Source organism: Pristiophorus japonicus, chromosome 14 (assembly GCF_044704955.1).
Source record: "Pristiophorus japonicus isolate sPriJap1 chromosome 14, sPriJap1.hap1, whole genome shotgun sequence".
NCBI lineage: Eukaryota > Metazoa > Chordata > Chondrichthyes > Pristiophoridae > Pristiophorus > Pristiophorus japonicus.
The window spans coordinates 149,688,217-149,760,305 of NC_091990.1; the positions used below are offsets into that span (position 1 = coordinate 149,688,217).

The 72,089-nt window shown below is 43.9% G+C and overlaps 1 protein-coding gene across 2 annotated transcripts; it reads right to left on the minus strand.

Annotated features, from left to right (window-relative positions):
• Positions 1-16,211: 16,211 nt before the first annotated feature.
• LOC139279513 (coiled-coil domain-containing protein 34-like) lies at positions 16,212-51,130 on the minus strand. Of its 2 annotated transcripts, none has more exons than XM_070898633.1 (8): positions 51,055-51,130; positions 44,986-45,316; positions 41,870-42,121; positions 39,944-40,085; positions 38,388-38,495; positions 19,061-19,219; positions 18,496-18,637; positions 16,212-16,662 (listed from the first exon to the last, which is right to left on the minus strand). In XM_070898633.1, exons 2-8 carry the CDS (start codon positions 45,297-45,299, stop codon positions 16,445-16,447), a joined length of 1,335 nt encoding a protein of 444 aa, XP_070754734.1. In that variant the 5' UTR covers positions 45,300-45,316; positions 51,055-51,130; the 3' UTR covers positions 16,212-16,444. The 2 variants fall into 2 exon arrangements, with proteins under 2 accessions (XP_070754734.1, XP_070754735.1); XM_070898634.1 differs by having other exon boundaries at positions 44,986-45,313; positions 51,055-51,128.
• Positions 51,131-72,089: the final 20,959 nt, after the last annotated feature.

Genomic DNA, 72,089 nt, shown 5'->3' on the forward strand with positions numbered 1-72,089 from the left:
CGGAGTGATGCGTATCACTACTTTAGTGCCCTTGAACGTTCCGACACCAGGTTGAAACAATGACCCAAATTTTTGCAGGACCTGTGAGCATGAACTTCGCTCCATGGATGAAATGGCGTGCACATCCCCCCATTTCCAATTCATCTCAGCTAGCCAACTCCTCCCCAAAAGCGCGGGGCCATTTCCCGGAACAATCCAGAGTGGCAGCCGGTTCTGTGATCCATTATGTGTTACCTCCAAGTTTGCACTGCTCAGCACTGGGATGATCTCTTTGGTGTACGTCCGTAGCTGCATCTCAATGTGTTCCAGTTTGGGCCTGCTAGCTCTGTGTGGCCATAGTCTCTCAAATTGTTGGGCGCTCATGAGGGACTGGCTAGCTCCCGTATCCAGCTCCATGTGCACTGGGATGCCATTCAGTAAGACTTTCATCATCATGGATGGTGTTTTAGTGTATGAGCTGTGGACGTCAGCCACATGAACCCGCTGAACTTCAGCATCTATGGCTTTACCTCAGGTCTCATCCTGCATTGCAGACCTCTTGTCTGGTTCCTCTGTCTTGCAGATTAGCCTTGCTACTGCCTTTTTGCTCATCCTGGCCAAGTGTTCACTGACATTACAAATCCGACAGGTATATTGCTGGAACCTGCAGCTTCTCGCAGTGTGTCTACCCCCGCACCTCCAGCATGAGCTGAGATTAAGATTGTTGTTAACAAAAGGACTATTACCAGGCATTCCTCTCTGATTGCCCATTTGGCTGTTTCTAAGGACTCTGATGGTGGGTGTTAATGGTCCCATCGCGGGACGCATTGTTCCTCGAGATGGCGTGAATTGCCGATCCCCTTTCCATTGTTCTTGTTGCAGGCCCACCCTAGAGCCTGTTGCTGCCTGGGTGGTTTCGAAATGCCCTTGCCTGCCTGCGGGGTCCCGAGCCGCGTTCACCATGTTAACTCCCTGGTCCGTCGCCACGTTTGGACCAGGGCTGCGCACGTAAATTAGCTTGGTCTCCTCTTCACCTGCCATAAAGGTCAGAGCTATCAACACCACCCCTTCTAAAGTTAAGTCCTTAGTCTTTATGAGCTTCCTGAAAATGCCGGCATGATTAATGCCCTCGATGAAAAAGTCCCTTAACATCTCTCCCCTGCAGGCATCGGAGAACTTACAGAGACTGGCCAAGCGCCGCAATTCCGGCACAAAGTCCGAGACGTTTTGTCCCTCCAGGCGTGGGAGAGAGTAGAACCGGTGCCAGGCCATGTGTACGCTACTCGCCAGCTTGAGATGCTCACTGATCAGCTGGCTGAGCTCGTCAAAGGGCTTGTCCACCGGCTTTTGGAGTGTGAGCAGGTCTTTCATCAGCGCATACGCCTGTGGTCCGCAGCTGGTCGGTAGATGCGCCCTCCGCTTGTCAGCCGCGGTCTCTTCCAGCCAGTCCTTTGTGACAAAGCTCTGTTGGAGTCTTTCCACAAAGTAGTCCCAAGTCCTCACCCACACAGTAACGTTCCTCTGTGCCACCGGTGGCCATCCTCGTGGTTTGGTGATTCATGTTTCTCGTCGCCAAATGTAGTGTCCCTGCATCTTACTACAAACTCACACAAGGCATGGATATATCAGACATGGTCACTCTGTGACCTTCACCTTTATTGCCAGGACCAAGGAGTGCTGACCCTGGGTGGGACCTCCCCTTTTATACCTGGAAACCCAGGTGAGGAGTGTCTCCCGCAAGTTCACCTCCTGTGGTCAGGGTGTGCATTTCTATGGTACAGGTACAGTGTACATGAGTTACAGTTACATGACTATGTCATTGCAAGATGGTTAAATACATGACACTCACCATTCAATTGTACTTACCCCACTACAGTACCACGAATGCAATACTGTAAATGCTAATTTTTTTTGTACTTGAATGTATATGAATGTAATGAGCCAACGGCACAATCTGTATGTTGGGGGGCAGCAGGGTGTGAGGGGGGGTGGGGGAAGAGAGAGAATGGAGTGGTCATGGACACACAAACAGAAACCACCAGCAACTCTACAGCCAATGAAACACCACCTACTCACCCAAAATGGAAATGAACCTCCAAGGGTCAACCAGATAGAGCTAAGCCCAGAGCACAGTCAGTGCAAAGGCGATTTGCACTAAGGACTTGGGGGAGAGTGATGTCAAGTATCCTACATGGTTACTACTTGTACTATTACAAGGTGTGCCACCAGAGGGCACTGCAGTGGGAGACTCGTAGGTTACCTGTACAGGTGTGCCAGTCCTAGTATAAAAGGCAGGCCACCATGTGTGATCCTCACTCTGGAGTTGCATTAAATGGACTAAGGTCACTACAGTTCAAGCACAACACATTGTCTCGTGGAGTCATTATTAGAGCATCTGAAGACATAACAGGAAACTTTCTTTTCCAATATGAAATGCCCTATAAAAATGCAAGCATTATTTATTACGACACACAAATAAGAAAGGGATAAAAATCCCAGCTTCATGCAGAAAGCTATGGGCAGAAGTGGAAAAGTTAAACTTCAGAATGTACAGTTTGTAACACTGCAGACAATAATAATATGTGCTGACTATCCTCAGTAGAAATATAAGGCCCAATTTTCCCCAACCCCCTTTTTCAGCGCACTTATTCTAAATGCGCCAACATTGCATGCTGGAAACGGTGCCCAAAAAAAGTGGCCCCATCCTGCCCGCTCTGCCGAGTCTCTGGTGTCCCAGCATGGCGTACATTGTGCAGTGGGGGGACAGAGCAACAGCCCAGCACAGAAAACACTGCCGGCAGCTGCGCGCATGCGCAGTGAAGTCTGCGCGTATGCTCCTCGCCCTCCCAGTGTGTCCTGTGGGCTGTGAGCAGGACCCGATGCTCGCAGCCCCTATCCCCGGCCGAGTGGCCTCCCGCACAGGCCGGCCGGTCGGCCCACTGACTTCCCGGGCCGAGGTAGGACTTGAGTTTTATTTTTTACTTATTGATGGTTGTGCTTTGTTTAGTGAGGAGAGTTTTGATTGCGGGGAGGGGAGGAGGAGAGTTTTGATGGGGGGGGGGGGGGGACGGGACTTTTAAAAACAAACTCGTTTCTGGCTTTCTATTTTTTATTTGTTATTGATTGATTGCTTATTACATTTTATGGTTTGTTTAGTGCTTTGTAAGTCTTGGTGAAGGTCCTCTCAGCTTCCTTGTATTTTTTATTTGTTATTGAATGCTTATTTTTGTGCTTTGTTTAGTGCTTTGTAAGTCTTGGTGCTTTAAATGTCCTAACCTGCATTGAATTCTTAACTGCCCGCAATGTTTTTCAGAGCTGGCCACATACACTGACCTAAGACGATTTGGAGTAAGTTTTAGCTGGCCAAAGTGGCATAAATGGCCAAAATTGGCATAAGTGGCTGGGAACACCCGCTTTTGAAAAAAAAAACTCAACGAAAAAAAATTGTACCTAACTGAGTTACTCTGGAGCAAGTTTATTGGGGAAAATGGCGTTTTTTAACATACGCCAGAAAAATCAACTTACTCCAAACAAATTGGAGCAAGTCATGGCCAAGATTGGGGCCCATAGTACAGCCACATGGACTGACTCCCTACCAAGAAGTTGTGAGCATGAACGGCTGGAAATGGGGATTCCAATAAAACTTCTCTTCACATTACAGAATCCCAGGGCAAAGACTTCAATGGTACAACAATTAAACTGAAAAGAAAGGCGATGCATCTATGCTTTTCTGGTGCCTACATACACTACACTTTCTTGCTCATCCAACTAGTCCTCAGAAAAGCAAACGACAGAATGGATGTTATTCTGTTTTCTCTATGGTAAAGACTATTTGCTCTTTTCAAACCTGCTGGAGATTGTTCAAATAACTATTAACAGGGAAGATTTTTTATACCTGAATATTTAACTCCCTATTCAGTGATCTATAATGTACCCCCAATATGGTAACATATCCCCTATTATTTCTTAACTTCACCTGGAACACCATCAATAAAAAAACATGGATGAAATCATGTCTTTAATTCTCTCGTCTGACAAAATGTTTTACAGCGATGAATATTGCATGGGCACGGAAATCTTGAGCTGAGCGAAAGAACTGTAGTATGTCAAGGAAACCACTCTGAACTAATATCCAGCAGATAATTTCATTTAAGTGTCTTGCTTATTTTTCAGAGAACTTTCATAACTCATTTCAACCTGACGAATCACACTCAAGTCACAATTTCTGTATCTTGTCTACTAGTTATGACACTGAATGATCTAAATAGTTATGCATTTAAGCTCAAGAGAATAAACTGACAGTAAGTTAATCAAATACAATGACAAATTCTGTTAAAACATTCCATTATAACTATATGTTCCAAGTAAATTTGGAAATAATCCAAAATGAATATTGGGGGTTGGGTGGGGGCGGGGGGGGGAGGGTGATCCATTCATTATACTGCAATAGATGCAGGACTCATCTACAAGTATACACTGGCTAGAAGCTAGAATCGTTTTCGAAGCAAGCTTCAAAATATAACTATGAAGAAACAAAATTACAGCTGTCCTAAATATGCTTAATTTAGGACATCTCCAGGATTTGTTTATATACTCTGTTTGAAAAATTGCAACCATTTTAGCTACGTAAACAACTCATCGCTCTATTTACCTTCTGGAGCCCAAGGCTCTAGAGTTCTAATGTATATGTTCAGCTGTAGCAACTGCACGCTTCTTATTTATACCACATACTTTCAACAGACAGTAAGCATGTGTATACACTGCACCTAAGAATTTAAGGAAGTTATTTAGAAATCCAATTCCTGACATAGTTGTTCTAGGACAAACCTAGGGCTAGGACAAAGGTTATTTTTCAAAAACTTGTAAACACTTTGCAAAGCCTTTTTACGAAACATATAAAACATACATTGAGCACAAAAACAACTAGAGAATTTCACCAAGTATTTGCAAAAATTATCAGGCTAATGAAGTTCCAAGTGGATAGGCTGAAGAAAATCATCCCCATCTCCCTCAAAGGTTTAGAATAAACTAAATTACATGCTGTTTTTTTTTACATAATCCCCAAAGTAGGATTCATGTACAAGTTGTATGTTGGTAACAATGGTATCAGTACTTTTTCCTTCCTTCCTTTATCGATGCTTTTAATGTTTATCTAAATTAATGCTTACTCCATTTTAACATTAATTTATATTCATGTATCATAGGAAATGTTGCACTGCCCTCAGAATGAAAATGAATTTTAAAAAACTGCAGAAACCTTTTACTCAACAGGTTTTGTGATATCCACAGCATTGCTTTTTAAATATAATTATTGATTCAGACATATATCAGCTGTTTGAGTGCAAGTTAGTGTTTGTACCCGACATTACTCTCTCACCCCTGGGTATAAACCTTGTGCTGCAAGGGAATTCTTTGTCTTGAGATAAATCAGAAATTTCCACGGAGCACACTGAGGGGAAGGTCGAGTGTGTCTTTGAATGGGGGGCGGGGGGAATGCCTCTGAACTGCGGAGCATTAGAATAAGGAAAATCGCTGAACTGGGGTAACACTTTGGATCGTTTCTGAACCGTGGGGAGGGGAAATTAGAGGGGGAGAGTGCTTCTGTCAACTGAGATAGAAAATTAAAAAGAGTATTCTTCTGAACTGGGAAGAATGGGAAGGTGGGAAATACCTGTGAACTGGGAGGGGAGCTTGTGAGGAAAAAAACATCTTTGTGAACTGCGAGAGGTAGAGATGTTTCTGGAGAGAAGTAAAGAATTAGAATGCCTTTTTTTTTAAAAAAAAGGTTCATTCCTGGGATGTGAACGTCGCTGGCAAGGCTGGGATTTATTGTCCATCCTTAGAAAGTGGTGATGGCCCTTCTTGAAATAACAGGGTAGTTTGCTCGGTCACTTCAGAGGGCAGTTAAGAGACAACCACGTCGACAATGTATGACTAGAGCCACTTACAGGCCAGACCAGGTAAGGATAGCTGGTTTCCTTCCGAAAAAGACATTAGTGAACCAGTTTGGGTTTTTAATGACAAACCGAAAGTTTAATAGTCATTCTTACTGAAACCAGTGTTTTTATTTGCAGCTTTTTTGAGAACTGAATTTAAATTCTCGAACTACCATGATGGGATGTGAACTTACATTCTCTGGATTATTAGTCCAGTAGCATAACCATTATGCTACCGTACCTTTGAACTGGGGGGAAAGAGGGTTAACGAGCAAGAATGCCTCTATGAAAGGCGAGAGCACCTCTGTGAAGTGGGGGAGGAGGGTGGAGAAAGATGATGAATACCGAGAGAGAAGTAATAGTTTAGTTGTTCTGTTGACTATTGATACATCCAAATGCAAGAAAAAATAACTTGCATTTCTATTGCCTCTTCGGGATGTTCCTAAATATTTTACAGGCTTACGTTTTGAAGTGAAGTTATTGGTAATGTGAGTAAAAATGGCAGCCAATTAGCACACAGCAAGGTTCCACAGACACTAATGAAATAAATGCATAGTTAAATCTGTTTTGGTGACATTAGTAAATGTTGGTCAGGACACTTATTCTTCATACAAGATTAAAACGTAAAGTGAGAAATAAAAGGTGTTTAAATTTAAGCAGAATACTTAAATTTTAGTGTAAAAAAACTATCTTTCAACGTTTGGTACAATTCTAAATTTGCTACCTATAGCCTACTCCCTGCCTCGGCTTTAAAACAAAGTCAGTTAAAACAATGTAATATTTTGCTTTTTGTTGGGATGATGAACTGTCAGAAATTTGCAGTTATTTTCAGTTAAGTATTTGCTTGCAATCTAATCAGATGGCTTTGAGTTGCCAGTTTTGGTTCAAAAGTTGATGTAGAATGAGTCTGAACAAAAGCTGTTTAGAAGATATAAATGTAGGTTTTTGTCTGTGAGTAAATTAAATAAGGAAATGGATAATTGCTGCTTGAGGGCACACAGGAGATGATGTGGCAGCACTAGTTAAAACAGAATTGTTGAGAAGCAATTGGGCTCTAGGCCCAGTTCCGTATATAGAACAGGACAATTTGAATTTATCAGCAATGCAATTTTAAAAGTAACTTGTAAAGTCTCAGTAAATAAATGCACCGCATGATGCGATGAACTGTACAGACCAGGAATGTCCCATTTTCGGTCCCTAGTGTGTCTGCCGAGTCAGCTGACTTCCCAACTTTGTTAGCATTCAATTTGCTGAAACTCCCATTTTCGAGAAATTCCGGATATGCAAGAAACTGAGGTCGCCCTTACAGCCACAATGTCATTAGGTTTGAACATACTTTGAAATATTTAAATAGTTATCAGAGGTAATATTATCGTCCGAATATTTCACATAATTACTGTTTTATTGAGATCTGATTTCCCTAGACTTCATACCTTTTATGATCTGGGTGATTCTCAATAATAGCAAATTTGTACTCCATCAAATTGCTCCCAAGTTTGCTTCAGGTTTGGAGTCTCTATTCAAACAAGTACCTCTGAAAGCCAATACGAGCTTGAGGGGATTCATTTGGTGATGTCAAAATGTAAGATGCACAAAACAGTTAGGTCATTTTTTAATCTTTACAATTATTTCTAACTATATTCCCAGAAGGAACAACCAAGTGGGAATGATGCCAGAGATGTTTCTATTCTTGTCCTTGCTAAGCATTGCTCTTTTGGACCCAAATTGCAAAAAGCCACAGTTTGAGCTCTGCAGTTTGGGTTGGAGACCACCAGTCAAGTAGAGATAGCACTTTGAACTGCCCTCAACCCTGTTTACAAACATAAGGACATAAGAAATAGGAGTAGGAACAGGCCCTCGAGCCTGCTCTGCCATTCAATCAGATCATGGATGATCTTCTATGTCAACTCCACTTTCCCACCCTATCCCTTGATTCCCCTCCTGTCCAAAAATCTATCGATCTCAGCCTTGAATGACTGAGCATCCACAGCACTTTGGTGGGTAGAGAATTACAAAGATTCACTACTCTGAGTGAAGAAATGTCTCATCTCAGTCCTAAATGCCTGAGACTGCGACCCCTAGTAATAGACTCTTCAGCCAGAGGAAACAGCATCTCAGCCTTCGAAGAATATTTTGCGTTTCAATGAGATCACCTCTCATTCTTCTAAACTCCAGAGAATATAGGCACATTCTTCTCAATCATCTCATCCCAGGAATCAATCTAGTGAACCTTTCTTGCACCCCCTCTAAGGCAAATATATCCTTCCTTAGGTAAGGAGACCGAAACTTGGCACAGTCATCCAGGTGTGGTCTCACCAAAGACCTATATAATTACAGCAAGATTTCCTTACTCTTAAACTTTAAGCCCTTCGCAATAAAGGATAACGTGCCATTTGCCTTCCTAATTGCTTGCTGTACCTGCATGTTAACTTTCTTTAATGCGTGTACAAGGACCCCCAAATCTCTCTGCACATCAACATTTAAAAGTTTCCACTCTTTAAAAAATATTCTGCGTTTCTATTCCTACCTATTGTGTTCCTAACACAGATGAGGCTGCACACAGGGAGGTTAAAGTAACAGTGACCTCAGTCTTTAATAAGACATTCCAAAGTGAGGAACAGGCCTTAGGGGCCGGCTTATATACAGTGCTCCCAAGGGATGCTGGGATCCCTTGGGACTTTAGGGGATGAGCTCCCTGGTGGCGGAACATGGGAGTGCATGCTTTACAGATACACAACATCACTCTCCCGCAAAGTCAAAGTGAAAACTATTTACAAGGTGAGGCGGTCGGGAGCCTTTCTTTCCCTGGTGGACCGCCTCAGTACAAATGTCTGTTCTGGTGTGTTGGCTGTGCCCTCGCTGGGCTGGCGTGTTGTTGGCCCTGCAGGGCTGCTAGGTGAGCTTGGTCTTGCTGGACTGTTGGGCGTGATGGGTTCGATTTCCTGGTCCGGTGTGGTGTTGTTGATCCTTTGAGTGTGTGTTGTGGGCTCGAAAAAGGTGGTGTCTGCTGTGGGTTGTTCAGGGCAGTCTGTGAACCGCAGACTCGTTTGATCCAGGTGCTTTCTGCAAATTTGTCCATTGTCTAGTTTGACTACAAACACCCTACTCCCTTCTTTAGCTATCACCGTGCCCGCGATCCACTTGGGACCATGTCCATAGTTTAGCACATACACAGGGTCATTCAGATCGATTTCCCGTGACACAATGGCGCGACCATCGTTTACATTTTGTTGCTGCCGCCTGTTCTCTACCTGATCTTCTAGGTTGGGGTGAACCAGCGAGAGTCTGGTTTGAAGTGTCCTTTTCATGAGTAGCTCAGCCGCGGGCACCCCTGTGAGCGAGTGGGGTCTCGTGCGGTAGCTGAACAGTACTCGGGACAGGTGGGTTTGGAGTGAGTCTTCTGTGACTCGTTTAAGGCTCTGTTTGATGGCTTGCACTGCCCGCTCTGCCTGCCCATTGGAGGCTGGTTTAAACGGGGCCAAGGTGACATGTTTGATCCCATTGCGAGTCATGAATTCTTTAAATTTGGCACTGGTGAAACATGGCCCATTATCACTGACCGTGGGTGCTAAACATGGCCCTCAGACTTTCAAAGGTGGCAGTGGCGATGCTTCCCGACATTATTTCACATTCAATCCATTTTGAAAAAGCATCCACCATCACCAGGAATATTTTACCGAGAAACGGGCCCACATAGTCGACATGGATCCTCGACCATGGTCTGGAGGGCCAGGACCACAAACTTAGTGATGCCTCTCTGGGCACGTTGCTCAACTGAGCACATACGCTGCATTGCCATATACAGGACTCGAAGTCAGAGTCGATAACGGGCCACCACACGTGGGATCTGGCTATCGCTTTCATCATTATTATACCCGTGTATGTGCTGTGGAGATCCAAGATGAACGTTTCCCTGCCTTTTTTGGTAGCACTACGCGGTTACCCCACAACAGGCAGTCTGCCTGAATGGACAGCTCATCCTTTCGACGCTGGAATGGCTTGATTGGCTCTTGCATTTCAACGGGGATGCTGCCCCAGCTCCCATGCAGTACACAGTTTTTTACTAGGCACAACAGAGGGTCGTGGCTGGTCCAGGTCCTAATCTGGCGGGCCGTGACAGGTGATTTATCATTTTCAAATGCTTCCATGACCGTCAACAAGTCTGCGGGCTGTGCCACAATCAACTAGTTTGCAGGCTGCGCCATTTCCACCCTCATGGTGGGCAATGGTAGCCGACTGAGAGCATCCGCATAGTTCTCGGTGCCTGGCCTGTGGCGGATGGTATAGTTATACACTGATAGCGCGAGTGCCCACCTTTGTATGCGGGCTGAGGCATTAGTATTTATCCTCTTGTTTTCAGCGAACAGGGATGTGAGGGGCTTGTGATTGGTTTCCAGCTCAAATTTGGTACTGATGCATTTTCTTTACCCCGAACACACACGCTAATGCCTCTTTCTCAATCATGCTGTAGGCCGTCTCGGCCTTAGACAAGCTCCTGGAAGCATAGGCGACAGGTTGCAACTTCCCCGCAATGTTAGCTTGTTGTAATACACACCCGACTCCGTACGACGACGTGATACATGCTAGGACAAGTCTTTTACACGGGTTATACAATACAAGCAGCTTGTTGGAGCATAAAATGTTTCTGGCTTTCTCAAAAGCAATTACTTGTTTTTTTTCCCCCATACCCAGTTCTCACCTTTGCACAATAACCCATGTAGGGACTCTTAAAGGGTGCTTAAACCTGGTAGGAAATTACCAAAATCGTTGCTGAGTCCCAGGAACGACCGCAGCTCCTTGACGTTCTGTGGCCTGGGCGCGTTCCTGATAGCCTCTGTCTTGGCGTCTGTGGGCCGAATGCCGTCCGCCGCGATCTTTCTCCCCAAAAACTCCACTTCTGTTGCCATGAAGAAGCATTTTGACCTCTTCAGCCACAGCCCTACGCGATCCAGTCGCTGGAGGACCTTTTCCAGGTTTTGTAGGTGCTCGGCAGTGTCCCGACCCGTGACCAATATGTCATCCTGAAAGACCACCATGTGTGGTACCGACTTGAGTAGGCTCTCCATGTTTCTCTGGAAGATCGTTGCAGCCGACCGAATTCCAAACGGGCATCTGTTGTAGATGAACAGTCCCTTGTGCGTGTTGATGCAGGTGAGGCCCTTCGAAGACTCCTCCAGCTCCTGTGTCATGTAGGCTGAAGTCAGGTCGAGCTTGGTGAACGTCTTGCTTCTTACCAGCGTCGCAAATAGGTCGTCATTCTTAGGTAGCGGGTATTGTAGCGAGAAACGATTTATAGTTACTTTATAATCGACGCAAATCCTGACCGTGCCATCACTTTTGAGTACTGGAACAATTGGGCTGGCCCACTCGCTGAATTCCACTGGGGAGATGATGCCTTCACATTGCAGCCTGTCCAGCTCGATGTCCACTCTCTCCCTCATCATGTGAGGTACCGCTCGCGCCTTGTGGTGAATGGGTCATGCCTTTGGGACCAAGTGGATCCGCACCTTCGCCCCGGAAAAGTTTCCAATGCCTGGCTCAAAAAGGGAAGGAAATTTGTTGAGAACCTGGGTACATGAGTCCTCATCGACATGTGATAGCGCTCGAATGTCATCCCAGTTCCAGCGGATTTTGCCCAGCCAGCTCCTTCCAAGCAGTGTGGGGCCATTGCCTGGGACAATCCAGATTGGCAGTTCGTGCACCATGCCCTCGTAGGTGACCTTGACCATGACGCTGCCCAGGACAGTGATAAGCTCTTTGGTGTACGTTCTCAGTTTCGTGTGGATGGGGCTCAGGGCTGGTCTAAATGCCTTGTTGCACTATAGTCTCTCAAACATCTTTTTACTCATGATGGATTGGCTAGCGCCAGTGTCCAGTCCCATGGCTTCGGGTAAGCCAATCAATTTTACGTTTAGTATTATAGGTAAACATTTCATTGAAAATGTGTGTACCCCATGTACTTCAGCATCTGCTTCCTCTCTCGGAGGCTCGAAATTGCTTTGATCCTCCATGGACCGATCTTCCTCTGCCACGTGGTGGTTAGCAGGTTTTGCAGAGCTTGCAGCTCGTTTGCAAGCTCGTTGGAGGTGCCCCATTGTTCCACAGCTCTTGCAAACATACCCTTTGAAGCAGCATGAATAGGCTGAATGGAAGCCACCACAACGCCAACAAGGTGTGAATTGCCTTGCATTCATCCTTTGTTGGGGACTCTAATGAGTCAGTTGGGTCACCTGAAGCCTGCCAACAGTTGCAGACTCGTGGGTTCTGCCCTATACATTTCAGCTCGCAAACACAGTTCCAGTTAATTTATGAACATTGCTTGCACTTGTGTGCTGAGAAATTTGTTTGGTGTCATCACTGGTGGACATAAACGCCTGTGCTATCGCGATGGCCTTACTGAGGGTCGGTGTCTCTACAGTCAAAAGTTTTCGTAGGATGGTCTTGTGGCCAATGCCCAGTACAAAAAAGTCTCTGAGCATTTGCTCCAGGTAGCCATCAAACTCACATCGCTGGCACGTGTAGAACCGATACCTCGCCATCAGCACGCTCTCCCTCGGGTTAAGATGCTCCCGAACCAGTGTACACAGCTCCTCATAGGACTTATCTGTGGGTTTCACCGGAGCCAGAAGATTCTTCATGAGGCTGTAGGTTGGTGTCCCGCAGACGGTGAGGAGGACCGCTCTCCTTTTTGCAGCGCTTCCTTCTCCGTCCAGCTCGTTGGCTACAAAGTACTGGTCTAGCCGTTTGACATCGGCTTCCCAGTCCTCACTCTCCGAGAACTTCTCCAGGATGCCCACAGTTTGCTGCATCTTTGCGTTGAATTCGTATTCTCGTCGTCAGTTATTGTGTTCCTAACACAGATGAGGCTGCACACGGGGAGGTTAAAGTAATAGTGACTTGAGTCTTTAATAAGACACTCCAGAGTGAGGAACAGGCCTTAGGGGCCAGCTTCTATTCAGTGCTCCCAAGGGATGCTGGGATCCCTTGGGACTTCAGGGGATGAGCTCCCTGGTGGCGGAACATGGGAGTGCATGCTTTACAGATACACACTACCAAAGTGGGTAATTTCACATTTCCCCACATTATATTCCATCTGCCACCTTCTTGTCCACTCACTTAACCACTCTACATCTCTTTTCAGCCTCTTTGTGTTCTCATCACATGTACTTTCTCACTTAGATTTGTATTGTCAACAAAGTTGGATACATTACACTTGGTCCCCTCTTTTAAGTCATTGATGTAGATTGTAAATAGCCAAGGCACAAACACTGATCCTTGCAGCCCCCCCACTAGTTACGACCTAACCCAAAAATTACCCATTTATTTGTACTGTTTTCTGTTCGTTAATCAATCCTCAATCCAAACCAATATATTACTCACAATCGCATATACCCTAATCTTGTGCGGCACCCATATCAAACGTCTTTTGAAATTCCAAATATACTATTGGTTTTTGCTTATCTACTCTGCTAGCTACACCCTCAAAAAACTAATAGTTTTGTCAAAAATGATTTCCCTTTCATAAAACCGTGTTGACTCTGCCTAATCATAATGATTTTCTCAGTGTCCTATTACTACATCCCTAAAAATAGATTCTAGCATTTTCCCTACTACTGTCAGGCTAACTGCTTCCCTTTTTTTTCCCTCCTTTCTTGAATAGCGGTGTTACATTTGCTATCTTCCAATCCACAGGGATCGTTCTAGAATCTAAGGAATCCTGGAAGATCAATACCAATGCATCCACCATCTTTGCAGCCACTTCTTTTAAAACCCTAGGATGTAGGCCATCGGGTCCAGAGAATGCACCTGCTTTTAGTCCCATTAACTTCTCCAGTACTTTTTCTTTACTAATAATTACTTTAATTCCTCACTCTCAAGACCCTTGATTCCCCAATATTTCCAGTATGTTTTTTGTGCCTTCAACTGTACAGATGCAAAATATTTGTTTAATGTCTTTGCCATTTCTTTATTCGCTATTATAATTTCTTCTGTCTCTTCCTCGAAGAGACCCACGTTTACTTTCGCTACTCTCTTCCTTTTTACCAATTTGTAGAAGCTCTGAAAATATGTTTTAATACTCTTTGCTAGTTTACTCTCGTTTTCTATTTTCTCCCTCTTTATCAATTTCTTGGTCATCCTTTGCTGATTTCTAAAACATTCCCAATCCTCTGCCTTACTACTCTTTTTGACAATATTGTAAGTTTCTTCTTTTAATCTAACACTATCCTTAACTTCTCTAGTTAGCCACGGGGAGTTTTTATTCATAGAAACATAGAAAATAATGGCAGTAGTAGGCCATTCAGCTCTTCGAGTTTGCAATGCCATTCAATATGATCATGGCTGATCCTCTAACTCAACACCATATTCCTGCTTTTTCCCCATACCCCTCGATGCCTTTTGTTTCTAAAAATCTATCTATCTCCCTCTTAAATATATTCGGTGACTTGGCCTCCACAGCCTTCTGTGATAGAGAATTCCATCGGTTCACCACCCTCGGAGTGAAAACATTTCTCCTCATCTCTGTCCTAAATTTCCTACCCCGTATCCTGAAACCCCTTGTTCTCGACTTCCCAGCCAGGGGAAACAACCTCCTCGCATTCATTCTATCCAACCCAGTCACAATTTTATATGTTTCAATGAGATCCCCTCTCATTCTTCTAAACTCTAGTGAATACATTCCTAGTCGATCCAATCTCTCTTCATATGGCAGTCCTGCCATCCCAGGAATCAGTTTGGTGAACCTTCGTTGCACTCCCTCTATGGCAGGCATATGCTTTCTTAGGTAAAGAGACCAAAACTACACACAATACTCCATGTGCGGTCTCACCAAGGCCCTGCATAACTGTAGTAAGACATCATTGCTCCTGTACTCAAATCCTCTGGCAATGAAGGCCAACATACCATTTGCCTTCCTAACTGCTTGCTGCACCTGCATGTTTGCTTTCAATGACTGGTGTACAAGGACACCCAGATCCCTCTGTACATCGACATTTCCCAAGCCATCACCATTTAAATAATACTTTTTCCTTGTTTTTCCTACCAAAGTGGATAACTTCACATTTATCCACGTTATACTGCATCTGCGATGTGTTTGCCCACTCACTCAACCTATCTAAATCGCCTTGCAGAGTCTTTGCATCCTCCTCACAACTCACAATTCCACCTAGTTTTGTGTCGTCAAGGGAATGTATTTTCATTGAGAATTATGAATTATTTCTTAAACGTTTGTCACTGCTCATCTACTGTCCTATCTTTTAATCTAATTTCCCAGCCAACTCACCTTCATTAGCTTCAGTTCCTCGTTAGTATAGTGGTGAATATCCCCACCTGTCACGTGGGGACCAGGAAATGCAGCAGCCAATTTGCGCACAGCAAGCTCCCACAAACAGCAGTATAATGACCAGATAAACTGTTTTTGTTATGTTGATTGAGAGATAAATATTGGTTTAATTCCCTGACAGGGAGGAAGAATTTTAGCAGTGTCAGCTGTGGCTCAGTAGGTAGCACACTTGCCTCTGAGTCAGAAGGTTGTGGATTCAAATTCCACTCCAGGACTTGAGCATATAAATCTAGGTTGACACTCCAGTGCAGTGCTGAGGGAGTGTTGCACTGTAGGAAGTGCTGTTTTTTGGATGAGACGTTAAACCGCCCTCTCAGGCGGACGTAAAAGAACCCATGGCACTATTCTAAGAAGAATAGTCCGAGCCAATATTTATCCCTCAAAGTAACAAAAATAGTTTATCTGGTCATTATCACATTGCTGTTTGTGGGAGCTTGCTGTGTGCAAATTGGCTGCCGCGTTTCCCACATTATAACAGTGACTACACTCCAAAAGTACTTCATTGGCTGTAAAGTGCTTTGAAACATTGAAACATCTGGAGGTCGTAAAAGGCGCTATATAAAATGTAAGTCTTTCTTTTTTCTTTCTCATACCTACCTAATTGGTTTTGTTTAAATTTAAGACCCTAGTTTCGGACTTAACCACATCACTCTTGAACTCAATATGAAATTCTATCAGATCATGATCACTCTTCCCCAGAGGATCTTTTACAAGATTACTAATTATCCCTGTCTCATTGCACAATACTAGATCTAAAATAGCCTGTTCCCCAGTTGGTTCCTCAACAGATTGTTCTAGAAAAATGTCACAAAGCATTCCATGAATACATCTTCCAAACTACTTAATAATTGCTGTAAAGTGAGCCATTTTTCTAACGAAAGGTGGTGCGTGAATGCATCATAAGCCAATTATTTTGTTTATCTTATATACTTTATATTAATGATTGATCTGCAGAAAGAAACACTCGCAAAACTACACTCCATATTCTATTGTATTGTTTCATGGAAATTAGATACTCCAGAGAGCAAAAGCAGCTCTGATGAGACTTGGTGGGGAACACAAAATAATTTTTTAATTAAAATATAAATATGGGATAAAAAGTATGACCTTGATATTACTATCAAAATTTTTAAAAATGAGTGAAAAATTAAATAATGGAATGCACTAATGTAGTCAGTAAAAAAAAAAATCATCTTGCTTTCCTCCAAGCTGTTCGAACAACAAGATTGTCCTTTGGTCTGAAAACCATATTTGAATGTGGTCTATATAGATAAGTGGATTTTGGCTTCTCTTTTTGCTTGCAGGATATTTTTTTAGTGTTATCTTCTGAACGTGGCACAGGGATGGGCTTCCATGGAATTGGATTGCAGTAGCTTGGAGCCGGATACGAACTTCCATCATAGTATCCTGTAAAATATTAATTACAAAATCAACATAGCAGATATACATTGCTTAAAAAGATACCAGTCAAAATAATTGATCCACAAAGGAATTTTGCCTCAAGACAACCCAGTCTACTCAATTCAAGAAAAATACACATGTGAAGCAGTGGGTTATTTAGTCTTTCTAGGACTGAAGCAGCAGCACTGCAATCAAAAGAGCAGTAAAATTTAAGTATAGAATTTCCATGACTTTCTTCAAAAATATATATTTTTTTTAAGTCATGCTTCTTTTCAGAAATGAAAAAAACCAGAAGTTTGTGAGTTAATGCTTTGCTGTACTCCATTATGCAGTGTTAGATTTGTACTCTTCAGTTCTCCAGAAGTTTTCAATTTCGGCAAGCTGTCAAGGAGAGGTGTCGAGTGGAGGCTAAGATGCTTCACTGCGCAAAAGAAAAAAGCCTATTTTGAATAGAAAGGATCTATTGTATATAAACAGAAGAAGCACACAAGCCAAAATTTGAAAGAAAAATCCCCCACCATATACGGGCAAAAACTAGAATGTCCTCCAGTTGTGACACTGGAGGGAAATGTAAAATGAAGGCCACTGACAAGGGAAACTTAAACCTTCTGCATATCTTCACAAACATTGATGGAAGCTGGAACACATTTGTCAAATTGGAGTGCAGTAAACAGGAGACTGTTCTGGTTGTTATCAACCAAACAAGGGATGACAGCACTCAGCAGCACCAAAGCACTGCCATAGGGCAGGCTTAGTTCCAACACAGCACAACAGCAAACAGCCGTGTGCAAGCAAAACCAGCTGTGAAGAGCTGATTGAAACAAAGGTTGCTGATACCACATTATCAGGAGATAATACCAAAACACAGAAAGAACAAACTCTTAAGTCCCTGTAATGTTTTTATGGAAGTTATTTGCAAGCATCTTGGTGTCCTACAGGCAGCTGTCTGAAATTTGATATTCACGAGAAGCACAAAGTTAAGGAAGGTCAAATGAATGGAGGTGGGATCTTTTATGCTGTTTGAATAGGAGTAGAACTTAACAGCTAACTCCCCAAAGAAAAATAGCGAAGTATTTTTCCTCACTAGATTAAATTGGTGGTTAGTATTCAGATCACACAAAATTGAATATAGAGCTCTTTTTCAAATAAATATCAAGAAACAATATCTGACCACTCTTCCAATAGTCCCAGATGGTGAAATTAATCTCATGCTCATTTTTATTGAACATTCTGCTTCACATCACATTACCTGCAAAGCTCAAAGATAAATAATGGACACATAAATAATAAACAATATGTATAAAAACTATGGAATTTTTTTGCAGCCACAAATCAAAAAACTTCCAATTTTACTTCTGGCATATTTATACACAGGCAGGCTGTTGCTGCCAGTCATAGGACTCCCATGAGCAAAGCACGCAAAAAGGAAATGCGTGACGATATTTCCACTTATTATGCAGATAACACACATGGGAATGTGTTGCAAGGCAGTAACGTAGCTCAAGGTTAAAACACTCAAGCTTCATTAAATTCACTCTCATGTCTAATGAGTCTTCTCAACCTTTCAACATGAAACAATCTTGTAACATATTCCAGACTCTGAACTGTCCTATTTAATTCGTAATGTTATCAAAAAGATTAACAACGTACAAAATAGAGATAGCCTTTTGGAATAACAAACTCTGAATATAACAATTTACATTTTATATCTGTTTTTTGAGTGATAGAAATTTTAATACATAGTTTAATTTGAATTCCATAAGTGCACGTTTGCTTCAGTGGAGGAAAAGTTCACGTGGTAACAATTAATTGAATTATGTATAGAAAAGTGGCACAAACCTGTGAGTTTACCATTAGCATAACCAAAGCTGCTTGGAACAGTCCGAGGTCTGGTTTTGACTTTTTCTAACCACTCTTGAAAAACCTTGTCTGCCTTTTCCTTCCTTTCTTGTGTTTCAGCTGTTTTTTTTTCTTCTTCATCCTGAACATACAAGACAAAATAAATATTTGTAATATTGCACAACTATTGCTTACAGATCCAAACCAGAACCAAGACAAGCAAATATTCTCCTACTTGAAATGTGCTGATAATACAAGTGCTACTATTTCATTCAAGGCACAGAAGCAGAACAGTTCAACACTGTAGTTTAGTGGTATATAATCCAGAAACTACATATGCAACTGTCTCGTTTAAAACTGACTATAGTCCAGAAAGTGTATACAAAGTCCTGTTATTGGGATCTAGCACCAGCTGCATTTAAAATTCAACTGCAGTATTTAAAAAAAAATGAAATATCATAGGTTATAGTCAGATGCAGTTTTGCTGCGTGACACTATTTAACCAGATTCTTGTCAACACCATCAGAGTAAAACTATTGAAAAATAACAGGAAAGGTAATCCTACCTTTTCTATCTTTTTTGTCTCCATTTTCTGCATCTTCTTTATCTTAAGCCATTCTTTAAATTTTTCATTTGCTCTTTCTGTTGCCTGTCTTCTTTCTTGTTCCCTGGCTCTTTGTTCCTCCTGCTCCTTGTGCAGCTTAATTTCTTTCTCCAATTTTCCCTGTATTCAATAAATTGGCCACACAATAAAGCACATGCACAAATTCATACAAATTTTCTTTACCTGCATCAGGCAGCTCCTTAGACAAAGATATATCAATTATGATATAACAGGACAGAATATTCACTATCCAAAGCTTATTTATACTACAGTACTGTGAAAGCCAATAATGCTGAAGTTGGCATTTCCAAGGAGTTAGGTAACAAGGTGGGGCAGACATGGTAGAATTATGTCTCCCCCAATTTTTCCACACTAATTCTGACTGTAGTTACATGCAACTCTCCTATTGACGAATATCAAAACCTCAGGTAACATTTTCATTTCAGTTATAACTGAGAACAAAGCTCCTATTGCAGACACACTTCTGCGGTGGATACAAAGAAGGACTGCAATCGACTCAAATTCAGCACCAATAAATTAAGATTTATACAGTATTCTAACAATTAAAAATCATCTGACACCCATCCATAGCTCAATGTGGGACACCTTAACAGGTACAGTTAGCTACTGATTAGTGTACTGGATGCAGAGTTCAACCTTGCAACAAGTTCAAATATCGTCAACAAAGGCAAGTTGTGGAACTTAATTCAATAAATCTGGCAATTTGTGGGCTGGCACTAAGAAAGCGGCTGTAAAAACACAACTGGTTTACTAACAGCATTCAGGGAAAGAACCTGCCTGGTCTGGCCGAGATGCGACTCCAGTCCCACGTTTCCTGGTTAGCTCAATGCTTTTGGGGACAGACATATAATCAGGCACACAGACAGAGAGCGAGTGGTAGGCACCAGACACAAACGCTGATAAGTGATCTTTCAGGTCGGTGGTACTGTAATTGGTTTTAGATGATTGGTGGGTCAGACTGCTCAAACTCATTTCAAATAGAAAAGCTAACATAAAGAGGAAACTTTCATCTGTTAATTTTAGGCCAAATTCAAACTAAAGCCTCAAGTGAAAGTGTAATATACTAAAATTAGTGTTTCATCCAGTTCTTTCGTAAATTCTGAAGATTGGTATTCCTCCCCTTTATAGAACGATAATTTCCACATTTACATTCTGATAATTCAGACAGCACCGAAGTTTTCGGTTCACTTTACATTATTTTCAGGAAGTTCTGAATGCAAATGTTCGAACTAGCCCAAAACTCTCCGCCCACATCCTATCCTGTACTAAGTACTACTCACCAAGCAACCCTGGCCTCGCTGACCTTCAGTGGTTACCCAAGCCCTATCGATTTCAGAATCCTCAACCTTAGTTATCAAATTTCTTATGGCCTCATTTACCCTACCTCTGTAATCCAGCTTGCAATATCTACTCATCCGAGTGTTGCCTACTATGCACTCTTCCTCTGCATACAGAGCCTTCACTTATTAGGGCCCTGCATTCTGGACTTATTTTCATAAACCTCGCCACCTTGCGGCATTTCACTAAAATTTTAAACTGACTTCAAATTAACTGGTAGCGTCCCATTTCCTGAAATGTAAATAATGAAAAGTTGGCCATTGCTAGAAGGCACCATATATTGATAGCACTCTCACTCGAGTCAGAAGGATGTGGGTTCAAGTCCAATCCTAAAGACTTGTGCACATAATCCAGGTTGGCACTTCAATGCAGTACTGGGGGAGTACTGTGCTTCCAGAAGTGCCATCTTTCAAATGAACCGAAGTTGTATCTGCCCTCTCATGTGGGCATAAAAGATCCCATTGCACTATTCGAAGAGGAGCAGGGGAGTTCTTCCGATATCCTGGCCAATATTCATCCCTCAACCAACATCATAAATACAGATTATCTGCTCATTATCTTATTGCATTTGTAGAAACATAGAAACATAGAAAATAGGTACAGGAGTAGGCCATTTGGCCCTTCTAGCCTGCACAGCGATTCAATGAGTTCATGGCTGAACATGCAACTTCAGTACCCCATTCCTGCTTTCTCGCCATACCCCTTGATCCCCCTAGTAGTAAGGACTTCATCTAACTCCTGTTTGAATATATTTAGTGAATTCTGTGGTAGAGAATTCCACAGGTTCACCACTCTCTGGGTGAAGAAGTTTCTCCTCATCTCGGTCCTAAATGGCTTACCCCTTATCCTTAGACTGTGACCCCTGGTTCTGGACTTCCCCAACATTGGGAACATTCTTCCTGCATCTAACCTGTCTGAACCCATCAGAATTTTAAACGTTTCTATGAGGTCCCCTCTCATTCTTCTGAACTCCAGTGAATACAAGCCCAGTTGATCCAGTCTTTCTTCATAGGTCAGTGCCACCACCCCGGGAATCAGTCTGGTGAACCTTCGCTGCACTCCCTCAATAGCAAGAATGTCCTTCCTCAAGTTAGGAGACCAAAACTGTACACAATACTCCAGGTGTGGCCTCACCAAGGTCCTGTACAACTGTAGCAACACCTCCCTGCCCCTGTACTCAAATCCCCTCGCTATGAAGGCCAACATGCCATTTGCTTTCTTAACCGCCTGCTGTACCTGCATGCCAACCTTCAATGACTGATGTACCATGAACCCAGGTCTCGTTGCACCTCCCCTTTTCCTAATCTGTCACCATTCAGATAATAGTCTGTCTCTCTGTTTTTACCACCAAAGTGGATAACCTCACATTTATCCACATTATACTTCATCTGCCATGCATTTGCCCACTCACCTAACCTATCCAAGTCACTCTGCAGCCTCATAGCATCCTCCTCGCAGCTCACACTGCCACCCAACTTAGTGTCATCCGCAAATTTGGAGATACTACATTTAATCCCCTCGTCTAAATCATTAATGTACAGTGTAAACAGCTGAGGCCCCAGCACAGAACCTTGCGGTACCCCACTAGTCACTGCCTGCCATTCTGAAAAGTACTCATTTACTCCTACTCTTTGCTTCCTGTCTGACAACCAGTTCTCAATCCATGTCAGCACACTATCCCCAATCCCATGTGCTTTAACTTTGCACATTAATCTCTTGTGTGGGACCTTGTCGAAAGCCTTCTGAAAGTCCAAATATACCACATCAACTGGTTCTCCCTTGTCCACGCTACTGGAAACATCCTCAAAAAATTCCAGAAGATTTGTCAAGCATGATTTCCCTTTCACAAATCCATGCTGACTTGGACCTATCATATCACCTCTTTCCAAATGCACTGCTATGACATCCTTAATAATTGATTCCATCATTTTACACTCTACTGAGGTCAGGCTGACCGGTCTATAATTCCCTGTTTTCTCTCTCCCTCCTTTTTTAAAAAGTGGGGTTACATTGGCTACCCTCCACTCGATAGGAACTGATCCAGAGTCAATGGAATGTTGGAAAATGACTGTCAATGCATCCTCTATTTCCAAGGCCACCTCCTTAAGTACTCTGAGATGCAGTCCATCAGGCCCTGGGGATTTATCGGCCTTCAATCCCATCAATTTCCCCAACACAATTTCCCGACTAATAAGGATTTCCCTCAGTTCCTCCTCCTTACTAGACCTTCTGACCCCTTTTATATCCGGAAGGTTGTTTGTGTCCTCCTTAGTGAATACCGAACCAAAGTACTTGTTCAATTGGTCTGCCATTTCTTTGTTCCCCGTTATGACTTTCCCTGATTCTGACTGCAGAGGACCTACGTTTGTCTTTACTAACCTTTTTCTCTTTACATATCTATAGAAACTTTTGCAATCCGTCTTAATGTTCCCTGCAAGCTTCTTCTCGTACTCCATTTTCCCTGCCCTAATCAAACCCTTTGTCCTCCTCTGCTGAGTTCTAAATTTCTCCCAGTCCCCGATTTCGCTGCTATTTCTGGCCAATTTGTATGCCACTTCCTTGGCTTTAATACTATCCCTGATTTCCCTTGATAGCCACGCTATCCTTGCTCTACGCAAATTGGCTGCCACATTTCCCTACATTATAACAGTGACTACGCTTCAAAAGTATTTTATTGGCGGTAAGGCGTCTTGGTATGTGCTGAGGTCATGAAAGGTGCTTACATACATGGAAGTTATTTAGGTATCGTTCAAAATCTAATTAGGTACAGTGACTCTTCACTATAACAGTGTGGTAAAATATAATTTAATAAAATAAAATAGACAAAAAATGCTGGAACTACTCAGCAGGTCAGACAGCATCTGTGAAGGAAGAAACAGAGTTAACGTTTCAGGTCGGTGACTTTTTGCCAAGACTGAAATACGTTACAGCTGTAACAGGTTTTAAGCAAGCAGAGGCAGAGAAAGGAGGTGGGCGAGAAAATAAAAAAGGGAAGGTTTGTGATAGGGTGGATGGCAGAAGTGATTAAATGACAAAAGGGGTGACGGTGCATGGCAAAAGGGGACAGTAACAGGACAAGTTCCTTTACCGTGATTGTCCAAAGGAAAATGTTCACACAACTGAACGGTGTACTATCTCTTCCTTCCTTCGAAAGTATATTTATGATATTTCAAATGATTCCATCTAGCAGGCCAGCTGAGAAACAGATTAAACCCATTCCCAGCTCTGGAAATAGATTTAAGTGACAAGAAAAACTTGTATTATGACTAATTGGTTGAGGGGAGACCAGTTGCTCTCTCGATATTTTTTAAACATGATACCCTAAATTTTGTTTTTATTTGGGCACCATGGGCCCAAATTTCTCCAGGAGTTGTTCCGTTTTTTTTTGAGCAACTTGATTTTTCTGGAGTATCTTAAAAATCCCCATTCTGCACATTTAATTTGCGCCAGTGTAAGTGAGTTAATTAGGATTTTTTTTTAGTTTCGTTTTTTTTCCCCCAAAAGGGGGCGTTACCAGCCACCTACGCCTGTATTGGCCATTTAAGTCAGTTTGGACAGCTAATAGTTGCTCCAAACTAACTTAGGCCAGCGTATGTGGCCACTTGTGGCCGCACAGAAAATCCTTGCGGAGAGTTAAGAAATCAGCGCAGGTTCGTACATTCTAAAGCACCAAGATTACAAAGCACTAAACAAAGCACAAAGCATTCAATAACAAATAAAAAATAGAAGTGGAGAAGACCTGCATCTAAAGCACCAAGACTTAAAGTTTTAAGGAACGATTAAAAGAAAATAAAGGAACTCTGCAAACACACAATCACAGCAGTTTAAACAACACAAGCCGCTACTTACATGTACACTCATTACTTTGCACATTTTTACAGGTCTCCTTCACAATCATTTTTTTTTTACTTGTGCAGGGATCTCCCTAAAACAAATTAAGTTGAGCGATGTTTCCATTCTCCTCCTTTCCCCCCTCACCCCCCGATCAAAACTCTTCCCCTTTCCCTCCCCCTCCTCTTTCCCTCCCCCCTCAAAAGTCTCCCCCAAACAACCTGTTTCTTGTTGCCCTCAGTGCGGGAAGGCAGCAGCCGGCCTGTGCGGCAGGCCATTTGGCCAAGGATAGGGTTGGGGAACATCGGGTCGTCCCTTCGGCCAGGGATAGGGGTGGCGAGCATCGGGTCCGGAGCCAGGACGTGCTGGGAGAGCGAGGAGCTACTGCGTATGCGCGCAGATTCCATTGCGCATGCGTGCAGCTGCCGGCACTGCTTCAGCAGCACGGCCTTAGTTCCGCCCCCCACTGCTTTTGCCACGCCACACCAAGTCCTAGGACGGTCCAAGGAGCGGGGAGAATATGGAGCTACATTTTCGGCGCAGTTTTGGGAGCAGAAAGTCGCCGCACCTCAGGCAAGTGTGCCGAAAAAAATGGAGGGGGAAATTTGGGCCCAGTATGAGGTAATACTTGCAGAAAAAGCTTAACATGCAGCACACAAAAATGACTTATATTTTGCTTTCTGTCAAATAAAAAGCAATTTATTATGATTGAGTTAATCTCCAACAGTCATTCAGTTAGTTAGAGTTGGCACTGATGACCACATAGAACAGAAGAAATGTGCAAAAGTGTAAAAGGCACTACTCAATTAGGCAAATGTGGAACTTAGGCTAAAACTCTCTTCTCTTAGACAGTCCCTCGGGACCGAGGATGACTAGCCTCCACACTAAAAATGAGTTCTTAGGTGAGACTGATGAGTCCAATGCGGAACCTATAGTCTCTGTCACTAATGGGGCAGACAGTGGTTGAAGGGGCGGGTGGGTTGGGTGCTTAGGTTGTCGTGTGCTCCTTCTGCAGTTTGCGCTTGGCTTCCGCTTGCTCCCGCCGAAGAGACTCGAGGTGTTCGTCGCCTTCTCGGTTGCTTCTCCCCCACTTTGAACGGTCTTGGACCAGGGATTCACAGGTGTCGTTAGGGATCTTGCACTTTTTCAAGGAGGCTTTGAGGGTGCCCTTGAAGCGTTTCCTCTGCCCACCTCTTGCCATGTCGGAGTTCCGAGTAGAACGCTTGTTTTGGGAGTCTCGTATCGGGCATGCAGACGATGTGGCCCATCCATTGGTGCTGATCGGGCGTGGTCAATGCTTCAATGCTGGCCTGAGCAAGAACACTGACGTTGATGTGCCTGCTTTATAACCCATGTCTCTGAAGCATGTAGGAGGGCGGGTATCACTACTGCTCTGTAGACCATGAGCTTTGTGCTGGGTTTGAGATCCTGGTCTTCACTCTCTTCCTCAGATGACCAAAGGCTGCGCTGGCACACTGAAGGCGGTGTTGGACCTAGTCATCGACGTCTGCCCTTATTGACAGTAGTCTCCCAAGGTATGGAAATGGTCCACATTGTCCAAGGCCTCATCGTGGATTTTGATAATCAGGGGGCAGTACTTTGTGGCAGGGGCGGGTAGGTAGACGACCTTTGTCTTACGGATGTTTAGTGCAACACCCATGCTCTCGTACGCTTCGGTGAAGGTGTTGACGATGGCTTGAAGTTCGACCTCCGAGTGTGCGCAGACGCAAGTGTCATCTGTATACCGTAATTCAATGAACATAAGAACATAAGAATTAGGAACAGGAGTAGGCCATCTAGCCCCTCGAGCCTGCTCCGCCATTCAACAAGATCATGGCTGATCTGGCCGTGGACTCAGCTCCACTTACCCGCCCGCTCCCCATAACCCTTAATTCCCTTATTAGTTAAAAATCTATCTATCTGTGACTTGAATACATTCAATGAGCTAGCCTCAACTGCTTCCTTGGGCAGAGAATTCCACAGATTCACAACCCTCTGGGAGAAGAAATTCCTTCTCAACTCGGTTTTAAATTGGCTCCCCCGTATTTTGAGGCTGTGCCCCCTAGTTCTAGTCTCCCCGACCAGTGGAAACAACCTCTCTGCCTCTATCTTGTCTATCCCTTTCATTATTTTAAATATTCCTCTAAGATCACCCCTCATCCTTCTGAATTCCAACGAGTAAAGACCCAGTCTACTCAATCTATCATCATAAGGTAACCCCCTCATCTCCGGAATCAACCTAGTGAATCGTCTCTGTACTCCCTCCAAAGCCAGTATATCCTTCCTTAAGGCGACCAAAACTGCACGCAGTACTCCAGGTGCGGCCTCACCAATACCCTATACAGTTGCAGAAGGACCTCCCTGCTTTTGTACTCTATCCCTCTCGCAATGAAGGCCAACATTCCATTCGCCTTCCTGATTACCTGCTGCACCTGCAAACTAACTTTTTGGGATTACTTCCAGGAACGGTGCAGTGGCTCTCGGCCTTTTGGATAAGAGCATTGGCGCAGAGTGATCCTTGATGTGTGCAAGGTGACCTCTGGCGTTTGTGATTTGACAAAGAATTGGAAAGATTGGCTACGAATTAAGAAATCCAAAAAGAGTTTCATGCACAAGGACCCCCAGGTCCCTCTGCACCGCAGCATGTTGTAATTTCTCCCCATTCAAATAATATTCCCTTTTTTTGTTTTTTTTCCCCAAGGTGGATGACCTCACACTTTCCGACATTGTATTCCATCTGCCAAACCTTAGCCCATTCGCTTAACCTATCTAAATCTCTTTGCAGCCTCTCTGTGTCCTCTACACAACCCGCTTTCCCACTAATCTTTGTGTCATCTGCAAATTTTGTTACACTACACTCTGTCCCCTCTTCCAGGTCATCTATGTATATTGTAAACAGTTGTGGTCCCAGCACCGATCCCTGTGGCACACCACTAACCACCGATTTCCAACCCGAAAAGGACCCATTTATCCCGACTCTCTGCTTTCTGTTAGCCAGCCAATTCTCGATCCATGCTAATACATTTCCACTGACCCCGCGTACCTTTATCTTCTGCAGTAACCTTTTGTGTGGCACCTTATCGAATGCCTTTTGAAAATCTAAATGCACCACATCCATCGGTACACCTCTATCCACCATGCTCGTTATATCCTCAAATGAGAGGCTGGGACGACCTTGGAGGCGACGGAGGTGGAACAGTTTCCCGTTTGTTCTGTAGATTAGCTCCACTCCAACGGGAAGCTTACTGAGGGTGAGATGGAGCAATGCGGCAAGGAAGATCGAGAAGAGCATTGACCCCGGTCCACACGTGTATTGGGTCTGTGGTGGATCCGTTGGTCAGGATCACGGCTTGCATGTCATCGTGAAGTAGGTGGAGGACGGTGTCTAACTTTTGAGTGCAGCCGAATTTGAGGAGGACACTCCATAATCTCTCACAGTTGACAGCCTTTGTGAGGTCAAAGATAGCCATGTACAGGAGTTGGTGCTGTTCCCTGCATTTCTCTTGTATTTGACGCACGGTGAAGATCATGTCCATTGTGTCCCTTAGTGGGCGGAATCCGCATTGCGACTCTGGGAGGAGCTCTTCGGCCACTGGGAGAAGGCAATTAGAAGGATTCGTGCGATGACTTTCCCCCTGTGGCAGACAACAGGAAAACTCCTCTGTAATTACCACAATCAGACTTGTCACCTTTCTTGAAGATGGTCACGATTACGGCGTCTCTGAGATCACCTGGCACGCTCTCCTCCTTCCAAATAAAATAAATTAGTTCATGTATTTGCGCAAATAGTGCTTCTCTGCCATGCTTTACTGCCTCGGCGGGGATTCCATCTGCTCCCAAGGCCTTGTTGTTCTTTAATTGTCAGATGGCCTTTTCAACCTCACGCCGGCCTGGAGTTGTGCTGAGGTGGTGGCAAATAGCACGACAAGAAAAACGTATTATGACCAATTGGGTGAGGGGAGACCAGTTGCTCTCTGGATATTTTTAAATACGATACCCTAAATTTTGTTACTTGCAGAAAAAGCTTAACATATGGCACACACAAATTACTTATATTTTGCTTTGTCAAATAAAAAGCAATTTAAGTATGATTGAGTTCATCTCCAATAGAAACATAGAAAATAGGTACAGGAGTAGGCCATTCGGCCCTTCAAGCCTGCACCACCATTCAATAAGATCATGGCTGATCATTCCCTTAGTACCCCTTTCCTGCTTTCTCTCCATACCCCTTGATCCCCTTAGCCATAAGGGCCATATCTAACTCCCTCGTGAATATATCCAATGAACTGGCATCAACAACTCTCTGCGGCAGGGAATTCCATAGATTAACAACTCTCTGAGTGAAGAAGTTTCTCCTCATCTCAGTCCTAAATGGCCTACCCCTTATCCTAAGACTATGTCCCCTGGTTCTGGACTTTCCCAACATCGGGATCATTCTTCCTGCATCTAAGCTATCCAGTCCCGTCAGAATCTTATACGTTTCTATGAGATCCCCTCTCATCCTTCTAAACTCCAGTGAATAAATGCCCAGTTGATCCAGTCTCTCCTCATATGACAATCCAGCCATCCCTGGAATCAGTCTGGTGAACCTTCGCTGCACTCCCTCAATAGCAAGAACGTCCTTCCTCAGATTAGACCACCAAAACTGAACACAATATTCCAGGTGAGGCCTCACTAAGGTCCTGCACAACTGCAGTAAGACCTTCCTGCTCCTATACTCAAATCCCCTAGCTATGAAAGCCAACATATCATTTGCCTTCTTCATGGCCTGCTGTACCTGCATGCCCACTTTCAGTGACTGATGAACTATGACACCCAGGTCTCATTGCGCCTCCCCTTTTCCTAATCTGCCGCCATTCAGATAATATTCTGCCTTCGTGTTTTTGCCCCCAAAATGGATAACCTCACATTTATCCACATTATACTGCATCTGCCATGCATTTGCCCACTCACCTAACTTGTCCAAGTCACCCTGCAGCCTCTTAGCGTCCTCCTCACAGCTCACACCGCCACCCAGTTTACTGTCATCCGCAAACTTGGAGATATTACACTTAATTCCTTCATCTAAATCGTTAATGTATATTGTAAAGAGCTGGTGTCCCAGCACTGAGCCCTGCGGCACTCCACTAGTCACTGCCTGCTATTCTGAAAAGGACCCGGTTATCTCGACTCTCTGCTTCCTGTCTACCAACCAGTGCTCTATCCACGTCAGTACATTACCCCCAATACCATGCGCTTTGATTTTGCACACCAATCTCTTGTGCGGGACCTTGTCAAAAGCCTTTTGAAATTCCAAATATACCACATCCACTGGTTCTCCCTTGTCCACTCTACTAGTTACCTCCTCAAAAAAATTCCAGAAGATTTGTCAAGCATGATTTCCCTTTCATAAATCCATGCTGACTTGGTCCGATCCTGTCACTGCTTTCCAAATGCGCTGCTATTTCATCCTTAATGATTGATTCCAACATTTTCCCCACTACTGATGTCAGGCTAACCTGTCTATAATTACCCGTTTTCTCTCCCTCCTTTTTTAAAAAGTGGTGTTACATTAGCTACCCTCCAGTCCATAGGAACTGATCCAGAGTCGATAGACTGTTGGAAAATGATCACCAATGCATCCACTATTTCTAGGGCCACTTCCTTAAGTACTCTGGGATGCAGAATATCAGGCCCCGGGGATTTATCGGCCTTCAATCCCATCAATTTCCCCAACACAATTTCCTGCCTAATAAGGATATCATTCAGTTCCTCCTTCTCACTAGACCCACTGTCCCCTAGTACATTTGGAAGGTTATTTTGTGTCTTCCTTCGTGAAGACAGAACCAAAGTATTTGTTCAATTGGTCTGCCATTTCTTTGTTCCCCATTATAAATTCACCTGAATCCGACTGCAAGAGACTTACGTTTTTCTTCACTAATCTTTTTCTTTTCACATATTTAAAGAAGCTTTAGCAGTCAGTTTTTTGTTCCCTGCAAGCTTCCTCTCGTACTCTATTTTCCCCCTCTTAATTAAACCCTTAGTCCTCTTTCGTTGAATTCTAAATTTCTCCCAGTCCTCAGGTTTGTTGCTTTTTCTAGCCAATTTATATGCCTCTTCCTTGGCTTTAACACCATCCTTAATTTCCCTTGTTAGCCATGGTTGAGCCACCTTCCCCGTTTTATTTTTACTCCAGACAGGGATGTACAATTGCTGAAGTTCATCCATGTGATCTTTAAATGTTTGCTATTGCTTATCCACCGTCAACTCTTTAAGTATCCTTTGCCAGTCTATTCTCGCCAATTCAGGCCTCATACCGTCGAAGTTACCTTTCCTTAAATTCAGGACCCTAGTTTCCGAATTAACTGTGTCACTCTCCATCTTAATAAATAAAGAATTCTACCATATTATGGTCACTCTTCGCAAGGAGCCTCGCACAACAAGATTGCTAATTAGTCCCTTCTCATTACAAATCACCCAGTCAGGATGGCCAGCTCTCTAGTTGTTTCCTCGACATATTGGTCTAGAAAACCATCCCTAATACACTCCAGGAAATCCTCCTCCACCGCATTGCAACCAGTTTGGTTAGCCCAACCAATATGTAAATTAAAGTTGCCCATGATAACTGCTTTACCTTTATTGCACACATCCCTTATTTCTTGTTTGATGCTGTCCCCAACCTCACTACAACTGTTTGGTGGTCTGTACACAACTCCCACTAACGTTTTCTGCCCTTTGGAATTCCACAGCTCCACCCATACCAATTCCATGTCATCCAGGTTAATGTCCCTCCTTACTATTGCATTAATTTCCTCTTTAACCAGCATCGCCACCCCGCCTCCTTTTCCTCTCTGCCTATCCTTCCTAGTTGTTGAATACCCCTGGATGTTGAGTTCCCAGTCTTGGTCACCCTGGAGTCATGTCTCTGTGATGCCAATTACATCATATCCATTAATTCGTCCACCTTATTCCAAATATTCTTCGCATTGAGGCACAGAGCCTTCAGGCTTGTCTTTTTAACACACTTTGCCCCTTTAGAATTTTTCTGTAATGTGGCTCTTTTTGTTTTTTGCCTTGGGTTTCTCTGCCCTCCATTTTTACTTTTCTCCTTTCTATCTTTTGCTTCTGCCTCCATTTTATTTCCCTCTGTCTCCCTGCATAGGTTCCCATCCCCCTGCCATGTTAGTTTAACTCCTCCGCAACAGCACTAGCAAACACTCCCCCTAGGACATTGGTTCCGGTCCTGCCCAGGTGCTTCAGTTAGTTAGAGTTGGCCTTTATCTTAGATGATCGCACAGTACAGAAGGAATGTGCAAAAGTATAAAAGACACTACACAATTAGGAGGTCTAGCCCTATAAATTTATTTGAAAGGAATAACATTTTTACATAGTATTGACAAGCTGCTGAAGTTGTTTAATGAAAATTATCACTGCCAAATGATAATTAACAGGAAATTGTGAAAAGTTTTTTTAAAAACAGTTCTCATTGCTTCGGCAATTTAATTTAATGTTATTTATACACTAGTTGATTGCTCATGGTATGGAAAAAGCAGACAATGAAGTATTGAAAAGTTTCACAAGGAAAGTTAAGGGGTTCTAGAGAATTGGGTACTCGTAAGTGCAGCTAGTGGCATGCGATCCAAGCAGAGGAGGAGGAAGAGGAGTTAGGGCTGTTACTATAAAGAAAATAGTGAGCAAATAATGGTAAAAATCATATGTAATTTATTAGAATTGGGAGGATTTGTGGAAGTGCCTTCAGCTGCCGAGGCCCTAAGCTCTGGGATTGTCTCCTTAAACCTTTCCGCCTCTCTATCCTCCTTTAAGTCGCTCCTTAAAATCTACCTCTTTGAGCAAGCTTTTGGTCATCTGCCTTAATATCTCCTTATGTGACTCAGTGTCAAATTTTGTTTGATAAGGCTCCTGTGAAGCGCCTTGGGACATTTTACTACGTTAAAGGCGCTATATATGTTGTTGTTGATTTATAGAGCGTGGTGTTTTAAAGCAAAGTCTGGAGCAGGACAAAAAAGAAATGAGTAGCAATAAAAAAAAACACATAGGCAGAGTGAATAAAAACATGCCAGACTGGGAGAGAGAGTAAAAGAAACAGCAATACTGAGAGTGGGATTTAAAATAAAACAGCAGCGATGTGGTTAAAAACAGAAACACTCAGAGTAGCAATAAAGAAAAACACAAATACAGGGAGCAGTAGTTCAAGAAAATAGCTGGATTGACATATAAAAACATGAATAGTGCTGTAGGGTCAGCTCTGACATTTTGAACCCACCGCCCATCACAGAGGTAGGTGAAAGTGACAAGAGGCCATGGTCAATGCAAAATTACCAAGCCCTAGGGCCAATTTAAAAAAAGACATTTCCTATGGAGCTCTGGTGGTCTGCTTATCGCTGGCAATAAGGAGGCCCGATTTGCTTTCCACCCAATGACAATTTTTTATTTTACTCTGTGCATGCTAAGCAACTAGTTTTCGAAAACTACAGACTCCTTACCTGAAACAGGTTTAGAATAGCATCTGAATGTGCTTCCTACCATTTAGTTTGCTTATTGTCATTCCCCTCCAGCAGAAACAAAATTCATTTAAACAAAACTGTTTTCTTTGCAAGTCCAAGAGGGAGTGCAACCTATACCCCAGTTGATGCTGTACAACACCAAAGTAATGTATCCCATAAAATGTCTCACTCTCCAGTCGAGTGCTTGGGCCTTTGTTTGTCATCTCCTTACATATAACATGTTGCAATTTTTTAATTAGTCAGGCGTTCGAAAATTCATATGCCATCTCGGAGGTGCAGCAGATAGGTATTCCAATTTGCTGGATACCTGTTTTCCATAACAGTTTAAACATTCAGCTGACAGCATAGCACAGTGTTTTTCTGGTTACTTGGACAATGGTGGTTACTACATTAGAATAGCAGCCTTACAATATATACATTCTAAATATCATGTGGGAAGATAAAATTCATAACACTGAAGTACTTGAGCAAATCTAATAACTCTTCTCAAACATAAATGCCTCTGGTGGATTGGTAATCTATATCAGATGGAAGGGCGTATTGCAAACAATCTCTTGTATGGAGAACTTGCAGACTGCTTAAAGGCCGTAGGTTCAGGTACCAAGACATTTACAAGAGGCATGTCAAAGCATTTAACATTGATACTCAAGCTGTGGCAAACAGGCCACACTGGAGGGCTATACTGCATCAGGGAGCCAAATAGGCTGTAGCGAGGTGGCTGAGAGAGAGAGAGTGAAGAGAAGAGAGCAAAGGTTTCAAGAGTCAATACTGCACGGGCTTCATCGTCTGACCCCGTGACTTATGCCTGCACCATCTGCTGCATGGACTGTCACTCAAGAATTGGACTCTTCAGCCATTCACATTGTTGCAGCATTGAAAAGTAACTGAACTGCTTTGGCATTTACAGTATTATCTTTCGAGATGGACAGCTGTCACAGTACATGGCAATCCACTGGATTTACAGTTGAGAACCAGGATGGATAAGGCCTTGGATGACTCAGATGGTACAATGCCTCTGCTAGTGATCAATCCCTGTATTCTAGACATTTGTAGTTGCATTTAGAAACCTTTTCAAAGCTATACATCATCCCCACAAAGCTACAACAATGATACCAGTAGAACACTGCTCTCATCTGTTCTTTTATCAGGACCTTGGCTGGAATTTTCTCATAAAAAAATGGGTAGGTTTGGTGTGTGGGGGTAGTTAAATTGTTAGAAATATGTTATTCCCAACCTGATCCCGCCTCCAGTTCCGGTTTTGCCAGAGGCAGGACAGGCAACCAACTCACTCCCAGGGGGTGTTACTATAATTTAAATAGTGTAATGAAGCTGGAAGCCTTTTCTCCCCCTCCATTTTGAATTTAACTGTCTGTGGACAGTTTTCACGCAACTCGTGAAACCTAGCAGTTAAACAGAGGCGGGAACTGTTGCATCCAGGAGGTAAGTAGCTTTATACTTACCTCCTGGATCCAGGGTCCCTACCTAATCCACCCCCCACGATCGTCGATCCCCTCACAAGGCTTCCAATCACCTTCCCAGGTCTCTCCCCCAACCCCCCGATCCCTGGTCCTGATGAAATGCATCCCAGGGTATTAAAAGAGATGGCGGAAGTTATAGCAGATGCATTCGTTATAATCTACCAAAATTCTCTGGACTCTGGGGAGGTACCAGCGGATTGGAAAGCAGCTAATGTAACGCCTCTGTTTAAAAAAGGGGGAGACAAAAGGCAGGTAACTATAGGCCGGTTAGTTTAACATCTGTAGTGGGGAAAATGCTTGAAGCTATCATTAAGGAAGAAATAGCGGGACATCTAGATAGGAATAGTGCAATCAAGCAGACGCAACATGGATTCATGAAGGAGAAATAATGTTTAACTAATTTACTGGAATTCTTTGAGGATATAACGAGCATGGTGGATAGAGGTGTACCGATGGATGTGGTGTATTTAGATTTCCAAAAGGCATTCGATAAGGTGCCACACAAAAGGTTACTGCAGAAGATAAAGGTACGCGGAGTCAGAGGAAATGTATTAGCATGGATAGAGAATTGGCTAACTAACAGAAAGCAGAGAGTCAGGATAAATGGGTCCTTTTCAGGTTGGCAATCGGTGGTTAGTGGTATGCCACAGGGATCGGTGCTGGGACCACAACTGTTTACAATATACATAGATGACCTGGAAGAGGGGACAGAGTGTAGTGCAACAAAATTTGCAGATGACACAAAGATTAGTGGGAAAGCGGGTTATGTAGAGGACACTGAGAGGCTGCAAAGAGATTTAGATAGGTTAAGCGAATGGGCTAAGGTTTGGCAGATGGAATACAATGTCGGAAAATGTGAGGTCATCCACCTTGGAGAAAAAAAATAGTAAAAGGGAATATTATTTGAATGGGGAGAAATTACAACATGCTGCAGTGCAGAGGGACCTGGGGGTCCTTGTGCATGAATCCCAAAAAGTTAGTTTGCAGGTGCAGCAGGTAATCAGGAAGGCGAATGGAATGTTGGCCTTCATTGCGAGAGGGATGGAGTACAAAAGCAGGGAGGTCCTGCTGCAACTGTACAGGGTATTGGTGAGGCCGCACCTGGAGTATTGCGTGCAGTTTTGGTCACCTTAGCTTTGGAGGGGGTAGAGACGATTCACTAGGCTGATTCCGGAGATAAGGGGGTTACCTTATGATGATAGTTTGAGTAGACTGGGTCTTTACTCGGTGGAGTTCAGAAGGATGAGGGGTGATCTTATAGAAACATTTAAAATAATGAAAGGGATAGACAAGATAGAGGCAGAGAGGTTGTTTCCACTGGTCGGGGAGACTAGAACTAGGGGGCACAGCCTCAAAATACGGGGGGAGCCAATTTAAAAACGAGTTGAGAAGGAATTTCTTCTCCCAGAGGGTTGTGAATCTGTGGAATTCTCTGCCCAAGGAAGCAGTTGAGGCTAGCTCATTGAATGTATTCAAATCACAGATAGATAGATTTTTAACCAATCAGGGAATTAAGGGTTATGGGGAGCGGGCGGGTATGTGGAGCTGAGTTCACGGCCAGATCAGCCATGATCTTGTTGAATGGCGGAGCAGGCTCGAGGGGCTAGATGGCCTACTCCTGTTCCTAATTCTTATGTTCTTATGAACAACCCCATCGTATGCCGAACCCCAACCTCCCCGATCCCCTCTTTCCCCCCCCCCCACCCCGATTGTCGACCTTCCCCGCGATCCCCAATCCCTCCCGATCCCCAAGACCTCACATTCAAATTAGGCCCTGCTGGTAAAGTTGGCAGGACCTGCGGGAAGCCTGGCCTCCTGGGTTCTCACCCTGCCTCCAACCCGCCTCCCTGAAGAAAATTCCAGCCTTTGGCTATGGCCAGGGGCATTACCTTGTCATTGTTCACTCTCCAGCAGACACTTCGAGGCTCAGCTTGACATGGATCTTCTCCTCACTGGCATAGAACTCCCTGTTCCTATTGCAAGAGCACAGAATGCCCACAATGCTGCTCAGCAAGTGCTGGAGGCAATTTTTTTTTAAATCTCAAAGCTCCACTGGCACTCAGGAGACATGAGGCAAATGTAATTTTTTTTAAACAATCTCCCCACAGAACTTCGCAGACGCTGAAGAAAGCCAAGTAGATCAACAATCCTCAGCAACAGGATTGACATTGTCTTTTTAAAAAAAAACCTTGTCCACAGTGCTCCAAGCTGAAATAGACAAATTACACCATGGAACTCCACAGGCTCAGAGGTTGGGCTGAATACTTCATAGGAACAGTACCTCTAATTTTGTTGAGTAGCGCATTTATGGGTTTGGATTCAACAATGGAGCTTTTTTATTATGTACTTGAAAAAAACTATATTGAAAAATATCACAATTAAAGATTCCTATATCACCACCGCCCAAAGATATTATTATACCCCATGTACAAATCTTACTGGAACCTCATTTAATTTAGGAAATTATAGTTTATTAATATAGAAGTTTAAGTCATCTCTTTTCAAAATAAACTTGTCCATTTTTTTTTTCTAAATCAAGTATTATTTATTTCTCATTTCCTCTTATGATGTTTATGCAAAAGTTGTAACAAAAGCAATATATATTTGCATATAGGGTTAGGTTCTGGTCTGGGTAATAATAGTTCACTGAGGAAATTAATTTTTCCAATCTCAAGAAAGATACTGCCAGGTCAGGTAACCCAATAGGGCAACACAAATTAGTAATGAAAAAAAAAGCTAGCCAGCAAAATACTGCCAACTGTATACACGAGCCTTAACTCTGCAATACCTAAAAACACTTCTCTTTAACACAACTGAAATCCCCTGAAAGTGGGGAAGGATTTCAGCCACATGGTCAAATCATGTTCTGGGAAGAAGGGTACACCACCCTGCAAAGAGACCCCCAAGCTCACTGCTCAGGTGAACTTTCCACCCTCTGCTTAATACAAATTAGTGGATTTTTACATTTTCTTAAATTGATTTTTTTAAACTTCCATTCCTCTCCTGAAGACACCATCTCTTGCTGGCATATGATTTCATGGAGTCTTGATGAGTGGCAGGCTATTCAACCATGGGAGCATCACAGCCAAGCCAATCTAGTTCTTCACTCATAGGTGCACATACACACATACTTTCCAACTGGCATCACCAGATAACAGTCAAAAGTAGGAACTTTGGCCAATTTTCCTCCTCAGCCCAGGGATGCCGAGTCAAATTGTCATCCTCAAATAGCTGCCTTAGTTGAGATCAGCCAACCTGGCAAACTGGAAGTCAAACCTGAAACTTGCTGAGTTGTATGGATTAGTTATACACAGTCTTTACTAATCAAAGCATTGGAGGAAGCTTATGATATTTACATATATTACCAACAATGAAACCGAAACAGATTAGAGAAACTGGATTAACAGTAACACATCCTCAGTCCAAGAGCAAATTTTAGACGGTTGCATTTTAACCTGTTGGTTCATCTGTTTTATTGAAATGTGCCTGTTTTACAAGAATGTATTAATATATTGCACTTAAATTACATATGAATATATATTTTATTGATTTTCTAATGCAGTTTGCAATCCTAATAATACAGCACAGAATGAGGCCACTCCGCCCTGCGTGCTTGTGCCAGCTCTTTGAAGAGCTATGCAATTGGTTCCACTCCCCCTCTCTTCACTGATAACCTTGCAAGTTGCTCCTTTTCAAGTACATATCTAATTCACTTTTGAAAGTTATTACTAAATTTTCTTCCTACACCCTTTCAGGCAGTGCATTCCAAATCACAAAAACTTGCTGTGTGAATTTTTTTCCCCTCATCTCTCCTCTGGTTCTTTTGCCAATTACCTTCAATCTGTGTCCTCTAGTTACTAACCCGCCAGTGAAAACAGTTTCTTCATATTGACTCTACCAAAACCTCACAAATTTGAGCGTCTTCACTTAAATCTCCCTTTAACCTCCCCTGTACTAAAAAGAACAATCCCAGCTTCTCTAGTCTCTCCATATAACTGAAGTCCCTCATCCCTGGTATCATTTTGGTAAATTTCCTCTGCACCCTCTCAATGTCTGAAGTACAGTTCAATGAATTGCCATAAATCAGGGTAAGGGGACCAAATTTAAATATTTTACCTTTTCATTTTTTCTCTGCACCCAACGCTTATGCTCTTCTTCTGCAAAAACTTTCTTCCTTTCACGTTCTTCTTTCTCTTTTAACTTTGCTTGTTTTAATAACATCTCCTGTAATGCACAAAATATTTTTTACATTCAAAACTTAACTAAAGAAAAGCTAGAGAATGTTTAATCCTCAGTGAACTTTGCTTGTGAGAAAATGTTAAGTTTTACATTTTTGACTGCCTCAATCAAAGCCAGTGATATATAGAACACTTGATAGCTATATAGTCCATCTTAATTGATCAATCCTAAAGATCCTAAAGTCTTTCACCACCCAACTGCTTCTTAAAAGATTCTAGGGTTTTCGCCTCCATTATTCTAATTGGAGAACACCATTATTTTTGATACATTAGTATTGCAACACATCATAAGTAACCACTTTTATATTGGTGTACATACTAATAGATTAGTTGCCTTAATCCAAAACATTTGAAACAACATCAGAGATGTAATGTTTTAGCATTCCATATCAATCCTCATCACAGATCAATCTCCCACTGACATGAAACATAATTTGACTGATTGGAGAGTTTTAAAACAGTCCTATGGCTTCTTGACTTATTCTGCAAGATAGAGTGAAGTGTTTGGTGCAGCATATCAATGTCATGGCTTGTTGGCTAAATACTAGCTGCTACTGGGCTTCAAATGATGCAATGCAATCATCGTAATTGCCAAAATATTGTTTAATGATTTAAATTACTATTGTCACTAAAATTTCTGTAATCAGTTCAGCAATTGTACCTTGAAGCACCAAAGATTGGTTTTGCCAGGTTAAAAAAAAAGCAGGAAATAATAGAGCTTCACTGCACTATGATACACTCTCACACTCTCCGAGAAAAACTCTCCCCCAGAAAAACATTCAAGATGAACAGCTGCAATAACTGTTACTGTAATTTTGTGGAGACTTGTAGTTGACAAAAGTTGTCAAAATACCATTACTGGTATTATGAAAAATACAAATCAAAGAATATTCATGTTAAATCTAACTTGGTTGGATGATATAATTTATAACAAGACTACAGGAGAAATAAGGTCAAAATCATTTCAGGGTAACAGAAAAATCAATATTAATTCTGATTCCTGTCAGTTTGGGAGGAGATTTTTCAGAATAAATAAAATGGAGATAATCTACACTAAAGATAGTTTAAATGACACTCATACCTAAATCATTCTGTTCTTTGGATCTCAAGAATTTTCAATGCAACAGATTTGGACTGTTCCTGAAATTATTTTCATTATTTCTATTCCTCACAAGCATTTCGTAACCAAAAAGCAGCCACTAAACTGTGTAAAACAAGCAATTTATTGGAATTTCATTATAATCTACTAATCCGTCATAGAATCAACAACATTATTCAAAGCAGCCGTTTAATGCCTTTATTCTATAAATTATAGCTTTGCTTTTGTTTTTAAGAGTACTGAATTGAAAGTAGTACAATTTACTATAAATCCATTACAAGCAATCTGTTTCATTCAATCTTTCAAGTATGGTGACACATAACTGAAGCACTCGCCTGTTGAGATTTGTTTTCTGTTTCAATGCGTTCTTCCTTTGCTTTCTTGATAAGCCACTCCTCCCAGGCAGTAAGATCAACATCTTTAAAACGTTGCTCCTCCTCTTCACTTAGTTTTGCCTTTCGTAATGAAGCTTTAAGTCTTTGGAAGAAATGAATTATTTTATTATGGAATTTATACAATACATTGCTTGCTGCAGACATTAAATGCATGAGCACCTGAAAATATAGCGCAGGAACAATGTAAGGGTCAGATTTATCTTACTTTTATGGGTCTAAGATAAACAGCAACAAACAGCGATTTACAAACTACATCCCATCCCAGGAGCATTACACGAGTGGATAAAAGACCAACAGTGCATTCATATTGTAGCCATCATTCAAAGACCAGTAGATAAAGTACAGGCACCAGCCAGGCAGTTACCTATTTATACTGGCTGGCACCATCTCAAATTTGTCAGCCTCATAAGGGCTCTCTTCACACGTGATTATATCTGTCTGTGAAACCCCTCTCCAAGCCTTAAAATTCAAATATGGGCACTGGCACTCTCTATACATTACAAAGTGCTTAGGAAAGCCCACAAGCACATTTCAAATCGAATTAGTTTTGCACGCCATGCGATTTCAAAGTGACGTGAGGTTCAATCATCTGGAGGTCTCTCAACATTCCTCCCTGGAGTTTGTCGGGACACAATTTCAAACACTTTAGCAGGAACTGCTTTGCAAGGACAATTAAACAAGAGTAGAAAGACGCCCTAACATAGTAAAAATGATGCAGTACCTTTGGACCTAAAAAAGTTAATTCAGTACTGTACAGTTTAATTGTATGATACCCATTATACCCATTCTCGTAACAGAAATCACTTACTGCAATCACTACAGGATTCTGTTTTCATTAGTCTATCAGATTATAGATCGCTCTTACAGATTCAGATAGTTGGTTCTGAACCATGAACTGGTAGAGTTTGAAATCACTGGAGTGGGTTATATGATCCATCACCACAGGTACATTTTGTATTTGTATTTTATATCATTTTTAAGAAAGAAACATACCAACAGTTTTTTTCTAAAACTTTTACAGAGTACTGATTTAAAGACTACAAATTAATTCTTTGCTTGTTGGACCACACATGCACAAATTCTACTTTGTATACTGCAGTGAGAATCAATATCTGGACAACTGTTCCTCATTAAATTTTCTTTGATCCCTCTCGTCATTTTCCCATGCTTTTCTTGCTAATTTTCTCCCCTCCCTCCTGAAGACTCCTTACACGACTTAAAAAATGGCAATTAGCCTCTGAGGCCACACCCACGTGGCCATTAATCAAGCATGAGCCTTGACAATGTCTATTCAGCTGTGTGGAAGCATCATAGTAATTAATAAAACACAAACACAATAGTGCTTTACTGACATTTATTTGTATAAAACACTTAAAATTCATGAGTATCAGTGGTCTGTAAAATAGTTTAATAATAGGATTCACTGGTATTACATGCCAACAGTTGAACAGTATTCTTTGCTGATAGAAATATGCGCAAAAAGTTAGAATTGTGGTTGATAGCACCACATAGGATTTCTCTCTTCACTTTATATTAATAGACCACACTTGACAAGTAAAGTAAGCTCTCGATCCGAAATTTAGATTCACTCTTGATGTCCAAGTATACTTTACTATTAATGGGCTGTAAACCATTCATTGTCTTAACAGGAGACTGCACTAAACTACCCTGTTTACATGCTCTCAAAAATATCAGTATCAGCAGCAGATCTTGTTCAGATAGCTAGCAAGTACTTTTTAAACTGTAATCAATGAGAAAGTACACAGAATTTTCAATTTCTTTTGGTTGAACTAAAAGTGTAATTTAGAAAATTAGTGTAATAATGAATTAATAACCCTTAACAGATCCAACAGCTGTATGGTGTACCTGGATGTTTTTGGTTTGAGTGGAGTAAATATTGTTGATCTCTCTGACACAGCATCTTTCTGTCTGTCTGTAGTAGATGTCACCTCTCTATTTGAAGCTCTATTTGCAGATGTGTTGGGGGCCACAATCTCCCCCTCCTCACTTTCATAGCTGTCATGGTAAATAGGAGAGAGCAGAGAAGCAGTAGAATCTCTCGAAAACTCCAAATGACAACTCTTGTGTAAGGTTTCTCTTTTCAACCAACTGTTCTGTCTATGTGGAATAAGAATTGTAGGTTAGAATTTTCCAGACTTTATTTGGAATAAACTTACTGCTTAAGACAACATATTGTTTTGCAAGCACTCCTCAAGACATGCAGAGGTCTATGACAACACAGGTCTTCCGCACCATGAAATAACTCTTATACCACAACATCACCTCTTTTATGAATGACATGATGTCAATGTCAATGATAGACCTAATATTCCAGGTCCTGAACTACATGTTGAAGGGTGGAAGATGCCTGTGCGTGGATTTTTTTAACGTGTGGTGGCCGTTGCACACCAGCCACCACACGGACTTGACAGAGTTAGGTCTTGGTCCAGTGACAAGGATTAACCAAGACGATTGGAGACCAGTTCTGCTGCACGGACCTAGTGAGCACACATATTACAGTGTGGACTGGGCTGTGCTGCCCCTAGGCCCTCGGCTCTTCTGGGCCCCGATCACGTCACTCCACGATCACTCGTTGCTCCTGTGGCCCAACCTCGCTGCTCCTGCTTTACCGCCCCACGCTCCAATCTGCGACCTGTAGTGTCCTTCACCATGGGCTTTGACACCTTGATTCTCACAGAAAAAAAACTTTAGATATTCTACTTTAAAGATGTTCATCAAGGCTATCTATCAACATTATGAACAGTGCTGTTCCTTAGGTACTCCACTGGTCATAACTGTCTACTTCGATCAGAACTGATACAACAGTTCGCCACCCTTTTTTCTTACCATTTAACTAATCCAGATTTCAATTTATAACATGTGCCTTTAATGACTTGTTTAAAAAAAAATCAGTCACAGTTCATTTTGAACTTCATTCTTGTATTAACTCCGTCTCATGCCATTATCTTATGACTATTCAAACATTGCAGTTTTTTAATTAAAATAATCATTTCATAGCAAATCATCTTCCCCATGTTCCCCATAGGTACACCGCCAATCCCTTCAAATAATGGAAATTTTAAAAATATTTTCCATAGTTGAAGACAATGTTACAATAAGTCACCTTTCCCCTTCCCATTAGCTTGAAGAGGACACGTTCTTAAATACTTCATCTATTCTGAACTTATTCAAATAACTCAATTACTCCCAACAGCCCTTGCAAATTCCATTAGCAATTTTCCCTTATCGATGTAGGAGTTTTAAAATTTAGTTGATTGTTTTCCCATTTTCTCATCCCCAAGTCTGCTTAACACTAAGTTTCTAATCTTCCCTTATGTTATCTTTAATTTCCATACTTAACTTCTAGATGCTATATAGTTAACTTGCACTTTCTATCTGAATACAACAACTTGCACTTACATAGCGCATTTAACGTAGTAAAACATCCTAAGGTGCTTCACAGGAGCTTTATCAAACAAAATGTAATGTTAAGACACATTAGACAATATTAGGACAGGTAACTAAAAGCTTGGACAAAGAGATATGTTTTAAGGAGTGCCTTAAAAGGAGGAAAGGTAGAGAGTATTAGGGAGGGAATTACAGAACTTAGGGCCTAGGCAACTGAAGGCACGGCAGCCAATTGAGTGATGAAAATCAGAGATACACAAGAGGTCATAATTGGAGGAGCGCAGAGATCTCGGAGGTTTGTAGGGCTGGAGGAGTTTACAGAGATAGGGAGGGGCGAGGTCAACGAGGAATTTGAAAACAAGGATGAGAATTTTACAGTAGGGGCATTGCTTAACCGAGAGCCAATGTAAGTCAGCAAGCACAGGGCTGATGGGTGAACGGGACTTGGCGCGAGTTAGGATGAGCTCAAGTTTACGGGGGGGGAGGGGGGGTGTGGGTGGAAGGTGGGAAGCCGGCACAAAGTAGCAGCAGGGCAAAGACGGGTGATGTTACGGAGGTGAAAGAAGGTGGTCTTAGTGATGGAGGGGATATGGGGTCGGTAGCTCAGCTCAGTGTCAAATAGGATGTCAAGATTGTGAACAGTCTAGTTCAACTTCAGATAGTGGTCAGGGAGAGGGCTGGAGTCTGTGGCTAGGGAACGGAGTTTGTGGCAATTCAAGCCACATTCCCTTTCCTCAGATGAACAGCCGCCGCCATCGTCCTCTCTGCCTCCCCCCACCCCCCGCCCCCATCACCAGCTTTGTTTACTGTAAAGAAAATGTAGAATATTGTTAAAGATATAAGTTACTAAAGTCAATGTCCAATGAAGAGGGCTGTGGAGTACCAAGGAGAAAAATGAAACTGCTCCTGAAGCTTGCACTCAACTTGGTTGAGACAGTGTAAGAGGCCAAAGACAGAGAGGTCAGAATGAGAGCAAAAGGATAATCCACAGGTAATTTAGGGCCATGCTTGCAGACAGAAGGGTGTTCAGCAGAGCAATTACCTAATTGGCACTTCATCGCCCCAATGTTGAAGGGACTACAGTGAGCAATGAATAGTGGATTGGAGGAAGTAAATTCCTGTCTCGGATAGAAGAACTGCTTGGGGTCCTAGACAGCAGGAAAAGGGGAATGGACAGATGTTGTACTTGCTGTGGTTACATGGGAAAGTGCCAGGTGAAAGACATCTAAAATTGGGGTGGGAGAACATTGAAAAAGACTATCCTGGAGAAAATGGTCTCCAGGAAGTAAAGCTGGGTAGTGAAGCTGTGCATTGTGCTGGAGTCATGTTGTAGGTGGCAAAAATGGCAGATGATCTGGCAAATTCAGAGGCTGATAGGACAGACAGTGAGGAATAGGATAGTAGGTGAGGACAAGGGGAACTTAGTCACAGTTATGAATGGAGGAGGAAGTGAGAACAGAAGTACGGAAAATATTACTGACATTGTCAAGGGTTCCGTTAATTACTGTTGAAGCAAACTTCCTTTGAAAAAGGAGAACATTTAACCTATAGTTGGCTAAAATCCAAAGCTATACCTGGATTCTTTTTGTCTGCCTGGAGTAGAAACGACTGGCCTTTTTGAAGCACTATCTATCCATCTCCTTGGAGTAGATTCTGATACTCTCCTTGAAAGTCTGCTTGTCTGATTGTTTGGAGACTCATTTTCTTCATCCTCACTTTCATAACTTTCCCGGTAAATGGGAGACAGCAGAGAAGAAGTGGAATCCGCTGAAGAGGATAAATCACAACTCTTGGGTTGGACCTCAATTTCTGACCTACTGTGTTGCTGATATAGATTTGAATGTGAATTTGTTTTCAAATCTTCTTTTTCACTTAATGTTGAAGACATTCTTCACAGAAACTCTTCTGGTCAAAATAAAGACAGTATCAGAAGATTAGGGCTTCAAAAATGATACCAACCTTTATTAGAGATTTGCAAAAATTATTTTACAAATATTGTATGAAAGCTAAAGTACTATATTTGGCAAATTAGTGCTAAAAGGACTGCATGAAAAGGAGATTTAATTACTGTACAATGAGGCATTTAAGACCATCTGAAAATCTATTATGAGTGGGAAATTCACACTAAGCTTTAACATTGTGCTAAAATTATTATACTAATTCATCATTTCAGATTGCTCTCATCATTAACATATGATAACACTTTAATCAATATTTCACCCGAGAGTTATATAACTCAATACTCTCAAAATTGATGATCTAATTGTACTACAAGGTGCTTTTCACAGCTCAAGTGGGTACTGTATAAATAGCTATACATGCCCTCCATTACAAAACTCCCAAGGCCAAGTTACTGTATTAAAAGTATCTGTGGTATCCTACAGCCCACTTGAATCATTAGTTTAAAAAAAATCAGATTCCAACTCAATACATAATTTTAACCTCATGAAACAGAAGGCACATGAACAAAGGCAGCAATTGCTTCAATGAGTTTGTCACATCGATTTGGTTGCAATCTTTTGGTGGAGGCAAAAGTACAATTTCATGCCTTTAATAATCGATGTAATTTGAATATGTACAGAAATATATTTATAAAAATAAAATTAAAGAAAGAGTTTAATAAGGTACTTACAATCATGACCAACTTTACTTGATTAAAAACTACAATTAAAATGAGATTTATTGCAGCCAGCAATAATTAAAGACACACTCGAGAGACTGGAGCCGATGTTCACCTTACTCCTCAAAAAACCACCCTTGTCCCATCATGGCTTTCCTATTTTCGTTTGTCTCATTTCTCTTGGCGACATCATCTGAAAATTGGCTAACGAACAGAAAACAGAGAGTCGGGATAAATGGTTCACTCTCGGGTTGGCAATCAGTAACCAGTGGGGTGCCGCAGGGATCAGTGCTGGGATCCCAACTATTTACAATCTATATTAACGACTTGAAGGAAGGGACTGAATGTAATGCAGCCAAGTTTGCCGACGATACAAAGATGGGAGGAAAAGCAATGTGTGAGGAGGACACAAAAAATCTGCAAAAGGACATAGACAGGCTAAATGAGTGGGCATAAATTTGGCAGATGGAGTATAATGCTGGAAAGTGTGAGGTCATGCACTTTGGCAGAAAAAATCAAAGAGCAAGTTATTATTTAAATGGCGAAAGATTGAAAAGTGCTGCAGTACAGCGGGATCTGGGGGTACTTGTGCTTGAAACACAAAAGGTTAATATGCAGTACAGCAAGTGAACAGGAAGGCCAATGGAATCTTGGCCTTTATTACAAAGGGGATGGAGTATAAAAGCAGGGAAGTCTTGCTACAGTTGTGCAGGGTATTGGTGAGGCCACACCTGGAATACTGTGTGCAGTTTTGGTTTCCATATTTACGAGAGGATATACTTGCTTTGGAGGCAGTTCAGAGAAGGTTCACAAGGTTGATTCCGGAGATAAGGGGGTTGACATGAGGAAAGGTTGAGTAGGTTGGGGCTCTACTCATTGGAATTCAGAAGAATGAGAGGTGATCTTATCGAATTGTATAAGATTATGAGGGGGCTTGACAAGGTGGATGCAGAGAGGAAGATTCCACTGATAGGGGAGACGAGAACTAGAGAGCTTAATCTTAGAATGAGGGGCCGCCCATTTAAAACTGAGATGAGGAGAAATTTCTTCTCTCAGAGGGTTATGAATCTGTGGAATTTGGTGCCTCAGAGAGCTGTGGAAGCTTGGAAATTGAATAAATTTAAGACAGAAATAGACAGTTTCTTAAATGATAAGGGAATAAGGGGTTATGGAGAACAGGCAGGGAAGTGGACCTGAGTCCATGATCGGATCAGCTATGATCATATTAAATGGCGGAACAGGCTCGAGGGGCCGTATGGCCTTCTCCTGCTCCTATTTCTTATGTTCTTATAAAATACAATGCAGGTTCCACATATACGCTGAAAACATCCTGTTCTACCTCACCACCATCTCTCGCAACACATCCATTGGGCTCAATTTTCCCCAGTGATTATTCCGTTTTTTTTGGAGCAGGCTGCTTTTTTGGCCTAAGTTGAAAAACCTCAGTTTCCCCAATCAATTTGCACTAGCGTAACTCAGTTACGATTTTTTTAGGTCAGTTTTTTTTTCAGCCAAAGGGGCGTAACCAGCCACCTACACCAATTCTGGCCATTTAGGGAACTTTGGCCAGCTGAGAGTAACTCCAGTTGTGCTCAGACCAGCGTATGTGGCCTCTGCAGAAAAACCTTCCGGAAAGTTAAGGAAATCGGCGCAGCAGATGACCGGACACACTAAAAGAATTGAAAAACACATAGCAGCAACTTACCTCCAATCCCGCCCGAAGACTGTCCAGTCCCATTCTTGGTCCCCGGTTCACACGAGAGCGAGAACGAAAATGGGATCGGATCGGCAAGCCCTTCGGGCGGGGTTGGAGATAAGTTGCTGCGATGTGTTTTTCAATTCTTTTAATGTGTTGGGAGCTGGCTGTATACTTCACTTTGCAGCCTCAGCTTCCATTGTGTCCCTGGTTACCATGGCAGCTCGATCTTTTTGGCTCAGATCAAGGCTCTACCCCCAAACTAAAGGTCAGGTTACGCCATGCCAAAATGAAGAAATCCAACGGGAAAACGTAGATTTTCTTTTGGCATACATAGGCCCCCAAAAAATCGTGCATAACTCTTCTAGTAAGCCAAAAAAATGCTTCAGGGAAAATTGAGCCCATTGTCCTCTAATTTACCACACTGCTTATCCGAGATGAGCGGAAATTTCCTGCAACTAAATATTGGGAAGACCAAAGCCATTGTCTTCGGTCCCGACCACAAACTCTGTTCCCTAGCCACTGACACTATCCCTCTTCCTGGCAACTGTCTGAAACTGAACCAGACCGTTCTCAACTATGGCGTCGTATTCGACCCCAAGATGAGCTTCCGACCACATTCCATCGCATCACCAAGACCATCTACTTCGCCACTGCCTCAACTCATCTGCTGCTGAAACCCTCATTGCAATGTTCTCCTGGCCATTTTCCCATCTTTCACTCTCCATAAACTTGAGCTCATCGAAAACTCTGCTGCCCATGTCCTGACACACACTAAGTCTCATTCACCCATTACCCCTGGTGTTCAAAGACTTACATTAGCTCCCAGTCCTGCAACGCCTAAATTTTAAAATTCCCAATCTTGTTTTCAAATCCCTCCATGGCCTCGCTCCTTCCTATCTCTGTAATCTACTCCAGCCCTACAACTCTCCAAGAGATCTGCGCTTTATGGCCTTTTGCGCATCCCCGATTTTAATCGTTCCACCACTTGCAGCCGTGCTTTCAGCTGCCCAAGCCTAAGCTCTAGAATTTCCTCTGCCTCTCTTTCCTCCTTTAAGACACTCCTCAAAACTAACCTCTTTGCCCAATATCTCCTTATTTGGTTTGGTATCAATTTTTTTTCTTGTGACACTGCTGCAAAGCGCCCTGGGATGTTATACTACATTAAAGGTGGTATATAAATGCAAATTATTATTGTTGTCTATCAACCCTTAGGAGCAACATCTAGTGCTTGATACAATGCTGAGAAGAAAACATGTATTTATATAGCGCCTTCAATGTATTAAAACGTCCCAAGGAGCTTCACAGGAGTATTATGCGATAAAAATTTGACACCGAGCCACGTAAATAAAAATTACCGCAAGTGAGCAAAAGCTTGGTCAAAGAGGTATGTTTTAAGGAGTCTTGAAGGAGGAAAGAGAGATAGAGAGGCAGAGAGGTTTAGGCAAGGAGTTCCAGAGCTTGGGGCCTAGGCAACAGAAAGCACAGACACCAATTGTTGAGCAATTATAATCAGGGATGCTCAGGAGGGCAGAATTAGAGGAGCACTCACATCTCGGGGGGGATTGTGGGGCTGAAGGAGATTACAGAGATCGGGAGGAGCGAGGTTATAGAGGGATTTGAAAATAAGGATGAGAATTTAAAAGTCCAGGTGTTTCTTAACTGGAAGTCACTATAGGTCAGCGAGCACAGGGTTGATGGGCGAGCAGGACTTGGTGCGAGTTAGGACACAGGCACCAGAGTTTTGGATCACCTCTAGTTTACGTAGGGTAGAATGTGGGAGGCCTGCCAAGAGTGCATTGGAATAGTCAAGTCTATAGGTAACAAAGACAGGGATGAGGGCTTCAACAGCAGAAGAGCTGAGGTAAGGGCAGAGACGAGAGATGTTACGGAGGTGGAAATATGCGGTCTTAGTTATGCTGCAGATATGTGGCCGAAAGCTCATTTCAGGGTCAAATATGACATCAAGGTTGTGAACAGTCTGGTTCAGCCTCAGACAGGAGTTGGGGGGAGGGATGGAGTTGTGTCTAGGGAACGGCGTTTGTGGCGGGGACCGAAAACAATGGCTTCGATCTTCCCATTATTCAATAGGAGAACATTTCTGCTCATCCAGAACTGGATGTCGGACAAGCAGTCTGGCAATTTAGAGACCGTGGAGGGGTCGAGAGAAGTAGTAGTAAGATAGAGCTGGGTATCATCAGCATGCATGTGGAAACTGACACGGTGTTTCCGGATGATGTCGTCAAGGAGCAACATGTAAATGAGAAATAGGAGGAGGCCAAGGATAGATCCTTGGGAAACACCAGAGGTAACGATGCGGGAGCAGGAAGAGAAGCCATTGCAGGTGATTCTCTGGCTACGATTAGATAGATAAGAATGGAACCAGGCAAGTGCAGTTCACCCCAGCTGACCGACAGTGGAGAAGGATAGAATGGTCAACAGTGTCAAAGGCTGCAGACAAGTTAAGAAGGATAAGGAGGGATAGTTTGCCTTTGTCACAATCACAAATTTGTGACTTTGTGACTTTGATGAGAGCGGTTTCGGTACTGTGGCAGGCACGGAAACAGGATTGGAGAGATTCAAACACAGAATTGTGGGAAAGATAGTCACAGATTTGGGAGGCGACAACATGGTCAAGGACTTTGGAGAGGAAAGGGAGGATGGAGATGGGGCTGTAGTTTTCAAAGACGGAGAGATTCAGGGTTGGTTTTTTTTGAGAAAGGTGATGATGGTAGATTTAAGGGGGGGGGGGGGGTAAGAAACAGTACAGGAGGAGAGCGAGCCATTAGCAATGTCAGCTAACATGAGAGCCAAAAAAGGAAGTTGGGTGGTCAGCAGTTTGGTGGGAATAGGGTTAAGGGAGCAGAAAGTGGGTCTCATGAACAGGTTGAGCTCAGAAAGGTCACGAGGAGAGATCGGAGAGAAACTGGAGAAAGATGTGAAGTCAGGGCTCACCACCCCCAAACTGACAGCACGAACAAGAGCAGCCCTCAAAACATGGTAATGATTTTTACTGATATCTTTGCCTTTTTTTTTAATGATTAATCAATGTTTTTTTTTCCCCCTCACAATTTGGCAGGTCAAAAATCTATTACAGTTTTTCTGTGTCTTCTCTCCTGGGCTAATTGCTCCAGTTTTACTTTGCAAGGCGAGAGGGCTGCAGTGAACAGTCGGTCTGTGTCCTGTACTTTCTGTTTTAAGCAGGTCTCGAGGCTGCGCAGTGATGTTCGTGCAGCATTATCACTGCCAATAACACGGGCCGGCTCTCTCCATCCAGCTCATTCACGCACTCACTTCTCTTTTATCCCAGACAAATGATTTCTTTACCTTTCTGGTCTGACTGCAGCTATCGCTCATCGCCCAGCCGCAGCAAACATGGCCGCCCCAAGCCAACCGTTCCCCACAATCCCTCGCACGATGCTCTCTTCTCCACCAATCAAAACCGTCCGGAGACTCAATCAGACGCGGTGCCGTTGTCTCCATGGCAACAGGTCAGGCCGGCCTACCTGCCCAGAACACAAAACAATAACGACTGGAAACACTCAGCAGGCCAGGCAGCATCCGCGGAGAGAGAGAGACCGTCTGTTCCATTTTATCAGCAATTGCCAGTCACTGGGTATCAGGTTTACTCATTCCAAGTTGTACTCCACCCCACAAAGGTCCATGCTTTCCCTCGTCCAAGATTTGGATTTATATAGCGCCTTTCACGACCACCAGACGTCTTTACAGCCAATGAAATACTTTTGGAGTGGTCCACGGCCACCGCTTTCAGGCAGCCAGAGGCCTTATCGGGTGGCTGAATTTTGGCTGCCGAGGCTCCAGAGTCAATGCTTATAAATTTATTGGTGAAAATTATACAGACAACATACCAGTAATATGAAGACTGTGGATGGCTACACATTAGTGACTGAGCTCAGTAGTAGGGTGATCTGCCCTCGGTTTTCCTATCTTTGCATTAGAAAGTACCACTTTTTATACCCTAGCTGTAAACCATTACCTAATGTTCTACATCCTAACCTTTATCCTCAATGTTCATTAGCTCAGCATCTGAGAATGGTCATTTGCCCAATCCAGTTGGTCAGATAAGGGGTGTCACAGCCTTCAAACACTGGTGGTCTCAAGGCAGAGTATGAGCTTCCAGCATAATAACATTCAGGGCTCAGGACATTACATCATCTCCATGTATGGTCAGGTTCGGAAGAAGGTAAAAATAAAATATGTTTAACTACCAACAACTTTATTTATATAGCACCTTTAATGTAGTAAAATGTCCCAAGGCACTTCATTAGCAGTGTTGGAAGACAAAACAGATAAATTTGACACCGAGCCACATAAGAAATTACGGCAGATGATCAAAAGCTTGGTCAAAGAGGTAGGTTTTAAGGAGCATTTTAAAGGAGGAAAGCAAGCTAGAGAGGTGGGAAGATTTAGGGAGGAAGTTCCAGAGCTTAGGGCCCAAGCAGCTGAAGGCACAGCCACCGATGGTTGAGCAGTTATAATCAGGGGTGCTCAAAAGGGCAAAATTTGAGGAGCACAGACATCTCGTGGGGTTGTGAGGCTGAAAGAGATTACAGTGATAGGGAGGGGCAAGGCCATGGAGGGATTTGTAAACAAGGATGAGAATTTTGAAATCGAGGCGTTGCTCAACTGGGAGCTAATATAAGTCAGCGGGCACAGGGGTGATGGGTGATCGGGACTTGGTGCGAGTTTGGACATGGGCTGCCGTGTTTTGGATGACCTCAAGTTTACGTAGGGTAGAATGTGGGAGGCCAGTCAGGAGTAGTCAAGTCTAGAGGCAACATAAAGAACAAGTAACTGTCTTCACAAATCTATTTGCTACCAAATGCAGATGGTGGGGGGTGGGGTGGCAAAAAGGAGGCCCAAGGCCTTGAGAGTCATGCCTTATTTGAATATATTTCAAAATGTTGCCACCAGCAGGTTTGGAATAACTAAAGCGGTTGCTGGAATCCAAAATAATGGTTCGGAATAACTGTCTGTTTGCTACATAATGCAACCTTTCTTGCCAGCACACCTAGCATTGTCACAAGATCTCAGTTCTTTTCTCACTTTTATCTCTCTGTTCTCAGCTACTGATCTTTTGTCTCTTTCTATCTATGGATTTGAAGCATAAGCCAAAGGCGAGATCTTTGAGGTTTAAGAGACAATCAGGGACAGAGATCATAAGAACATAAGAATTAGGAACAGGAGTAGGCCATCTAGCCCCTCGAGCCTGCCCCGCCATTCAATAAGATCATGGCTGATCTGGTCGTGGACTCAGCTCCACTTACCCGCCCTCTCCCCGTAACCCTTAATTCCCTTATTGGTTAAAAATCTATCTATCTTTGACTTGAAAACATTCAATGAGCTAGCCTCAACTGCTTCCTTGGGCAGAGAATTCCACAGATTCACAACCCTCTGGGAGAAGAAATTTTTTCTCAACTCAGTTTTAAATTGGTTCCTCCGTATTTTGAGGCTGTGCCCCCTAGTTCTAGTCTCCCCCACCAATGGAAACAACCTCTCTGCCTCTATCTTGTCTATCCCTTTCATGATTTTAAATGTTTCTATAAGATCACCCTTCATCCTTCTGAACTCCAAGGAGTAAAGACCCAGTCTACTCAATCTATCATCATAAGGTAACCCCCTCATTTCTGGAATCAGCCTAGTGAATCGTCTTCCAAAGCTAGTATATCCTTCCTTAAGGAAGGTGACCAAAACTGCACGCAGTACTCCAGGTGCGGCCTTACCAATACCTTATACAGTTGCAGCAAGACCTCCCTGCTTTTGTACTCCATCCCTTTCGCAATGAAAGCCAATATTCCATTTGCCTTCCTGATTACCTGCTGCACCTGCAAACTAACCTTTTGGGATTCATGCACAAGGAGAGGCCGACTGGAGAAGGAAGCAGGGGGGCTTCCCCTCCTTGAGGCTATGGTGGGACGTGGGCAAGGCTCACGTCCGCGTCTTCTGTCAAGAGTACGCGAGGGGGTCGACCAAGAGGCGGGCGGCCAGGGTCGGGCGCCTAGAAAAAGAGGTGCTCGACCTGGAATCCCGTCTCGGTCAAGTCGTCCAGGACCCGGCCCTGCGGACGGTGTACGAAGTGAAGAAGGCCGCGCTGAAGGACCTGCAGCTCGTCGGGTCCCGAGGAGCGTTCGTGAGGTCGCGGATCCGGTTCCTGCGGGATCTGGACCGCAGCTCCCCCTTCTTCTACTCGCTGGAAAAAAGGCAGAGTGTCCGTAAGCAGCTCTTGACGCTGCTGGCCGACGACGGCTCTCTCGTCTCGGATCCGGAGGGCGTCAACAACAGGGCCCGTGAATATTACGGGGCCCTGTTCTCTCCGGATCCGTCCAGCGAGGAAGCGCGTAGAGTTTTGTGGGAGGACCTGCCGAAGGTCAGCCCGGAGGGCGCCGAAAATCTGGAAGCTCCGCTAAGCCTGGCGGAGCTGACCGGTGCCCTCGACCGGCTCTCGAGGGGAAAATCCCCGGGGCTGGACGGGCTGACCGTGGAGTTCCACAGGGCGTTCTGGGACGTCCTGGGGGGCGACTACGCGCGGGTCCTGGGGGAAAGTCTGGCGACCGGGGAGATGCCCCTCTCTTGGCGCAGGGCAGTCATCGTCCTGCTGCCTAAGAAGGGCGATCTCCGCCTCCTTAAGAACTGGCGCCCGGTCTCCCTCCTCAGCACGGACTACAAAATTTTCGCCAGGGCGATGTCTGCTCGCCTTGGTGCCGTGCTGGACCACATGATCCACCCCGACCAGTCCTACACGGTCCCGGGCCGGACAATCCACGATAACATCCATCTGGTCCGGGACCTCATCCATTGTTCCCAGGAGGCTGGTCTGTCGGTCGCCTTCCTATCCCTCGACCAAGAGAAGGCGTTCGACAGGGTGGATCACGACTATCTGCTCGGAACTCTGCGCGCTTTCGGGTTCGGGACGCATTTCGTCGCCCGGATCCGACTTTTGTACGCCGCCGCGGAGTGTCTGATTAAGGTTAACGGGTCCTTGACGGCGCCCCTTCGCTTTAGGAGAGGGGTGCGCCAGGGATGCCCCATGTCCGGCCAGTTATACGCCGTTTGCGTGGAGCCTTTCCTGCGCCTCTTGCGGACGAGGTTGACGGGACTGGCTCTGCAAGGGCCGGGCGTGGAGGTCGTCCTCTCGGCTTACGCCGATGACGTGCTCCTCGCGGTAGAGGATCCCGCTGACCTGCGGAGGATGCGTGAGTGCCAGGAGATTTACTCGGCCGCGTCCTCCGCCAGGATCAACTGGGAGAAATGTTCCGGACTCCTGGTGGGTCAGTGGCGGGTGGACTCCCTGCCGGAGGAGCTCAGGCCTTTTGCCTGGAGCACGACCCATCTCCTCTATCTGGGAGTCTACCTTAGCCCCGACGAGGGAGCCCGGCCGGCGAACTGGCAGGAGCTGGAGGCCAAGGTCGCCGCTCGCCTAGGGCGCTGGACAGGACTGCTCCGAGTGCTGTCCTACAGGGGTCGAGCGCTAGTCATAAACCAGCTGGTGGCCGCAATGTTGTGGTACCGGCTGGTCACTTTGACCCCTCCCCCTGCGTTTGTCGCCAAGATACAGAAGAAGCTGGTGGACTTCTTCTGGAACAACAGGAAGCACTGGGTCTCTGCTGCGGTCTTGAGTCTCCCGCTTGAGGAGGGCGGTCAGTCGTTGGTGTGCGTCAGCGCCCAGCTCGCGACTTTCCGTCTTCAGACCCTGCAGAGATACCTTTACGTCGAGCCCCCCCCTCCTAGGTGGTGTGCTCTGGCGAGGTATTTCTTCCGCCAGCAGTGCGACCTCAATTATGACACGCAGCTCCTGTTTGTGAACTTGGGGGGTGCTAGGACCGCCCTCCGGGAGCTGCCTGTCTTTTACAGGGAACTCATCAGGGTCTGGAACAAAGTCTCCACCAAGCGCAGCTCTCCGCCGGCTGGAGTGGCGGCCGTCCTGCAGGAGCCGCTGCTCGGGAATCCGTACCTCCACGACCGAGGTTTTATGTGGCGGTCGGAAGAGAGGGCTGTGGCTGGTGAGGTGACCAGGATCAGGGACCTGCTCGATGGCGGAGGAGCGGGCTGGATGGCGCCAGACACGCTGGCGCGGCGCCTAAATTCTGCCAACGTCCGCCACGCGGCCGATGCCATCGAGTCGCTAAAAACAGCTCTGGGCCCTGACTCCGTTAGGTGCATCGAGGAGGCTCAAGCACGTGGGGAGATCCCGTCCGAACTGACCCCCGTCCGGACGGAATTCCTCATCGGCGCCAAACCCCGGAACCTCCCTCGGGGGCCGGCGCCTCACAACTTGAGCCGCCTCGAGGAAATCCCTTCCGTGCCTTTCAGTTCCGCGCGGAGGGGTTTCTTGTACGGGCTGCTCCTGCACACTCTCAACTTTGCCATCCTCGCCTGCCGTCCGGACACGCCATGGCGTACCATCTTGCCGTCCGGAGGAGGCGGGGGTCCCCGATGGAGGGCACTCTACGCAGAGGTCCTCCCACTATTCGTCGGGGACTTGGCCTGGAGGGTGGTGCACGGAGCAGTGCCGTGCAACAAATTTTTAAGCCGGTTCACGGACTCCCAGGCCGCCTGCAATTTCTGCGGTCTGGAGGAGTCCGTGTTCCATGTTTTTATTGAGTGCACAAGGTTGCAGCCCCTGTTCCATTATTTGAAGGGGCTGCTCCTGAAATTCTGGCTGCACTTCAGTCCCACTCTCCTGATCTTTGGGCACCCTGTGCAGAGGGGAGCGGGTAGGTCCGAAGGCCTCCTCGTAGGACTGCTCCTGGGCACAGCCAAGGGTGCCATCAGCCGGTCCAGGCAGCGGGCGGTCGAGGGGGTCGTTCAACCTGACTGCCTGCCTCTCTTCCGCTCTTACATCCGGTCCAGGGTGTCCTTGGAGATGGAGCACGCGGTGTCCACCGGTACGCTCACGGCCTTCCGCGAGAGGTGGGCACCGGAGGGACTGGAGTGCATCATCACGCCCGGCAACCAAATTTTAATTTGATTTTACGTTTTAAAGTTTAATTTGTTTTAATTGCTGGTGTTTTTAGTGTCCCCTTCCCTTTTATAGGGGGCACTGGGGAAAAATAGTGATTTTAGTGCCCAAAAAAAAACCAAAAAAAGAAAAGAAAAAAAAAACCAAAAAAAGGAAAAAAAGGGCCTTGTAAATGTCTGGTGTGTCACCCAGGTCGGGTGGCACGGTTTAATGTGTTTTGTTTTGCAGATAAACTCCAAAAAGAGTTTCATGCACAAGGATACGCTCGCGGCCTTCCGCGAGAGGTGGGCACCGGAGGGACTGGAGTGCATCATCACGCCCGGCAACCAAATTTTAATTTGATTTTACGTTTTAAAGTTTAATTTGTTTTAATTGCCGGTGCTTTTAGTGTCCCCCTCCCCTTTTATAGGGGGTACTGGAAAAAATTTGATTTTAGCGCCCAAAAAAAAAGAAAAACACAAAAAAAAAACACAAAAAAGGAAAACAAAAAGGGCCTTGTAAATGTCTGCTGTGTCATCCAGGGCGGGTGGCACAGTTTAATGTTTTTTGTTTTACAGGTAGACTCTAAAAGAGTTTTTTTTTCATGCACAAGGACCCCCAGGTCCCTTTGCACCACAGCATGTTGTAATTTCTCCCCATTCAAATAATATTCCCTTTTACTGTTTTTTTTCCCAAGGTGGATGACCTCACACTTTCCGACATTGTATTCCATCTGCCAAACCTTAGCCCATTCGCTTAACCTATCCAAATCTCCTTGCAGTCTCTCTGAGTCCTCTACACAACTCGCTTTCCCACTAATCTTAGTGTCATCTGCAAATTTTGTTGCACTACACTCTGTCCCCTCTTCTAGGTCATCTATGTATATTGTAAACAGTTGTGGTCCCAGCACTGATCCCTGTGGCACACCACTAACCACTGATTTCCAACCGGAAAAAGACCCATTTATCCCGACTCTCTGCTTTCTGTTCGCCAGCCAATTCTCTATCCATGCTAATACATTTCCTCTGACTCCGCGTACCTTTATCTTCTGTAGTAACCTTTTGTGCGGCACCTTATCGAATGCCTTTTGGAAATCTAAATACACCACATCCATCGGTACACCTCTATCCACCATGCTCGTTATATCCTCAAAGAATTCCAGTAAGTTAGTTAAACATGATTTCCCTTTCATGAATCCATGCTGCGTCTGCTTGATTGCACTATTCCTATCCAGATGTCCCGCTATTTCTTCCTTAATGATAGTTTCAAGCATTTTCCCCACTACAGATGTTAAACTAACCTGCCTATAGTTACCTGCCTTTTGCCTGCCCCCTTTTTTAAACAGAGGCGTTACATTAGCTGCTCTCCAATCCGCTGGTACCTCCCCAGAGTCCAGAGAATTTTGGTAGATTATAACGAATGCATCTGCTATAACTTCAGCCATCTCTTTTAATACCCTGGGATGTATTTCATCAGGACCAGGGGACTTGTCTACCTTCCGTCCCATTAGCCTGTCCAGCACTACTCCCCTAGTGATAGTGATTGTCTCAAGGTCCTCCCTTCCCACATTCCTGTGGCCTGCAAATTTTGGCATTGTTTTTGGCATCAAATCAGTTGCTTGAGATTGACGCTTACGTTTCCTAATTCTCCAACTTAGTAAGATTGGTTTTAATTATTGTCATCCATTGCAGACATAAAAGAACAAAGAGAATGCACAAGTCTCACCTTATCACTCATGTCAGTCTCACAAATTAGATATCAGCTGTTCCTGGTGCAGCATTCAATTCATACACATATAGCATGTTAAATTTTATACCTTTGCAACATGCTTTTTTTGTTTGGTTGGTGTATGAAAGATTCATTGCTACAAAAAAACTGGCACCTCAGATTATTTTGTGACCAGCATTCTCATTGGTACATTGAACTATTTTGTAAACAGACATGGCAGCCAATATGCACATAGTAAGGTCCCACAAATAAGATAAATAACCAGTTAATTTTTTTTTGGTGCTGCTGTTTGAGGGATAAATGTTGGCCCGGACATGAGGAGAATTCTCCTGCTCTGCTTTGAATAGTGCCATGGGCTCGTTTACATCTACCTGTGAGGGTAGCTGGGGACTCAGTTTAATGTCTGAGCACTTCCAACAATGCAGTATTCCCTCTGTACTGCACTGAAATGGAGTGGAGCTTGAACCACAACTTTCAGAGTCCTACCATTGACTATGGGCTGCACTTATTAATAAGGGCTTGTCCTGAACAATAAGCGCTTGTCTACAGTAGTAATAGCCTGCTAAGAGCATTTTTAATTTGTCCAAAGCAATTCATGCCTGTCTACTATAATTAGAGCATGACTACAATAATAATGTTCCGTTCAGAGCAATAACGGCCCGGCTATGATAATAAAGAACTGTCACCACAAATAAAATACTGTCTAGAGCAAAAAGGCTCATTAAAATTCTCCAAGCTGAAGCTAGCAGTCTTCATCTCTGCTTTCCTTGACAGTATTTCCTAGGCTACAGGATAAGTACCATCAATTGTTTATATTGCGGCTACTGCACGTGCAGGGACGCTCACTGTTGTTTTGCATATTTGCGGTTCAACCCTGTACTTTCCCATTCCTTCTCAGTTTGTGCACACTTGAGTCAGGCTTTAACCTCTTCTGATCCTCTTCAGGCTGCACTTCTCCTCTAGCTTGCTATGTTTCTTGATGCTCAGTTGTTCCCATTCAGACTCTGACACACCAACTCCTGGCCTGACCCAACTTTGAAGTGGCCAGCTCCCAGATGACCCAATCTCGAGTGCCCAATCCGATCTTGAGTGCAGTAGATTATGGAAGTTCATTTTTGAAGCAGTATAATTATTACATGCCAACTCTCGTTTGGTACTAGAGGCTGGAAAATCTGATTTTATGCAACCTGATATCACCCCATGAGTCACAGTAGCCTACTTCTTCTATGTTTGCACTGCATCATACACAGAATAGATGAGTTCTGATTGCTTCAAAAAGTCCTAAATCAGCTGTTTTGAAGCCGCCAGCATGAAAAGGATGTCTGCTGTACCACAATGTGACTGTATATAGCTTTCCAGCAATGATTCAACACAAACTGGCATCAAATAGCCACCTCAGGAGGCATCTAGCAGAGAATTGGCATTTGAGCATGAGCAGAGAAGGAAAGTCGTCTCCTGGACCACTCTAAGTCATTGACTTTATGGTAGGTTACCTGCCTCTTTAATTAGCCACAGATAAATTGATAGAAACATAGAAAATAGGTGCAGGAGTAGGCCATTCGGCCCTTCTAACCTGCACCGCCATTCGATGAGTTCATGGCTGAACATGCAACTTCAGTACCCCATTCCTGCTTTCTCACCATACCCCTTGATTCCCCCTAGTAGTAAGGACTTCATCTAACTCCTTTTTGAATATATTTAGTGAATTGGCCTCAACAACTTTCTGTGGTAAAGAATTCCACAGGTTCACCACTCTCTGGGTGAAGAAATTCCTCCTCATCTTGGTCCTAAATGGCTTACCCCTTATCCTTAGACTGTGTCCCCTGGTTCTGGACTTCCCCAACATTGGGAACATTCTTCCTGCATCTAACCTGTCTAACCCCGTCAGAATTTTAAACGTTTCTATGAGGTCCCCTCTCATTCTTCTGAACTCCAGTGAATACAAGCCCAGTTGATCCAGTCTTTCTTGATAGGTCAGTCCCGCCATCCCGGGAATCAGTCTGGTGAACCTTCGCTGCACTCCCTCAATAGCAAGAATGTCCTTCCTCAGGTTAGGAGACCAAAACTGTACACAATACTCCAGGTGTGGCCTCACCAAAACCCTGTACAACTGTAGCAACACCTCCCTGCCCCTGTACTCAAATCCCCTCGCTATGAAGGCCAACATGCCATTTGCTTTCTTAACCGCCCGCTGTACCTGCATGCCAACCTTCAATGACTGATGTACCATGACACCCAGGTCTCTTTGCACCTCCCCTTTTCCTAATCTGTCACCATTCAGATAATAGTCTGTCTCTCTGTTTTTACCACCAAAGTGGATAACCTCACATTTATCCACATTATACTTCATCTGCCATGCATTTGCCCACTCACCTAACCTATCCAAGTCGCTCTGCAGCCTCATAGCATCCTCCTCGCAGCTCACACTGCCACCCAACTTAGTGTCATCCGTAAATTTGGAGATACTACATTTAATCCCCTCGTCTAAATCATTAATGTACAGTGTAAACAGCTGGGGCCCCAGCACAGAACCTTGCGGTACCCCACTAGTCACTGCCTGCCATTCTGAAAAGTCCCCATTTACTCCTACTCTTTGCTTCCTGTCTGACAACCAGTTCTCAATCCATGTCAGCACACTACCCCCAATCCCATGTGCTTTAACTTTGCACATTAATCTCTTGTGTGGGACCTTGTCGAAAGCCTTCTGAAAGTCCAAATATACCACATCAACTGGTTCTCCCTTGTCCACTCAACTGGAAATATCCTCAAAAAATTCCAGAAGATTTGTCAAGCATGATTTCCCTTTCACAAATCCATGCTGACTTGGACCTATCATATCACCTCTTTCCAAATGCACTGCTATGACATCCTTAATAATTGATTCCATCATTTTACCCACTACCGATGTCAGACTGACCGGTCTATAATTCCCTGTTATCTCTCTCCCTCCTTTTTTAAAAAGTGGGGTTACATTGGCTACCCTCCACTCCATAGGAACTGATCCCGAGTCAATGGAATGTTGGAAAATGACTGTCAATGCATCCACTATTTCCAAGGCCACCTCCTTAAGTACTCTGGGATGCAGTCCATCAGGCCCTGGGGATTTATCGGCCTTCAATCCCATCAATTTCCCCAACACAATTTCCTGACTAATAAGGATTTCCCTCAGTTCCTCCTCCTTACTAGACCCTCCGACCCCTTTTATATCCGGAAGGTTGTTTGTGTCCTCCTTAGTGAATACCGAACCAAAGTACTTGTTCAATTGGTCCGCCATTTCTTTGTTCCCCGTTATGACTTTCCCTGATTCTGACTGCAGGGGACCTATGTTTGTCTTTACTAACCTTTTTCTCTTTACATATCTATAGAAACTTTTGCAATCCGTTTTAATGTTCCCTGCAAGCTACTTCTCGTACTCCATTTTCCCTGCCCTAATCAAACCCTTTGTCCTCCTCTGCTGAGTTCTAAATTTCTCCCAGTCCCCGGGTTCGCTGCTATTTCTGGTCAATTTGTATGCCACTTCCTTGGCTTTAATACTATCCCTGATTTCCCTTGATAGTCATGGTTGAGCCACCTTCCCTTTTTTATTTTTACGCCAGACAGGAATGTACAATTGTTGTAGTTCATCCATGCGGTCTCTAAATGTCTGCCATTGCCCATCCACAGTCAACCCCTTCAGTATCATTCGCCAATCTATCCTAGCCAATTCACGCCTCATACCTTCAAAGTTACCCTTCTTTAAGTTCTGGACCATGGTCTCTGAATTAACTGTTTCATTCTCCATCCTAATGCAGAATTCCACCATATTATGGTCACTCTTCCCCAAGGGGCCTCGCACAACGAGATTGCTAATTAATCCTCTCTCATTACACAACACCCAGTCTAAGATGGCCTCCCCCCTAGTTGGTTCCTCGACATATTGGTCTAAAAAAACCCATCCCTTATGCACTCCAGGAAATCCTCCTCCACCGTATTGCTTCCAGTTTGGTTAGCCCAATCTATATGCATATTAAAGTCACCCATTATAACTGCTGCACCTTTATTGCATGCACCCCTAATTTCATGTTTGATGCCCTCCCCAACATCACTACTACTGTTTGGAGGTCTGTACACAACTCCCACTAACGTTTTTTGCCCTTTGGTGTTCTGCAGCTCTACCCATATAGATTCCACATCATCCAAGCTAATGTCCTTCCGAACTATTGCCTTAATTTCCTCCTTAACCAGCAATGCTACCCCACCTCCTTTTCCATTTATTCTATCTTTCCTGAATGTTGAATACCCCTGGATGTTGAGTTCCCAGCCCTGATCATCCTGGAGCCACGTCTCCGTAATCCCAATCACATCATATTTGTTAAAATCTATTTGCACAGTTAATTCATCCACCTTATTGCGGATACTCCTTGCATTAAGACATAAAGCCTTCAGGCTTGTTTTTTTAACACCCTTTGTCCTTTTAGAATTTTGCTGTACAATGGCCCTTTTTGTTCTTTGCCTTGGGTTTCTCTGCCCTCCACTTTTCCTCATCTCCTTTCTGTCTTTTGCTTTTGCCTCCTTTTTGTTTCCCTCTGTCTCCCTGCATTGGTTCCCATCCCCCTGCCATATTAGTTTAACTCCTCCCCAACAGCACTAGCAAACACTCCCCCTTGGACATTGGTTCCGGTCCTGCCCAGGTGCAGACCGTCCGGTTTGTACTGGTCCCACCTCCCCCAGAACCAGTTCCAATGCCCCAGGAATTTGAATCCCTCCCTGCTGCACCACTGCTCAAGCCACGTATTCATCTGCGCTATCCTGCGATTCCTACTCTGACTAGCACGTGGCACTGGTCGCAATCCTGAGATTACTACTTTTGAGGTCCTACTTTTTAATTTAGCTCCTAGCTCCTTAAATTCGTTTCGTAGGACCTCATCCCTTTTTTTTCCTATGTCGTTGGTACCAATGTGCACCACGACAACTGGCTGATCTCCCTCCCTTTTTAGAATGTCCTGCACCCGTTCCGAGACATCCTTGACCCTTGCACCAGGGAGGCAACATACCATCCTGGAGTCTCGGTTGCGGCCGCAGAAACGCCTATCTATTCCCCTTATAATTGAATCCCCTATCACTATCGCTCTCCCACTCTTTTTCCTGTCCTCCTGTGCAACAGAGCCAGCCACGGTGCCATGAACTTGGCTGCTGCTGCCCTCCCCTGATGAGTCATCTCCCTCAACAGTACCCAAAACAGTGTATCTGTTTTGCAGAGAGATGACCACAGGGCACTCCTGCACTACCTTCCTTGCACTGCTCTTCCTGTTGGTCTTCCATTCCCTATCTGGCTGTGGACCCTTTCCCTGCAGTACGACCAACTCGCTGCACGTGATACTCACGTCATTCTCAGCAAAGATGGGTGGGAAAGCAAATTGTGAGGAGGACACAAAAAATCTGCAAAGGGATATAGACAGACTAAGTGAGTTGGCAAAAATTTGGCAGATGGAGTATAAGTTGGGAAAATGTGAGGTTATCCACTTGGCAGAAAAAATAGAAAAGCAAATTATAATTTAAATGGATAAAAATTGCAAAGTGCTGCAATACAGAGAGACCTGGAGGGTCCTTGTGCATGAAACACAAAAACTGAGTATGCAGGTACAGCAAGTAATCAGGAAGGCAAATGGAACGTTGGCCTTTATTGCAAGGGGGTTAGAGTATAAAAGCAGAGAAGTCCTGCTACAACTGTACAGGATATTGGTGAGGCCACACCTGGAGTACTGTGTGCAGTTTTGGTCTCCATATTTAAGGAAGGCTTTACTTGCATTGGAGGCTGTTCAGAGAAGGTTCACGAGGTTGATTCCGGAGATGAGGGGGTTGACTTAAGAAGGTAGGTTGAGTAGGTTGGGCCTATTACTCATTGGAGTTTAGAAGAATGAGAGGTAATCTTATCGAAACTTATAAGATAATGAGGGGGCTCGACAAGGTGGATGCAGAGAGGATATTTCCACTCATAGGGGAAAATAAAACGAGGGAACATAGTCTCAGAATAAGGGATCACCCATTAAAAACTGAGATGAGGAAGAATTCCTTCCCTCAGAGGGTTGTAAATCTATGGAATTCTCTGCCCCAGAGAGATGTGGAGGCTGGGTCATTGAATATATTTAAGGCGTAGACAGATTTTTGAGCGATAAGGGAATAAAGGATTATGGGGAACAGGCAGGGAAGTGGAGCTGAATCCATGATCAGATCTGCCATGATCTTATTAAATGGTGGAGCAGGCTCGAGGGGTCAGGTGGCCTACTCCTCTTCCTATTCCTTATGTTCTTATAATGCACAGCACAGATAAACTAAGAAAGGAAAAGTAGATTCTTTTAAAAAGTTATTGTGAAAAAACTGTAATAATGGACAATAATATACATAAGAACATAAGAAATAGGAGCAGGAGTAGGCCATATGGCCCCTCGAGCCTGCTCCGCCATTCAATATGTCATGGCTGATCTGATCATGGACTCAGCTCCACTTCCCTGCCCGCTCCCCATACCTCTTATTCCCTTATCGTTTAAGAAACTATCTATTTCTGTCTTAAATTTATTCAATGTCCCAGCTTCCACAGCTCTCTGAGGCAGCGAATTCCAAAGATTTATAACCCTCTGAGAGAAGAAATTTCTCCTCATCTCAGTTTTAAATGGGCGGCCCCTTATTCGAAGATCATGCCCTCTAGTTCTAGTCTCCCCCATCAGTGGAAACATTCTCTCTGCATCCACCTTGTCAAGCCCCCTCATAATCTTATACATTTTGATAAGATCACCTCTCATTCTTCTGAATTCCAATGAGTAGAGGCCCAACCTACTCAACCTTTCCTCATAAGTCAACCACCTCATCTCCGGAATCAACCTAGTGAACCTTCTCTGAACTACCTCCAAAGCAAATATATCCTTTTGTAAATATGGAAACCAAAACTGCATGCAGTATTACAGCTGTGGCCTCAGCAATACCCTGTATTGCTGTAGCAAGACTTCCCTGTTTTTATACTCCATCCCCTTTGCAATAAAGGCCAAGATATCATTGGCCTTCCTGATCACTTGCTGTACCTGTTTCATGCACAAGTACCCTCAGGTCCTGCTGTTCTGCAGCACTTTTCAATCTTTCTCCATTTAAGTAATAACTTGCTCTTTGATTTTTTTTTCTGCCAAAGTACATGACCTCACACTTTCCAACAGCATACTCCATCTGCCAAATTTTTGCCCACTCACTTAGCCTGTCTATGTCCTTTTGCAGATTTCTTTTGTGTCCTTCTCGCACATTGCTTTTCCTCCCATCTTTGTATCATCAGCAAATTTGGCTACGTTACACTCAGTCCCTTCTTCCAAGTCGTTAATATAGATTGTAAATAGTTGGGGTCCCAGCACTGATCCCTGCAGCACTCCACCAGTTACTTATTGCCAACCAGAGAATGAACCATTTATCCTCACTTTCTGTTTTCTGTTATTTAGCTAATCCTCCATCCATGCTAATATATTACCCCAACCCCGTGAACTTTTATCTTGTGCAGTAACCTTTTATGTGGCACCTGTCAAATGCCTTCTGGAAGTCCAAATACAACACATCCACTGTTATGTAAAAGGTAAACATAGGAAAACATCAGAAAAATATACTTTTTAATAGTTATACAGAGATATAGAAGGAAGGAAAATAGATAAAACATTTCATCACTATAAATATCACTGTTAAAATATTCTGATGTTTTAGCTGTGAACATTTTTGGTGCGAATATCAGAACGAACAAGTAATGAGTAACTGCATCCATCCCCTTATCACATGCATCTGGACTGCAATCCAATATTAAATTGCACAATAACAGAAGAATGCATTTCAAGCAGATTCCACTAGCAAACAGACAATAAAGGTCAGCTTCCAGATGGGTGCAACACTCTTGTGAAGCTCCCTTCTTACTGTGCACCAAGCGAATGATGACTGGTTCCAGAGAGATTACATTCATTGGGCTTAATTTTCCCCAATGCCGTTTTTTGGCGTATTTCAAGAGGTGCACCCTTTTTTTTTGGCCCCGACTACTCCAAAAAAATATCTTGCAAGCTTCCTCATTCTAATTTTTTTAATTGGCACTGTGCAGCCTGTCCTTTAGCCTCGGGGAGTGGGGCCTAATGTCTGCGCCGAGAAAATGATGCCCCCCCCTTCTGCGCATACGCGGAAAAAAAAAGAAGTTTTTTACGTGACTGCTATGGGCGCGCATGCTCAGTACACCTCCCGGTCTGCATTCGGCCATTTGTAAAGAGCCAGTTGTGTGTGAGAACTTTAATTCTCAGTGGAAAAATCGGAGCTGCAATATGCAATGCGGCTCAAGGACCAAGAATTTCTCACAGGACGAAGTGAAAGCACTAGTTATTGTAATTGAGGCACGAGCTGGACACCAGCAGAGGTCACATAAAAGTTTCACCAAAAGAAATGAAGAAACGCTGGAACCAACTTGCAGAAGATTACTGTGGTGACCATCCCGAGGTCTGGAGGCCAGTGCAAAAAGTGGCAGGACCTTGGTCAAGTAATTAGTGTTAGTAATATTTTCATTTATTCACTGGAATTGCAATTGTAAATGTGACCATCTGTATATCACCCAGCAGAAAAACACCCTCTCTAAAAAGTTATATTTTCATCTTTGCAGAGAAAGGTGACACACAACAAAAGAGAAAGAACTCAAACAGGAGGAGGCCCGACAAATCTGCACCCACTGACATACTTGAAAGACAGGGTCGCTGCTTTGATGGGTCCTGCCTGGAGAAAAGCAACCACCACTGCACAAGCTGGGCCCACACTCGAGGGAGAGGGTAAGTCCTGCAAATTCCACTGTCTGACTTTGCTAAATGTTAAGTACTGCACGGGTTAGCCATGCTTCGATTCATGGGGATGTCTCCGTCAGCTATGCTTCGGTTGATGCAATGTGCTATCCTTCATCGTGGTCCTTCAAATGACCTTGCTGCCTGCGCTGAGTCAACAGCCTCCTCTGCTGCTAACCAGTTGGCTGTTCTGTTATAATTTGCAGAACTTGAGGCCAACCCTGACGAGGCAGAAGCCAATGCAGAAGATGATTCAAATGCGGATGAGCCTGAAGAGAACATCTTCCAATCCTATCTGCCAGACCAAGAGCATGGGGGTGAGGGGGAGGATGAAGCCCCCACTCTTGTTCTCACTCTGGAGGAGGGGCAGGTGCCACCCATTCAGGTGCCAGCCCCTTTCCTGAGTGGTATAAGTGTTGGGACATTCCATGATTTCGCACAGTCCGAGGCTGCGGGTTCTAGTGAGGTGCAGCAAGGCACATCCAGGGCCCCACCATCCAAGGCTGTGGGCCCCAGTGGGATACAGCGAGCCACACCCAGGGTGAGGAGGGGACGGAGAGTTCGACAACGCTCACCTGAGATGTGGTTCAGATGATGGCAATGAGTGTGGAGAGCATTGACCTTGCGCGATCACTCCTGGACACCATCAGTGGGGTGGGTGATGAGGTATCGGGACAAGTAACAACATTCTCACGAGAAATGGGAACACTGTCCGGGCACATGAGGGAGGGAAGGTTGCAGGTAATTGATACACTGTCGGTGAACATGAAGGAGGAAATATCGCAGATAGCTGATACACTGTTGGTGAACATGAGGGAGGGAATGTTGCAGGTAGTTGAGACACTGTTAGGGCACATGAGGGAGGGAATGTCAGAGTTAGCTGCTGCAATAAGGGAACTCGCCCAGACCCCACGGCCATTGACAGAATCAACAGCCACTCCCACTCCAATCCCCAGACCAGCCTCTGAAGAGGCCCAAACCAGGCCTTCCACATTACCGCCTGCCCATGCCCCCCCCATCAAGAAGTGCGCATTACCCGAGATGCTCAAAATAATAAGCTTGGTACCAACCCGAGAAACGCTGCACCACCGCCTGCGGGCAGGGGTGAAGTCACCAAGACCAAGTACAGCGGGCGGTCTTAGAATAAGGTGGAGGAGAGATGGGTGTAGCCTTTATTTGCTGCTGTTGTTGTTATTATTGTTGTTACTGTTGTAACTGTTCTCAAATTAAAAGTTTTTGTAAGTGATGTAAATTTACAAGTTTAAAAGTTTTTAAGTGATCTTAAAGTTTGTAAGTGATCTTAACTGAAAACTTCAAAGTTTGATACAAGAATATTTTTATAAAAGTTAAGTACAAACAAGAGTTAAACTTTTGAATAAAATATATTTTAAATTATAACTGAATCATTTCCGTTATTTGTTCCATTATTAACACAACTTTTTGAACTAAAGAAGAATTATTTCCATTATTTGCTCCATTAATTAACTCAACAAAACATTAAGGAACAGGTCCAAACAGTAAACAAGGTCCATTTAGAATAGTTGCTGCTGAGCCTTCAGGCAGCAAAGCATTCACGTATGAGTTGCTGACGCAAGGCTCGAGGAATCGTTAAAGGGGCACAACGGCCCGCCCTCCTCCGCCGTTGTGCTCCGGGTTCAGGTAGTTGCATAGCTTCCTCCTCCTCGTCATCTGCATGTTCTTCCTCATCATCAGCTGCTCTCACCTCAGGTCTTCTACTACCAGCTGCTGCTGCCTCACAATGACTAAGTTATGCAGCATGCAGCACACCACAGTGAACTGACCGACAATCTCAGGGGAGTATTGCAAGTAGCCTCCGGAATGGTCCAGGGCATTGGAAATGTTGCTTCAAGATGCCAATGGTCCTCTCTATTATGCTGCATATCGCAATGTGCGATATGTTGTATTCCCGGTCAGCTTCTGTCCGGGTTATGCGTAGGGGCGTCATGAGCCAGGTAGCGAGGCCGTACCCTTTGTCACCCAGCAACCAGCTCTGCCTTTTTGGCTGCTGCTGAAACATGGCAGATATAGCGCTCTCGCGTAGGACGAACGCATCATGGGTGCTCCCAGGATATCTCGCATCAACTGCCATGACACAATGCATGTTGTCACAGACGAGCTGTTGTCCATTCACAGAATGGAAGCCTTTTCTGTTCCTGTACATCTCAGAATCCTCCAAAGGTGTTCACAAGGCGATATGGGTACAATCAATGCAGCCCTGTACCTTTGAGAAGCCAGTAATCCTGGAAAGGCCCACAGCCCTGTCATGCATTGCCTGGGTGGTCATGGGGAACTTTATGTCGCCATTCCTCCGAGCATATAGTGCAGCAGTCATCTGCCGAATGCAGATATGTGTTGCATGTTGAGAAATGGCGCACACATCCCCAGTTGTGGCCTGGAACGATCCAGATGCATAGAATGAAAGTGCAGCTGTAACCTTTACTTCAACTGACAAAGCAGTCCTCCTGACACTTCTAGGTTGCAGGTCTGCTTTTACTAACTCATAGATCTCGGTTACTTCATTGCGGAAATGTAGCCTTTTCACTCAGTCGCATCACTCAGGTGCATGTATGATTGCCTGTCTCGATATACCTGATGTGGGTAAGGTCTCCTGCCCAACATCCTACGTGCTCTGAGGTTCCTCATGCGATGATGTCTAATCAATCATCTCCTCCGCAGCACCATTATGCAGAAGGCTTGCACAAAGTATGGCATTGTCAATATTGCCCCTTTATAATTAAAGTAGCATTGCAAGAAGCTCAAAACAGCAGGAGAAAGGACTCAAACCTTCTTTCCTCTTTCTCTCTCCCCAAGGTCGACACCCTAGTATGGACCATACCCTGGTCTGCTCATGCGCAATAGGCTTGCTTAGAACGGGATGCTAGGCATTCAATGAAGACATTTAGGATAACGAAGTCTAATGCAATTCTTTAATTTTAGATTTTTTTCAAAGTACCACCCCACCACTGACCGAACGTCTCCTCACCAGGCTTGACGGCCGGCCGGCAGAATCGCTCCCTCACCCAGACACAGGGACTCGCCGTCCACCACCTACGTCCCCCCCCTCCCCGCCTCCCTCACCTCGGGCTTCTTTTGAAGCTGCTGTATGTCTAAGGGTTCTCATCCTTTCAGTTGGCTTCCACCTGGCTGCTTTTGAAACTGAGCCCCGAGCCCATATCCGGGCGAGGGAGCGATTCTGCCGGCCGACGCTCCGACCCTCAAGCCCAGTGAGGAGATGTTCGGTGGTGGTGTGGTAAGTTGAAAAAAAATCTAAAATTAAAGAATTGCATTAGACTTCCATTTATTCCCGTTTGACTTTGAAAAAATTAAGCTTCATGATGCATATTCTTCATCTTCTTGACTCCCTCCAAAACTTCATATAAAAACAATGGCGTCTTTCTGCGTTGATTTTTTAATGTGCGCTGGTTTTTCTTAAGTGCCCAGAAGGTCTTTTGGAAGTCGTCCCAGGAAAAATGTAAGTTGACCAAACTTGCTTAAATATGAAAAACTGGCGCAGACATCAGGTTACGACGCGAAAAATACTAACCTAAAAAAAATTGTAACTAACTGAGTTACGCTGGTGTAGAAACTTTGGGGAAACTTGGATATTTTAATTTGCGCCAAAAAAAGCAGCGCCCGCCAAAAAGGCGGCACAGTTAACTAGGGAAAATTGAGCCCTTTAACCTACTTAATCATTTAGAATCATGGTTTAGAAAAGAAACTTTGAATTCCTTAGAATTACTCTGAATACTTAGCGTTAGGATAATGGAAACAAATCTGATTTTATGGTCCTGGCTGCAAACATATGCCAAGGTAAAAATTTACCTAAATCATCTCTGTTGATACTATTGCACCAGTAAACAGACCAGAGTAGTGCCAATGCTACGGTTTATTTGCACTAATTCAATGAGGATGATTTGCTTAAATCGTAGTTGAATTGGTCTCAAATCTGAAACAAGCCAAGATGCAATACTACTATTCATCTCGTCACTGGGGAAATGGAATCACAATACACTATATTAAATTGCTCCTCGAAGCTCTGGAATCCCTCCCTGAACTTCTCCGCCATTCTACCTCTCCTTCCTCCTTTAAGACGCTCCTCAAAACCTACCTCTTTATCCGACCTAATATCTCTTTATGTGGCCCGGTGTCAAATTTTGTTTTATAATGTTCCTCTGAAGCGCCTTGGGATGTTTTACTACATTTCATGGTATATAAATATAAGTTATTGTGGTAAATATCCTTTATTCTAAGTCTTTCAACTCCCTTACATTGGCTGCCTTCTTGTTCATTATTTTTTATACTAAAGCTATAATATCTATTTTTAAGTCCTTCAAAATCCAATGTGAAATTAAACAAAAATGAAAAGGCTGAACTTTAACAAAAAACACCAGATGACAGATCAATGTTGAATTTTACATGCAAGGTAAAGGATGTCAGTGCTGAAAAATGGAATTAAAAGCTTATTTTCAATGTCTGCCTCCTCTCAAACTATCAAACTTTGCTTTGTGTCAAGATCCTTGAATGTGTCATCACTGAAGCTCCATGCTCATTTCTCCCACACTTCAATTTATATCAGTTACCATCACTGCGACAACCCTGATCAAAGACACCAATGACAGCCTCTGCGATTGCAACTATAGTAAATTATCCCTCCTTATCTTCAACATGTTCGACTGTACCTCTCCTCTATGGTCCACCTCAGTGTGACTGAATTTACTTTGTTCCAATTCTAACTATCCAAATGTAGCCAGCACACCTCCAGCAATGGCTTCTCTTTCTGCCCTCAAATGGTCATCTCTGGACTACCCTAAGGGTCCATCTTTAGCTCCCTTCTTTTCTTC

Excerpts from the sequence above, each read along its gene's own strand:
- LOC139279513 (XM_070898633.1), bottom strand. The coding sequence starts at position 45,299 with ATGTCTTCAACATTAAGTGAAAAAGAAGATTTGAAAACAAATTCACAT. Across the intron at positions 42,122-44,985 it reads GGCAGACAAAAAGAATCCAG|ACAGAACAGTTGGTTGAAAA; the intron begins GTATAGCTTTGG and ends TATTCCACATAG. Across the intron at positions 16,663-18,495 it reads TGCTAATGGTAAACTCACAG|GATACTATGATGGAAGTTCG; the intron begins GTTTGTGCCACT and ends AATATTTTACAG.